This window comes from Protomyctophum bolini (assembly GCF_963924005.1).
Source record: "Protomyctophum bolini genome assembly, chromosome: 7".
NCBI classification, from domain to species: Eukaryota; Metazoa; Chordata; class Actinopteri; order Myctophiformes; family Myctophidae; genus Protomyctophum; species Protomyctophum bolini.
Window position 1 is genome coordinate 43,482,616 of NC_137868.1, and position 72,089 is coordinate 43,554,704.

At 40.3% G+C, this 72,089-nt stretch overlaps 3 protein-coding genes across 3 annotated transcripts in view; 2 read left to right on the plus strand and 1 right to left on the minus strand.

Annotated features, from left to right (window-relative positions):
- The window catches only part of lmtk3 (lemur tyrosine kinase 3), a gene marked incomplete at both ends in the record, with an annotated part of 12,242 nt that extends 2,382 nt beyond the window's left edge, over window positions 1–9,860 (plus strand). The window contains 6 exons of the mRNA XM_080768349.1: window positions 1–813; window positions 1,907–2,070; window positions 2,923–3,056; window positions 4,747–5,090; window positions 7,194–7,278; window positions 9,628–9,860. The exon at window positions 1–813 is cut by the window's left edge and continues 954 nt beyond it. Of these exons, the coding sequence (XP_080624475.1) occupies window positions 1–813; window positions 1,907–2,070; window positions 2,923–3,056; window positions 4,747–5,090; window positions 7,194–7,278; window positions 9,628–9,860 (1,773 nt within the window). The remainder of the gene's footprint in view (window positions 814–1,906; window positions 2,071–2,922; window positions 3,057–4,746; window positions 5,091–7,193; window positions 7,279–9,627) is intronic.
- Window positions 9,861–13,761: 3,901 nt separating this feature from the next.
- LOC308318520 (uncharacterized protein) lies at window positions 13,762–22,286 on the minus strand. The gene is made up of 6 exons (XM_080768104.1): window positions 22,111–22,286; window positions 19,447–19,631; window positions 19,106–19,216; window positions 18,298–18,438; window positions 17,296–17,443; window positions 13,762–14,889 (listed from the first exon to the last, which is right to left on the minus strand). Exons 1-6 carry the CDS (start codon window positions 22,223–22,225, stop codon window positions 13,964–13,966), a joined length of 1,626 nt encoding a protein of 541 aa, XP_080624230.1. The 5' UTR covers window positions 22,226–22,286; the 3' UTR covers window positions 13,762–13,963.
- Window positions 22,287–24,519: 2,233 nt separating this feature from the next.
- On the plus strand, window positions 24,520–35,463 carry prpf31 (PRP31 pre-mRNA processing factor 31 homolog (yeast)). The gene is made up of 14 exons (XM_080767360.1): window positions 24,520–24,679; window positions 26,197–26,415; window positions 27,456–27,516; window positions 28,286–28,369; window positions 28,486–28,583; window positions 29,462–29,568; window positions 29,797–29,966; window positions 30,449–30,606; window positions 31,020–31,109; window positions 31,589–31,716; window positions 32,718–32,790; window positions 32,900–33,028; window positions 33,951–34,049; window positions 35,187–35,463. The coding sequence occupies exons 2-14, from the start codon at window positions 26,197–26,199 to the stop codon at window positions 35,298–35,300; spliced, it is 1,530 nt and encodes a 509-aa protein (XP_080623486.1). The 5' UTR covers window positions 24,520–24,679; the 3' UTR covers window positions 35,301–35,463.
- Window positions 35,464–72,089: the final 36,626 nt, after the last annotated feature.

The window sequence follows — 72,089 nt, forward strand, 5'->3', positions numbered from 1 at the left end:
CCCAGTCCTCCGCCCAGCATAGACCTCGATGTCCAAGATGACAAGCTGGAGAGTTTAGACGACTCTTTCCCTAGTCCTCCGCCGTCTGTCGTAGAGGAAGAGTTTATTAGCCACATGGACTTGGAAGACTTTATAGCCAGCGCGGAGACACAGCCACATATTCCCCACACTTCAGACACAGACCCCTCGGAGCTTCCTCCGCCTGCCATGACCCAAAGCAGAGGGATCTCGGCCAACCTGAGCGTCTCTCCTCCCGCGCACATAACGCTAGAAAGCGAGGTCCACCACGTGCACCACCTCGCGAGACACGACGACCAAAATGACCTGTCGCACAAGACGCCCCTGACCACGCCGCCTCTGACCCGACGCTCCGACCACGACTCCCTCCCGGAGCTGCTGATCTCCGAGTGGAAGGATCTGGACGAGGAGCCCCTGGAGGACTTCGAGAAGCTGGAGAAGCTGTGCGGCATATCCGGGGACGGGGAGGACGACCTCTTCCTGGAGAACCTGGAGCTCCTGGAGTCTCTGAAGAGGGCGCCGCCGCCGCCCGAGCCGAAGCCGCGCGGCGCGGGAGACGGCGACAGGGTCGAGGAGGCCACCTGCGGCTCCCCCTGTCCCGAAGGCCGGAGGGTGGACCTGAAGGAGGACGTCGACGGCAGCTCCGAGAAGGTGGCGGCGTCCACTCCGTACACGATCGCGGATTACCAAGACGACACGCCGTCGGCTCAGGAGGAGAGGTGTGACCCACAGAGCCCAGGATGCGACCAGGGGTCTCTGTCGAAGATGACTGCTAAAAATGGACTAATGATGCAGGTGAGCATGTGACCTCTGTGTAAAACGATCAGTGACTGTCTTCGCTTCAGATGAAATAAGCCTAGAGTCATAGTTATTATATTATATCGTTGCTGTAGGGAGGAAACCACCTAACTCCATTTTTGAGGTGTTTTTTTGGGGCATAAAGCATCACGTCTTAGGTTAAGCATTGAACCAATGGAAAGTATTAAAAAGCGCTTCGGTGTACCTCTTAACTCCATTGGGCCCTCAAACGGTCCACTAACTAAAAACACCTAACTCCGCTACCTCTCCCCCTCTCGTGCAAGTAATTGCCAATATATAAAATCACAACACCAACTTTCATGAGGCAGTATTGCTTTGTTTTCAAAATATAAGCTTTTCTTCATGTCCTGAAAAATGTACGTTTCATTTTGTGAAAAATGAACATTCTGCAGCTGGGTGGTTTCTTCCTGACAGCAGAGATATACAGTTATATTTTTTGCTGTTTATTTACTATTATTTAGTCACAATATTATTGGTTAAATATTTATGAACGCCCCTATTGTGGACATGGTGATTATTATCCAAATGTTTCCAAATTTTCACTTTGGCAACTAAAAAACACGGTGAAGCAGCCTTCTGCTTCTACGGGCCGACAGCGTAGAAGAACAAACTCGCACTATACCTTCGACAGACAGCCTCTGTAGACATTTCTAAAGCACAGCTCAAGACCTATACTTCTACACTCTTGCTTTTAGCTGATCTTTTACATTCCTTGTTATTCATGTCCTCACTGTATTGCATTACTGCTATTATTTTAATGTTTTATGCCTTGCTTTTCTTTTCTTTTCATTCTCCATTGCTCTGTGAAGCACTTTGAGCTGCATTTCATGTCAGGTGCTATACAAATAAAGTTTTAATATTATTATTATTATGAGTTGCGTTGTGAGCTCGTAGACAGCCTATCCTCACTACATTTGCATGACACTGTCTTACGACAAAGTTGCATGACAAAATAGGCCCTTTATTTAATTAGGTTGATTCATTACAAACACTCTCTGAATGTGAGAAAGACGCGTGCTCCTCATGTGACCGATGTGATTTGTAACACTCCGTCTTCTCCTTTCTCCAGGTGTGTGAGGAGAGGTTGCAGTTCTCCCTCAGCGAGAACGTCCAGACCAACAGGTTGTGGGGTACGACGGTCAAAGACACTGTGACTCTGAGGCCCTGGGGCGACCCCAGCACAGACGCCAGTGAAGAGCCAGTCAGTGTGAAAGACAAACGCGACGACGAGAGGTATGACATGACATCTGACGTTTTACATTAGCCTGGAAACCAGACGAATCAGGGAGAGAGAAAAAAATAACCCCTGGGGAGATTGGTCTGGCACTCCTCAGTTTGAATTGCATATTCACTCACCCCCAGAGTTGTGGGTGCACCAATCAGAGCCCACTATTCAAAGTCTATATTTTTGCTGTGATGTTGGAATCTGTTTGCAAATCCCCCTTTGGAAATTAATCTTCAACACCGAAGTTTCAGTCTGGCCATGCCAGGCTAGGTTTACCGTTACTATTTTAGTTGCATTGAGTGATCAAATGGTACTTAAAGTACCAAAAGTAAAAGTACTCATCATTTTGTAGAATGTCCCATTTCAAGTTTTTGTATACAAATATTTTGAAAATGGCAGATCTACAAGCTCACAATGTGATGTACTGTATATAGGGCTGAAGTGTATAATGTATGTTTTGTAATCAAAATCGAATAACTAAAGTTTTCAAATAAATGTAGTGGAGTAAAAGTAAATTGGAAATACAAAATCACACCTGTGTGAAGTGAGGGGCGCTAATATATTAAAGTCTAACTCATGTTGATTAGGTGACATAATATGGTGATGTAAAACAAACGGTGCAAGCACAAACATTAAACGCCATCAACAACAAAGAGACAATATGACGTGAATGACACATTATGACGTACATTTTCAATGCGTTTTACAAAACAAACGTTGAACTAAAGACAAACAGTAAACATGTGTATAGGAGGGGCTAGTGCTCCTCAAAAAAAAGTCCAGAGCAGAAAAAAATGAACATTCCCGTTTACATTTGTGTGTAGTTAAGTCAAGCATTCTTCCTTTTCCCCCCGCTATAGCCATGAAGAGCATGAAGCTGCCTCCGGCCCCTGGCCTGGCGGTGACCGAGGGGACACTTCTCCTGAACCGCACACTGTGACTGAGCAGCCAGAGGCGCCGATCCCTCCGCCTGCTGGAAACCTGGCCATGAAAGGTACCTATACATGTTTTGTTAGTTGGTACACATGACATTATTCCTTACCCCACTATAAGGGGTGGGCAACTGGCGGCCCGGGGGCCACATGCGGCCCCCACCTTCACTTAATGCGGCCCGCATGTTAATATCAGAATACTGATATGTACTGATTTGAGCTGTTACAATTCCAAACGCGCTTTAATTTCTGCATGACTAGTATTAAATTACTAGTACTTAATGACTATAGTATATTAAAATGTTATTGTCTTTTTGTGTCCAATGTAGTTATGTTCACAGTTCATAAAGTTACAGTAACTACCGGTATAACTATAACTAAATGCGTTTGAAATTCAATAAAAAGGTTACTTTTCAGGTTTCCAATTCAAAAATAGCAATAAATTATTCAGGTTTTCAATTCAAATATAGAGAAAAATAGCTGATCTACAAGCTCAAAACGTGTCGCAGCGCGATGCGTTTTTTTTGCTACGACAGTAATATGCAATGTGGCCCCTCTGGAGTGACTGTGGAAATATATTGGCCCTCGCCATCGTCAAAGTTGCCCACCCTTAAGTCCTGACTCACTCATCCCCTGCGTCACAGACGTTTTTCTCAATGGAAAGTAACATCTCATATAAGATGTGGTCCAAAAAGAAAGGGTAACAAAGTCTTATTCACACCTGATAGGCTCAGAGACGGGTGCGTAGGCAGTATTCAAAAAATGCACATAAAGTGCACAGAGACCCGCACACCGTCTGCACTTGCAATATGAACACAATTATTAATAACCCATTTAGATTAGAAAGATTCTACAAATGCCTTCTAAATCCCGACAGTTTTTCTGAAAAACCTGTTTCTGTGTCAGTGGTTTTCAAACTATTTCATGTCAAGGACCCCAAACATTATATGTAATTGGCCGCCGACCCCCATCTGAAAATATGTTGTTCCAGGGACCTTCCAGAAGCAAAGATATGTTAAAAACGTTCACTCTGAAAGAATATATTCAAAGATTTGCACCACATTTTTCAAAAAGCTAACTCGGATCGTGACAAATCATCACAATAATTACAATGTGTTGGCCCGATCAAATAATTAGTAAGAAGAAAAACAAAACAAATAGTGTTGTATCCTGCCTTTATGTTCTTCTTTCAAATTATTTGATCGGCACAAAATATTGTGTTTGTTGTCATGATTTGTGACGATCCAAGTTGGCTTTGTCCGCGGTGTAACCGTCTTTAAATAAATACTTTTTGAAAAGCCTTTGGAGAAAATGAATGGAGAATCATTTCCTGGGCCACTCGTCGTTCTGAAAGGGGGCGGGACTGCGACGCTCGATTGTCAGGGAGGTTGCTCTGTATCATTTACGATAGTCAGTCACTTATATTTTATAGTCTGTTTCTGGCAAAACATGTAGTAATTCAGCAGTGGTGTCAATGGAAGCCAGTACCTCCCTGCTTAATTTGGCACTCGGCATCAAGGGTTGGATTGGGTCCCTGCAACATAAAATAGCCGATCTACAAGTGTAGTAGACGTGTGTAGGTCTTAAGTGGTTAATAATAATGATTTTTGATGTATTATCCTCGACAGTTGGGAGAAATTTAAATAGATTATAAATAAATTAAAACGGATGCAAACAGACTTGGAGCCTGCGGTCGCTGAGCTTGTGTAAATGTTACCATCCACCAACGTGTGTCTCTCCCAAAACTCGCAGCCAAACTGGCCCGTCTGTCTCTGGCGCTGCCGCCCCTCACCCTGACGCTGCCCGTGGCCACCGGCGGCGGTAAGGGGGGCTTCGGGGACGGCGGCATCGGGGGGCGGCTCAAGCGGAGGAGAGGCCTGACGTCGCCGGGCAGCGACGTCGACGAGGACGAGGAGGAGGAGCCGGAGGACGAGAGCCAGAGGAGGGTGATCGTGGTGACGGAGACGGACGTGGACAAGCGCGTGGGCCTGCGGAGTCTGCTGAAGTCCCCCAAGGAGCCGCTGGGGGACCGGGAGAGGGACAGGGGGAGGAACGTGTCCTTTTTTGACGACGTCACGGTCTATCTGTTCAACCAGGTATTTATTGCTCCTAAAACGTTGTCCTATAGAAAAAAATCCACGCTCAAATCGGTGTTGATTTTGACAGCTAATTTTTAGTTTTAGTTGTTAGTCTCTTAGGTAGTTTTTTAGAGATGTCCCGGACTCCCGATACTGTATCGGTATCGGCCCCTTATTTGTCATATCGGGTCATATCGGTATCGGCGAATATGCCAGTCTAACCACCGACCCGACACAGGGGTAAAGGGGTTGACACTATGGCAGGTAAATAAAATGTTGGGGCATGTGGAGTTTGCTTTCGAGTTGCCAAAAACTGTAATTGCACATTTGAGTGAGGTGTCTGTTATAAACACAACATGAGATATATAGCTAGCTAGATAGCTATAAACACAACACGAGATCACAACACTGGTGTCGGTATTCGGTATAGGCTAACACAGAAATTGTGGGATCGGGATCGGGAAGGAAGGAAAAATCCCTAGTAGTTTTAGTCACATTTTAGTCACCCGGAATGTTTTAGTGTTAGTCTAGTTTTAGTCAACTAAATATCATACGATTTTAGTCGACTAAATCTACAGTTGATTTTGTCGACTAAAATGTATTTGGCGGGCCTCGATTACAATTTAGGCATTTAGCAGACGCTCTTAATCCAGAGCGACTTACATTAAGCAAGAACAAAAAAGCATGGGAATACATCACATAAAAACATTTATCATGAAACATGCGTAAGCTAAGAAAGTAACAGTGGAATATCTATAATGAAACTATACATATATGCTATACATCTACATAACATGCTATAAGTCGATGCCATCATAATGACAGATTTTACACTTGAAAATAGCCGATCTGCAATCTCACAACGCGCCGTGACCTTGTAGATCTGGTATTTTTTTTGCCTGCAACCAAGTGTAAAATGACTTATACTGGATCTCTTGTCCACTAGACCCTTCTATTCCAACATTTCAGTCTAGTTTTTATTTGTTGACAAAATTGTCAATAGGTTTAGTCTTAGTTTTCATTTAGTTATCAGTGAAAAGAGGTAGTCAATGACATTTTTTTGTCATAGTATTAGTTGACGAAATACCTATTCTTTAGTGTCTGATTATTCTTACTTTATCTATAGTAAATCAGAGCCTACATATCGTACTGTTCCTCCTGCTGTTATTAAATCTGCAATCCGGAAAAGTTTTATGTCCGACCCTGGCTGGATTCGAACCCCGGACCCCTGCCAGAGTGCCCTAATTTCTGCTGCTGTAATGGAAAAGATGTTTGGGCAGAAGATGAATTGCGTTTTTAGTACCTTTATTCACTATACTGTACATGTTATGGGTTCATGTCAGTATTATGCCAGTACCATGTCAGTAACTCGGTATCATGGTCAGTATCATGTCAGTAACATGGTTAGTATCATGTCAGTATCATGACAGTATCATGGTCAGTATCATGGTTAGTATCATATCAGTATAATGACAGTATCATGGTCAGTATCATGGTCAGTGTCATGTCAACATTCATGGTCAGTATCATGTCAACATTCATGGTCAGTATCATGTCAACATTCATGGTCAGTATCATGGTCAGTATCATGGTCAGTATCATGGTCAGTGTCATGTCAACATTCATGGTCAGTGTCATGTCAACATTCATGGTCAGTGTCATGTCAACATTCATGGTCAGTGTCATGTCAACATTCATGGTCAGTATCATGTCAACATTCATGGTCAGTATCATGTCAACATTCATGGTCAGTATCATGGTCAGTATCATGGTCAGTATCATGGTCAGTGTCATGTCAACATTCATGGTCAGTGTCATGTCAACATTCATGGTCAGTGTCATGTCAACATTCATGGTCAGTATCATGTCAACATTCATGGTCAGTATCATGTCAACATTCATGGTCAGTATCATGTCAACATTCATGGTCAGTATCATGTCAACATTCATGGTCAGTATCATGTCAACATTCATGGTTAGTATCATGTCAACATTCATGGTCAGTATCATGTCAACATTCATGGTCAGTATCATGTCAACATTCATGGTCAGTATCATGTCAACATTCATGGTCAGTGTCATGGTCAATATCATTCTGTTTTTTCTCTTTTCATGAAACAGGAGACTCCCACCAATGAGCTGAGCGGTTCAACGCCCACCAGCCCAGCTCCAGCCTCTGCCAAAATCAGCAAGTTGGACTCACATGGTACGTATATGTTCATACACACACCCGTGTGAAGTAAGTGGTGCAACTCTGTGTGGGGGTCCCCGTGGGGGAACTACCCGCAGGAAAGCGCCCAGGGTGCCGGCCCGGTTCCGGCGAGCCGGCCCGCGTCTGAAACGGTCGAGAAATGACAGAGTTACCGCGTGGGGGTCCCCAGGCGGTCCCTGGAACTTCCAGACCCGCAGGAACGCGCGCAGGGGGCCGGGCCGGTTCCGGCGGGCCGCCCTGCATCCGAAACGGTTGAGAAATTACAGAGTTACCATGTGGGGGTCCCCAGGGGGTCCCTCTACTGTACTGTACTGTACTGATACACCTGAAATCATCATATAAACAGTTAATATGTATGTGTGTGTGTGGCTGCACAACAGTGACACTTTGTTTTGAAAACCAACCAAATGCTATTTTCGTGCTCAGACACATGGTAGTCAGCCAGCCAGGCAGCCAGGCAGGCACACACAAAGCTACTTAATGAAGTGGTTGCACCACTTAAAAACTCGTTATTATTTAGTCATATGCACTTTTTAATACTTTTCATTGGTTCAATATTTATAAAACCCACAGACAAAAAATTCATTTTCAAAAATAGCAGATATAGAAGCTCACAACGCATCGCATCATGCGCTTATAGCTTTGGAATGGGGGGGTCAGATCAACATATGGAATGAATTCTGTACTGGCCTATATGGAGCGTGTCTTGAGTGTACAGGGTTGGAAGAGGCCAGATGAACATATGGAATGTCAGAACAGGTCAGCTCCATATATGTGACCAAATTTGACTGAGAGACTGCCATTGGACTTTTTTGAATTTTCGTTTTTTCATGTCATATGAAAGCAGGGAATCATAGCTTCAAATTGACATATTGGTTGTTCAGTTTGACCGACCAGTTTTGGAGATATGGCTTTTAGAGTAATGTCTTGCAGAAAACAGCGAGTTGAGAAAACAGGCTTGAAAGGTTCACTTCTGTGGTCTCTAACATTACACCTAGCTACATGTTTAAGCATTTATTTCATATTTACATGTCGATTTCAGCTCTGACACTTATTTCAGACAGTATGTGAAGAGTCTGAAAAATGTTTTTCTCCTCTGGTCACAAATGGAGATCTAAGGGTGGCAGCAGGGGCAGAGTCTTGAGTGTACAGGGTTTGATGAGGGCCCAGGTAGGGCTAATTTTGTCTCCAGAAATCTTCCAGTAGTCTCTCTCTCTCTCTCTCTCTCTCTCTCTCTCTCTCTCACATGCACTGGTCGCTTCATTTCACAGAATAATGAGAGTTTTAGTCTCAAGATTTGCCCCTGGGCTTGTGTGTTATTATTTTTTACATACAGATATGCACAAACACAAACATTGGGCACATTCATCATCTGCTATAGCCTTCAGACCTCATCATTCCAAAGGCTGCACGGAGATGAGATGTTCCTTTTTGTTATTTCTTTGTAGTTTTCCTCCAGCAGCTGTTTTCATACTGTGACATAGATGGAACAGCAGATGGAATTGAACAGTGGCTGGCTCAGTTCGATTTAGTTTTGTTTTTCCTTCCAGTCAGTCCCATGCAGCAAACGCCGCAATTTGTACTTCATCACAGGACGGTGTGTCTTGTGCCTAAAATATCAGATCTAGAAGCTCACAGCACGTTGTATTGTGTATCCCCTCGTGCACGGTGATGGCTGTGTGTGGGATTTGATTGTATTTGCCCGTGAAACCTAAAACCAGCTCCTGTGGGGGCACCTTGTTGACTCAGCCTGTAAAAGCTCTAAATCTGAAAGAATTGTAGTTTTGGCTTAAAAAGGCATAAATGAGGCACAACACAAGCTGTGATGTTCCGACGTCCAGATTCGGAACACTCTAGATATACCCCCCTCTCTCCGTTTTCTTGTAAATACCTTTAAATATAACATCAATGCTGTCAGGAAATTAAAAATATAACATTTTCAGGAAATAAAGAAAACCTTTTATTTTGAAAACAAAACAATACTGCCTCATCAAAGTTGGTGGTGTGACTTCATAATATATTGTCAATTACTTGCATGAGAGGGGGATAGGTGGTGGAGTTAGCTGCTTTGGCACAGTTTGTGGGAGTTAAGAGGTTTTTGTCCAAAGCGTTTTTTTACTACTTTCCATTGGTTTGTCCCAATCCAACCCATGATACTGTGTGCCAAGCAGGCATGCAGGCACATGAGGGTCCCATTTTTCATAGTCTTTTTTTGGTATGACCCGTCCGGGGATCGAACCCCGACCTCCCAGTCCCAGGGCAGACACTCTAACCACGAGGCCACTGAGCTGGTTTAATGTATACATTCAGAATAAAAAACAACTCCTCCTGTCTCTACATCAGGGGTGAACACCAAGGGCAAAGATTCCAGGAGAAAAGACGACCTGCCGTTCAAAGCCAGATCACCCGTGGGAGCCAGATCGCCTGTGGGAGCCAGATCACCTGTGGGAGCCAGATTGCCTGTGGGAGGAGCCCGGTCACCGGTGGGAGGAGCCAGATCACCCGTGGGGGCCAACCACCCCATGACATCGTCGCGCTTCACCGTCAGCCCTGCCGATGACCCCCACCTGGTGTGACGCCGCGTCGTCATGGGAAACCTTTCAGAGCTGCACCCTCTGAGACCGGTCAGTGAACAGCACCAGCCACTCTCTCAGAGGCTATTTTTTTATTGAATAGGCAAGACGATTGGGAAAGGAAAGACTCCCGTTCTAGAAGCTGGGCACATTCCAGGTTTTACCAGCTACAGGAACGTTTTGTAATATGTCAAAAGGGTTTGCCGCGCTCCTCCGTGCCACAGTTTATTCAGAGCCTCGTGGCTCGGCAAAAGTCTTCTGTTGAGGAAGTATGCAGTATGATGCTATAGGAGGAGGAGGAGGAGCCTGGAGCTTAGTAAAATCTGAAACAGATTTGACGGCTATGCAATGGGAGTCTTAACTGTGTACCAGCTTACCCTCTATTTTTCCCCCCCCGGCTTCGTTCCGTTGTATTTTCCCCCCATAATGTGCGGGGAGTGCACTTTCTTTGGTCATCTATCTTGTCTTATGTAATGCCTAATTTATGCTCCGCCATACTTTGCACGGCGGTGTCGCGTTCCCAGAAATAGCAGACCTACAAGTTCAAAGCTTGTAGGCATAGAGTATTAAAAGGATAGAGACTAAACTAGCGCGAAGCTCCGCCCCCTCCGCTATTCATGTCAGTGGAAGTTGCTCAGTGGCATTTTGAAGCACCCGGAAGGCTGCCGGAAGTACCGTCTTTTCGCTGATTCAGCATTTCACTTCCGCATTTGGACACCAAATTTTGGTGTCCAAATGCGGAAGTGCACCCAGAGTGCACCTGGGCTTTACATTGGGCGCTCGGTTGCACAGGGTTTCCTCGTCAAGAATCCACGGGTCCGCCTGCAGTCCTTCCTCTTACCACTAGGGCCCAGCGCTTCAACATTGGAGTGCATAGCTGGCCCCTTGCTTGTAGGTCTGCTATTTTCAGGTTTGCGCCGGTGTCATGTGACAGAGTATGAATGGGGCTTAAGCGCTTTGTTAAAGAAAAGGAAAAACTGTTTTTCATTGCAGTCCGTCAGTTATTCTCTCGTAGGCAGCCGTTGGGGACAGAAGATGCTTGACTCCTGTGTTTGAATCCTCATTCAGCATTTGTACAAATACCGTAATACAGGTGTATACAATATCATTTTAGAGCTGTTTAAGTTTAGATGTATTCTTAGACTGCACGAAAAAAAGAGAGAGAAAAAAAAAAGAAGCAAGCCATGTTACTTTATACTTTTGAATTTCAAAAGGCTATTTCTATTATTTATCTATTATTTATTTAAATGCAATTTCCATGCTATGTAAATATTATTTATTTAGGTTTGCTTAATTTTTTAGCTCTCAGAATTGTTTGGGACAAAACGCATCTAGGTTTAACTTCTCATGGTCTTCAAGACAAATGAATCAAAAATATTTCCCCAAACTTCTTAATTGCTAAAAAAGTATTTTGTATAATTTCACTTGTTGATATAATCCCATCCAGTATGGAGCTATGTCCTCTAATGTAATGTTTTATTTTTAATGTCAATGGATTTTTAGCTGTCTTTGTCATTCCTTTTACCTTGTTTGATGACAATTAATGTAGCTTAGCATGAAAAAAATGGAAGCTTATCATCGGTAAATAACTTCATTTGTTGATGTCTGTGTTAATTTATCTCATTTTCTACTAATAGCAGCCAATCATACAGTCGAGGTCCAAATAGTCCCTTTGTTTAGTCTGTTTCAACGTTGGTTTAAAACCTTGTATTGTTTAAAGAATGGTTTTCAAGGGATACTGTATGAACAAGGGGAAATAAAGTCAACATAAAAACTGTGAAACTCTTATTGAACTGTTTAATGACAATAAATTGTATTGACGTATACGCACACAAGGTGTTCCATTTAATACGAAAAATCATTCTGAAAACTCTTGACATTCAACGGTCTTGTTTGCCTCTGTATTCCACTCATGTTTTTTTTGTTTTTTTTTAAGATTTAGATTTGGCTTTTCTGTCTTTATTGATAGTTTCAAGTGAAGATACAGACAGGAAAGAGGGAGAGAGAGAAGGGGAGAGACATGCTGCAAAGGTCGTCATGAACGGGACTCGAACACGCGACACGCTGTCAGGCCCAGAGCCTATATGTGGCATGCGACTGGACCACTAGGCTAGCGGGCGCCCCTCATGTGTTTTCTTTGCCCACACAAATTCATCGTGTCAATTTTCCCCCACACACTGTCAGGCTCTGACTGTAGTGCTGTGCAAGTCCAGTCAGGAAGCTCAGTGCACAGTTGCAACTTGCTGCTGGCCAACCATTGCTCAGACTCAAAAAAAAGTTGCTGCCATCTTCTTGCTCTGCTCAGTCTGCTGTGCTGCCATGCTTACGATGAAGGCCAGGTTGTATGGCCAAATTGTTCTTGGTAGATATTTTAAAGACAAGCCTACTTGTAAAGTGCCCACTGCCTTGTTTTGCTTACCATCCCCCCCTCATAGAGTCATTTGGATTCTAAGAGACCCTTTTCACAGCAGGTGTGTTTCTGTGTGAGGTTACACCCTTTCCAACATGTCTGCTATGAAGTCAGCTTATTTAGTTCAATTACAATTGACTAAAACCAACACTCGGATTTATACAACCAATGTTAATGTCCAGCAAGCAGGAGAGAACATGGAAATATTGTGGCAGACAGTCTAGCGAAGTCCAACAATGAATGATCATCACAAGTAGAAAGAACTAGCAGAAGAGGATCCAGAGAACTGCTCCCGGTGAGTGCTACCTTGCACAGTTGCCTATGCTGTGTGTGTACAAAACTGTGTAAATGGTGAACTGTAATGCACTTTTAACTTAAGACACTATAGAAATGTAAACAACCCTGGTCAACAATAGGGCTCAGTATGGTTAGAGAATCATAATGCAGCTATACCCATGACATGGTTTGTTTTATTTCTTAGTTCACCATGGATGTAGGGCCTAAAGAAGCAAGGCCTGTACTCAGTATAGAAGAGACCAATAATTTAGAATCCTTAAGTTCCATGTCTTGTTATGCCCTTAAATTAACTTAAAAGGGATGCTTCACTTTCAAATAAACATTAAGAAAATATTGAAAAAATTAATTAAAAGGTTTAAAGAATAAACACGGCTCCCTCACGTATTAGGACAATATCAGTCCTAATAGAGCAAACATGTTTTAATTGACCAAATTCAATCTAATAATCTATGAGGACATGGAGCATCTCACCTGACCTTTAGTCAGAGACCGCTTCTTCTGACCGGTCACCTGTGATGACCCGAGGCATGTAGAAACCTCTGCATTTGAGTTGACAAACTCCTTAACCTTCCATTTTGAAGGAAACTTGTTAGTTTTAGTCAGAGTATTAAAAGGATAGAGACTAAACTAGCGCGAAGCTCTGCCCCCTCCGCTATTCATGTCAGTGGAAGTTGCTCAGTGGCGTTTTGAAGCACCCGGAAGGCTGCCGGAAGTACCGTCTATTTCGCTGATTCAGCATTTCACTTCCGCATTTGGAAGTGCACCCAGAGTGCACCTGGGCTTTACATTGGGCGCTCGGTTGCACGGGGTTTCCTTGTCAAGAATCCACGGGTCCGCCTGCAGTCCTTCCTCTTACCACTAGGGCCCAGCGCTTCAACATTGGAGTGCATAGCTGGCCCCTTGGTTTTAGTCCAGTGGATCGTGTCTTACAAGATTGACTTAACCACTTGTCTTAGACCCTACTTCATGGACTGGGGTCCCCCCAAGGGTCTACTCTATACTTCCCCCTCGTTTTTCGCCTCTTCAAATCAAATCTGATCCGCAAGCGCACAACAACGCACAGCCTTCAGACGTTTTGCGGGCTGGTGGAGCTGCCATGTTTGCATATTGACATTGACAGAATATGAAAGTTGCAAGCAGAAAAGGAAAGAAAATCATTACACCACAACGTTATTTTTCTTTAACTTTATTTGAACCGACTTCTGCAGTTGAAGTGCAAATGAAGAAAAAGTGACTCGTTCTGCTCTGTACAATTTTAGGGTACTTAACTTTCTAAACATGAACCCCTTTTTTTTTTTTTTATGCAAAAAAACCCAACTCGTACTTGAAAGCTTGAAACTATACAAAAAGAAAAATCAAATGTCAAGTAAATCAAAATCCATCCAACGATGCAACAAACTCAGGGGCTAAGGGGAGGGAGCAAACTCGAGGGCAACCTAGTGGGCAGATTGAACGGCGTGGATTCGGGAATAGCGGGCTGAAGGGAACAGTCGGTGGCCGGCTTGGCGGCGAGCTTCAGGGGAGACAAAGTCAGAGGGTGGTTAGCGGGATTAACGGGCGTCGGCTGGAGAATGAATATGGTTGGCTTCATGGCAGACTGGGGGCTGCCCGAGTGGGCAGAGTTCGGTATCGCCGGCCGCAGTTCCCTCCACTTCCGCTGCGGAGGGGTCGCCGGCGCGGGCTGGAGGGTCCGTAACAAGGCCGACTGGAGGGCGGCCGTCGAGACGGACTGGATCGGACTCGTGGTCGTCGGCGCCGTTTGAAAGGTGAACGTGGTGGTCTGGAGAGGGGCCGTCGTCAGGGCGGGCTGGACGGTGAACGAGGTCGAGTTGAGGGGCAACCCCGACTGAAGGGTGATGGAGTTTGGCTGGAAAGAGGCCGCCGCGGCGGGTTCCAGCGTGCTCGAGACCGTCTGGAAGGTGACCGTGGCGGGCGCCTGAGCTCGCGTGACCTTCAGAGGGCCTTTGTACGTGGAGCCCCTCACGCCAAACTTGCGCTTTGTCCTGCCCATTTTGTTTCTCAGCAGAGACTTGGGCTGGGCGACGCCCCCGGGGCCCTTGCGCTTTCGGTTCCCCGCGGACTCGAGTTCCATCGCCGCCTCCGTGATCATCGGCTGCATGTCGTTCAGAACGGTGGTCAGCTTCACGCTCAGGTCCTCGAGGGTGTTCTGGTCTTCTATGACGTAGAGATTGTCAAGAATTTGCTTGTTCAGACTGACACACTTCCTCCACGCCGCCATCTTCTTGGCACGTTTCCGCGGAACAGTGTGTCCACCGTCGATGACCTCTATCTCACAGGTCGTCTGGCCCCCTGGTGACGTGGACACTGAAAAGGGAATTTTGATAAAGAGATGGCAGTCAGTTCTTCAAGTCAATCCCTTTTGGTGTTTTAAAGCATTATGGTATACTTTTAGCTATTGAAAAATAGCAGATCCACAGGCTCATAGCGGGGCACCGAGTGCCGTGCTACGAGCTTGTAGATCTGCTATTTGAAAAAAATGTGAAACTGTGCCTCAAATATATATATATATATTCTTTCAGAGCGAACGTTTTTAATTCATATCTTTGCTTCTGGGGGGTCCCTGGAACAACATATTTTCAGATGGGCGGCCGGCGGCCAATTACATATATTTTTGGAGGTCCTTGACATGAAAATGTTTGAGAACCACTGCCATAGAAACATTGGGTTTTCAGAAGACCGCTTTAGAAGACATTTGTAGAATCGTCCTCAGGTCTAAATGGGTCAAAAAGGAGCACATCACCCCTGCCTCTTCATGTAACGGGTCCTTTACTAAAAAAAAAGCTCATTATCAAATGGCACTATTTCGGTTCGCTGCCTCACTCTATGGACGGTGGAGAAAAGGAATGGGGATTCCAAGCGAACAGAAACTACAGCCCCCTTCGTCTTCCTGAAAGTGTTCTTGAAACAATACAAGTAAAACGTTTCAGAACTGTCCAGAGCCCTCTTGAGAGACTGAGTAGACAGAAATGGTGCACCATATAATGAGCATTAGTGAGGACCAATTATATGATGGGATGAAAACTTTGGTGAAGTGGTCCCTTAATTTATACACTTCAATTGTCATTTCACGACACCATCTTGATTGACACATGTAGATGTTGGTTTATTATGACATATGCGTTTACATTTCTCAGTTAAAAGTTTCACCTGAAGCAAGCAATGCATAGACATTGTCCACGAGATCTTGTAGTAGTAGCAGCGGTTAATCTCAACCTTTTCTGGATCAAGGCCCACATGGAAATGTTGAAAGCATTCGCGGCCCACCCATCAGACCACTTAACCCATTTAGACCTGAGAACTGATTCTACAAATGTCTTCTGAATCATGACAGTTTTCTGTATCAGTGGTGCTCAACCTTTTTCCATGTCAAGGACCACCAGCATTATCTGTATTTGGCCGCTGACCCCCCCCCCCCCCCCCCATCTGTAAATATGTTGTTCCAGGGATCCTCCCAGAAGCAAATATTTGAGTTAAAACCAGTCACTGTGAAAGAATATATATTCAAATATATTTTTCAAAGTGAGCAGATCTACAAGCTCGTAGCGCGGCACTATTTTTCAACAGGTATAGTTTAAAATAATTGTTAGTGGTTAAAAGCTATAAGGCGACACTGATGCTATCAGATGGGTGGGCCACGTGCATTTCCAGAGCATGCTCATTTGTATATACATACGTCGACACTACAGTAGGTGGCGCCATATCCCAAGTCCATATATATATATATACGTATCCCATTTCCAATGTATTATCCTTCTATATAATGGTTGATGCCTACGGAACTACGGAAGCCTTTAACGTTGGTCCGGTTCCTATAGCAACGTTCCAACTATGGTATTGCAAATAGATTCACAGTGCAAAGCAGGTGAGAGGAGGATTTTCAAACCGCCATAAGTCGGATTCTTGGATCGCGGTGGGTTTTCTGCCATCCGACATTTCAGATTTAATTTGTGCCTTTGGTACCGCGACGCTGCCGCCATGTAAACGCTTCCGACGAGAGGTAAAGAGTGTGTGCGTGTTCCAATGATACTAGAGTGTGTGTGTAGCGAGTGTGTGGGGGGGCGGGGGGCGAGCAAACTCTGACTTTTTAAAGTGAACGCGTATGCTGGCCCCTGGAACTGGGGTTCATGCCAACAGCTAGAGATAGAGTTAATAATCAATCGATTATGCTCCACCTACCTCCAAACGTAGTATGCTGTAGGACGGTTCTTATTTATTGGTATAATGGTTTTTGCTATATTATTGTTAAAAGTCGTATGTGTTTTGCCAATTATTTGGGCCATTGTGGAGGCGGCTACTTCGCCTGCTTGCCTATTTACTGGCGGCCCACCGGTCGAGAACCATTGGTGTATACAGTGGTTTTCAACCAGTTTTCTTTTTTTTTTTTACCCATTATTTATTGGGCATTTGAGCCACAGACCATTTTGATTAGATTTAGCCTCTCAGACCCAAAACTTTGAATATTCTGTTGTTGGATAAGATCTTGTCCACAATTCCATGCTGCATTGATGTTGGTACAACAGGAGAGATAACAGGCAAACAAAATAATTCTCCAATTGTGTAGACTGTGTAAATAATGCAGATGTTTAACAATAATTTAACTCTTGAGAGCGTAAAACAGAACAGAACCCCTTCAAGGACTATAGGTGGTCCCCGGACCACTGGTCGAGACGAGAACCGCTGTGGAAAAGGGAAACACAAAACAACATTCACCTTCACAAGTGATAGGCTCTCCCACGTCGTCCATTGCCATGTCTTCTCCTTCAACAATGACTTGTTCAATGAGGCTGCCCGCGTCCAGCGTGTAGCGAGGAGCCAGGTCAACTGGCGTCAGCTGTTGCCACGTCCAGCCCGGTATGAACTGGAAAACGGCAAATGAGACACTGAGCTGCAGCACTTGATCCACACGGCGCGATGACTAGGATTTTATTTGTTATAAAGTGGCTATTAAAGAAATGCCCTATACATTATTTTATTATTTATACCGCCTGAATTCAATTATTTGAGCCAATAGAGCGTCGCAGTCCCGCCCCCTTTCATGACGACGCCAGGCCCAGGAAATGGTTCCCAATGCATTTTTCCCATAGACATTTCAAAACGTATTTTTTAAAAGACCTTATAAGCGTCGTACAAAGCCAACTCTTGTCGTGACAAATCATGACAACAAACAATATTTTGGACCAAAATAATAATTACAAAGAAGAAAAACAAAAAAAGTGTTGTAACCTGCCGTTTTCTTCTTCTTTCTAATAATTTGTTCAGCCCAAAGAATTGTGTTTGTCGTCATGATTTGTCATGACAAGAGTTGGCTTTGTCCGCGGCGTTTAAACGTCTTGAAATAATTACTTTCTGAAAAGTCTATGAGGAAAATTAACTTGGATTTATTTTCCGGCGACGCTCTATTGCAGTGATTTTGTTTAGATTGACGGTTAGGGTTTCAATGCTGAAAATGCTTTCAAATAGAGTAGACGATTGACAATTTGATATGCTCACAGGATTAGCAGATGTGCAAGCTTGCAGATCGGCTAGCTGCTATTGTCACTGTTTTGTAACATTTATTTTAAATAACATCAAGTATATGGCCCTGACAGAGAAATGCAAGTTCTGTTTCCATATTCAATGCCAAAAAACACAATAAAATCTTGAATCCGCAATCATTTGAATGACAATTGCCAACTCAATTTCCAGATTGTGATAGCCTCATCTAGTATTTACCTCTCCTTCCAATGTGTGTCCAACATGTGCACTGGGGTTTGTGATTATGTAGATGTTCTCCCACACAACTGGATCCCTCCTCAGGGCTGTTCTGAGCGCCTTAGCTGTCATCTTTCTGGCTCTGTCAGTGTTGTTCTCCAGCTAACATGAAAAGGTGACAAATGCATCACATGGTTAAAAAAGAAAAAGAAAACAGACCTCGGGGCGCCCGCTGGCCTAGTGGTCCAGGCGCATGCCACATATAGGCTCTGGCCTGACAGCGTGTCGCGTGTTCGAGTCCTGTTCATGACAAGACTTTGCTGCATGTCTCTCCCCTTCCCACTTTCCTATCTGTCTTCACTAATTACTATCAATAAAGGCAAAAAAAACAGACCTCATCAGCTTAAAACATTAAGTACTAACTAACCATAATATACATCATATCAGTGTAAGCACAGACATAGAACGTACACTTAAAAGGTATCTTTGCACAACATTAACTGAAAACTGTCTTATGTTGAAGCACCCAGGTGCAGTGTCAATTTTGTCGACAGTTCTGTCGCATGGCTCTCAGAAAGCGGCATACCCATGTCCTCCTGGTTCCAGTTAGTTTTCCCATAGTTTAGTTGATTGGCTCAGCAGCAGATTTGAAGAGCCTGTCACACAACAAGGCTATGGGAAAATGCACTGGAACAGAAACCACCTTCTGGGACAACAGTTATGCACAGATCCTATTCATGGGAGAAAAGGGGTCTGCTTCAATAACAGCGTTTGAATCTCAGGGGTAGCACATAAGATTGCAGCTTTTAAAAAAAGAGAATGTACCTACCGCATATCTGGGGAACCTCGCTATCCTGGTGACGTGTATGGAGGATGGACACCCCACCTTCTTCGTGTCCTGCCCTAAAGTCCTCCGCTTTTTAAAGCGATGGCCTTCGAGCTGCAAGATTAGATGATTAAAGTCAGGTTGTGAAACCTTTCGGTCTTCAAAAGCAATAAAGATGCACATTTACATAGAAAGGATGTTAGTTACCAGTGTGCCAATCAAAGTCAATTTGTGAAACATTTTGCGAATGAGGGCCAACTGAATATAAGAAATTATGATTATATTGTGGCGGAGACCAAATGTGGCTCTACTGTAGAAGATGCAGTCACCTGCATTAAACTCACCAGTTTCTTTGCTTTTTGCTCTCTATATCTTTGTTTCTTCATTAGAGAGAGGTCTTTCCCATGGTGGCAAATCATCTTCTTTGACCCAATGAACACAAATGGCACCCCTGTGTATTCGATAGCCGGCGTGCCAGCTCCGCGAGCCCACTGCCAGTAAATTCGACTTTTTGTCGAGGGCTGCCATGCTGTCGAAAACAAAAAAACACAGTAATCATGTTTAGTTAGATATTATTAGTGAATCTACAGATTATAATAATTGATATTTCACTGTCTCAGTAACAGATCAAACTCCTGACAGGAGTGGCAGTCGCAATGATAACACCCAGGATTCATTTCAAATACGGGTCTCCTGCATGGGAAGACAACCAACTGCTCAGCCAGAGTTGGCGAGGGGAGACATTGGCATTCTGAGCTCAGATTAAAATAGGGTGCATTTTGCATCCAAAAGTGCAGTTTATAGTTAAGGGACGCAATAAAACAACGACCTCTGCATCCACGGGATGCACTGCTGTACTGTCTTTAATTGTGGTTTATTTTGCCATCTTTAGTTATAATTCTTCTGTTTTCTACATTATAACCATATAAAATGAAATGGGAGTTAAATGCTACAATTTGTAAAAATTGCAACCCTATTTACATCACTGCAAGCTTCAGGCAGTAGGTGTCGTAACCAGACATAACGGTCAAACTCGTCAGTGCCTCATCCCTTAACCCAGTTAGATCTAAGAACGATTCTACCAATGTCTTCTAAATCAGTTTTCTGAGAAATCGTTCTACATCAGTGGTTCTCAAAGAATTTCATGTCAAGGACCCCCAGAATGATATGAATTTGGCCACATTTTTGAATAGTTCAAATAGCCAATATACAAGCTCACGTGTGGATGCACATCGGCTAGTTGAACAATTTAAAAATGTTTTTCAAGGCCTGGGCCGTGGCTCAGCGGTCCAGGCACCTTGGCTGGTAATCCAGTCTGGCAGCGTGCCGTGGGTTCGACTCCCGATCCAGACACCCTTTACTGCATGTCACTCCCCATCTCTCACCCCATTTCATGTCAGCCTACTGTCTGTCCCTCCATAAAAAAGGCAAAAGCCACAAAAAAACATCTTGCATTTGTGCTGGTATTAAGTTATTAACATACTTATGACTATACAAACTTGATATGTAAATCTCACTGTTCAACTTCAATCCAGAAGAGCCAGTAGTAGGTAAGGTAGGTACAGTTTAAAATAGAACGAAGGAAGCGCTGCCTGGGTTCAGTCACTGTGTCTTTTGCCAACAGGTGCTCTTTTAGTAAAACAGGTAGGTATACTGGATGGAAGCATACAAAAAACAACTACTGCTTCGTCAGACCTGTTGAAAATGGAGCATCCTCTGTTGCCTCGCTCAATACATTGTTTTTGAGGGGCGCTCGCCCATCCTATGCCCAGCTTTGAGGGTTTGTGTGAACACAAACATTGGCTGTGATGATTGGCTGATCACCCCATATAGCGATGATTTGATTGGCTGAGCAAAGTACATATTGAGGATAAAGTGAGGGCAGAAGCACGCTGGGCACGATATGTGCAGTAGAGTGCATTGCTGGGAAAATCCTGTACAAGTGTTGTGATTGGTCGGAATCATATCGTATCCGGGGGAAATACATTTGCCGGATGTTCCGGACCGACACATCCGCCGATAGCGTCTCTGCCTTAGCTTGTGGCCAGCCTTTTCTTTTCACAGATGATGAGTAAGCCTGGGACTTTATGTATGATAAGAGCGCCCCTCACGTCACACGAGCGTGATTTATTTTTCTTTTACAAATGGTTCATTTTGTACAGTTACACAGATTGGATCCATCAAATGGGCAAGGGTCTAAACTATAGGGGGTCGTTGAAATTCAAAAGGTTGAGAAAGAATCTAAAGAGGTCAGTGGCTTCCAAATCATGTATACTCATAGTCGACTTTGGGGTTTGAATTAGCTCTGGTCCATAACTCTAATGCCAGAGCTATAGGTTTGAATCAGACTCCCGTCTGGTCTCCCTTCTACCCCCGTTCTGAACCCTGTATGCCTATGTTGTACTATTTGGGACTGTCATCCTAAAAAGAAAAATATTTTTTATACAGGGTTCCGGAAAGGGGCTATCCTCTCTGGGCTGTCACTCACTCACGCCAATATATATGTATATTATTTATAATAAATGTGGCGCGATCGCGTCAACACCCCTCCCCCGCCATTTGATTTTAGTTTTAAAAAGACATAAACGCCATATTTTTGATCGAGCGTCGTCGTGCAATAAGCAACGAAGCCTGCTACATAAAATAACACATTACATTTACCCCGACGTCACACCAGAACATCACATCATCACTAACTATTGTAACAAAATCAAGAAAGAAAGACATAGTTCAACATAGTTACTACGTGTTATTAACATGGCATTATTCATTTAAAGAACAGATGGACTTATTAGCAGAAGCTAGTAGCAAGCAGCTGGCTAGTACTAGTACTGGCAGCGATTCGCCTGTACGACGGACGGTGTCGCGCGGCCGCGAAAATAGCAGATCTACAAGCTCGCAGCGGGTCGCGGAAGCGACTCGCTGTGAGCTTGTAGATCTGCTATTTCCGCACCAGCTAGCCCCCGGAGGCTAAAAAAATGATGCTAATGGAAGAAAACAAGCCAAACCTCTGTCCTTGTAGCTCCTCTCCACAGAGTAGATGACAAAGCTGGACAGCGTCGCCTGCTCGAACAGCTTGATGTACTCGTCCACGTCGTCCATGTCGTCAAATTGTCGCGTCATGTTTGCTTTTAATGAGAGTTTTCCCTCACTGCTATCTCAATCTATCTGCAACTGTGCAACTCCTCCCGCCCTCCTCCTAGTAGTAGAGCAGTAGTACCTCCGGCTGGATGGACCCAGTGTTGCCAGATTGCGTGAGCCATGTCTATGAAAACAAGCCCAAAAGAAGCGACTAGGCTACATGAGCTTAAATCACATTGATTGATTGATTGATTGATTGATTTATTGATTGATTGATTGATTGTTTGATTGATTGATTGATTGATTGATTGAAATGTTTAGAGTGTGATTAGAGTATATTTGTGGGGGGGGGGGGTGTAGAGCCCAGGATCACATTAGATCATTGACACAGAAAAACATGTATTTTTATTAACAGTTTGTAGAATGTGTAAAAAATGTGGAAATGGTGTCGTCCACAGTTATTGGACTGTTATTAAATAAATACTTCAATCAATCAATCAATGGTAGCTCCGTGGACCGTTTGGAACCTCATATCTACGCTTTAGCTCAGAGAAGAGGTTCCCCATAGACATATATCTTCGAATCCCGGCTCCTCCTGTCTACATGTCGAAGTGTCCTTGAGCAAGACACTGAACCCTTAAATTGCTCCCGATGTGCTGGTTGGTACCTTGCATGGCTTCCGCCGCAATCGGTGTATGAATGTGTGTGTGAATGGGTGAATGTAATGCACAATCTATGTAAAGCGCCTTGGATAAAGGCGCTATATAAATGCACCATTTACCATTTACCATAGTTTGGGAACCAAGTGCTGCCTTAATGCAACAAAGTCATTTAACAGAGCTATTGACGGTATGGATCAGAGCTAACATTACGTATATCTACTTGAAACTTGAACAAAAACAGTGGGCGAAAACCCTTTTCGCAGTATATAGTTTCCAAAAAGTAAAGGTATGTAGCTGGGTAAGGTCCTTGGACAAATAGCCTACACTCATCTGGGCTGGGGGTCCTTGGCATGAAAATGTGTGAGAATCACTGGTTTTTAACAACATTAGGAAACAAGCCCAAATAAGGGCAAGCCTGCAACTGGCAACTATAGGAAAAAATAAAAAGCCCAACTACAGGAAAAACGAAAAAGCCCAAAGTTGCTTATAATAATCAAACTTGGCAACAGCCGCAACACTGGATGTATTCTAAAACAGCGAGTGCAAACGCGTTGTCACCGCCACCCAGTGGAATGGAGGGTAAGGTTGTAGATTGGTTGTAGATTGACTCATACTACTCGTCTCATACTGCCACATAAATAGAGCCTGCCACCTCTAAACTAATTTTAAATCTGAGTCTATTATTTTTGAGGGGCAGGTTTAATGTTTGTTTTAAAAACGCCATTGACAATGAAGAGAATTTAATGTTTGTGTTGGCAACGTTTGTTTTACATCACCATTACATCACCTAATCAACATAAGTTAGACTTTAATGTATTAGCGCCCCTCACTTCAGACGGGTGTGATTTTTCGTATACTATTTCAATGGTTTTGAGTTGGGGGGGGGGGGGGGGGAGAAAATGTTCTGATTAATTGAAAATGGAGGACCCTGATTTGCTTTCCCTGGTTATGTCCTCAGTAGCAGTTTTTGTATTGACCTGTGCTATTCTACATACTGTGAATACAATGAATGAATGAATGAATGAATGAATGAATGAATGAATGAATCAGGTTCAGGTTCAGGTTTATTTGTCATGTGTATAGAGATAGTAGATACAGTATAAAGTATAAATACAATGAAATTTATTTTGCTCAGAGCACTCTCAGTCTTACATACACAGGACATAAACAAACATCTATAGTGCAAGGAGAAGACAAAAAACCAGAAACTTAAACTGATCAATCAGTGTAAGTGATCAATCAATCAATCAATCAATCAATCAACCAATCAGTGCAAGTGATCAATCAATCAATCAATCAGAATGCCGGAGATGGAGCTGGGGCCAAAGAGAAGAAGAGGAAGGCCAAAGAGGAGGTTTAGGGATGCGATGAGGTGAGAGAGGACATTCAGGTGGCTGGAGTGACAGTGGAAGACGCAGAGGACAGACAGACAGACAGACAGACAGACAGACAGACAGACAGACAGACAGACAGACAGACAGACAGACAGACAGACAGACAGACTGAGACAGTGTAACACAATTATAGTCCTGTATTTTATTCAGATTTTTTGTTTATCCAGATTCCACTCCACTCCAGGAGGTGGCGATGGTGATTACTCAGTTAATTTGGCGGCCGCCATAAAACAGCAACAGGAAGAACGGCTGACGTATATTTTGTGCGACGATACGGTAAACGGTGAGAAGACGACGCGATGCCGTGGAGCACGAAGGACTGAAACATCGGGCTAAAGTTAAACTCCCTGCATAATAATAACAACAAATAACAATACAACTGAAACCTTTGTCACACAACACGTTGTTTTCTTGAACGACGGGAATATTACATTCCCGAGGTGAGTTACTTTGATATGCCATTAATGTATTGTGTGACTGAGTGTTGTGGTTCATAATGTAAACATTGGCTAACTAGCTTCTTTAGGCTCAGAGTCTAAATCTTGGGCTACATTAGGCTATGGACCAGAGCTACTCTAAGCCCAGTATAGTACTCTACTCGGTGTACTGGGTCATTTGGAGAATGTAATGTTTATATAGTAATAGTAGCCTATCATTATAGTATCATATTAGACGCAGTCCATCTAATATGATAGCTCTGGTCCATAGCCTAATGCACTCCTATCCTAAATGCAACGGCGGCAAAGAAGCATTAGGGCTATGGACCAGAGCTACTAATATGATACTACTTCATTATATTATATTTTAATTTAATGATACAATTTTTATTACTTTTACTATACTATACTTTTAATGTTGTAATGGATGCCACTGTATCGTCAACCCTGTGGAGTTTATTGTGTAAATTCAGTCAAGGCACAAGCTTGGAGAAAGTATGATAACAATCAAATATTGAGGTTTAACACTAAATGCATGTTGTGGACAGCAGTGACATAACTCATATAATTGTCCAACTCTTCAGCATTGGTTACAAAATGACTGCATACCCTAAATCAGGGGCCTTGTTGTTGTAGTCACTGGTTTAACTTTGTACTAGTCATCGGCAGGAACCCCCAAACCGGAATCTGCATTACCCCAAATTCCCTGTGACCAAGGGCATCATCGTTTTAGGGCCTACCCAATAAAAGACTTAATGCGGCGTATGAATCCGACAAGTTTCTTCGAGTACTTACTTTGTGGGAATAGTTTGTTTGGTATATCCATTTTTTTTTATTTCAATTCATAGCGATTGGCGAGACTAAAAACAAACGGGGGACCAAAACAAAGCGATGGCAAAAACATGCGGAACCCTCAAACCGGAATAAGAGGGTTTTTAAATGTTTTATCAACCGGTCTAAACCTCACCTAGACCTGATCACACAGGCGATAAGTAACAAAAACAGACCAGGCTTTCCTCTTGAGGTGGAAAGTCTGGTGACACGAGGTTTAACATTCCAGACGGTAGTAGAAACATAGCAGTCTTCAGCTTTATTCAATCACAGTAACTGCAATTAACAGCATCGGTTTGTTAAAGCAAAGTGATAGTGATTACAAAATCACGTAAGACAGAGTTTCTTTAAGTGGGGTCCTGCACAGGTCCCTTGATTGGTTCCAGGGGTTCCTCCATCAAAATGAACAATTTAAATACTTCAAGCCCTGCGATGCAACACTTTGTGAGCTTGCAGATCAGCTATTTTCAAAGAATCTTGACAAATGGTGACAACATTCCTCTTAAGGGGGGTCCCCTGGCACATTTTTTTGAAAAATCTAAGAGCGACTGACATAAAAGACATTTTTTAGAATCTGATCTCAGTTTAGAATGGAAAACTGTCAGGATGTAGAAGATATTTTTACTTTTTTAGAATCTGATCTCGGGTCAGAATGGGTTACGACGGTATTTCTTTTCGTGTCCACTAAGATGTCTCTAGCGGACGAGCTGCTGGCGGATCTGGAGGAGGCCGGAGACGAGGGCGAGGATGGGCTCTATCCCGGAGGAGAGGAGGAGGACAGCGACGGGGAGGCGGTGGAAGGGGGAAAGGCAGAAGGGGGCCTGGAGGACATCCCAGAGGAGATGGAGGTGGACTACAGTGGAGCTGAGAGCGTGGCGTCCATCGCCAAGCTGCGCAACAGCAAACAGGTTAGTTTGAAAGCGTTTGTGTGTTCTCTTTTAAAAAAAAAAAGCCACTTTCAACGTTGCATTCCTATTTGTGAATGTCCGATTTTTCACAATGAAAGCAGAAATATCGGACCATACAATATCAAGCTTGTAGATTGGCTACCTTTTTTTTTTATTTGTCGTACGAAAAATTTTTTATATAGGGCTTAAGTGGTTAAGATTTATACGGCATTGCACCATTTCTCTTGTATAATTGTGTCAAACATATATTCATATCGCCCGGGGGGGGGGGGGGGGGGTCAACCTTTCATATGGGGGGTCGGGGGTCCCATGATGGCATAAATGGAAGTCTAGCCCCCCTCAGTGAGTGAGGCAAATAGTTATGCCTTCAAGGTTACCTCGCGATGCCTAAGATGCTTGTGAGTGGATTTTTGTTGCAAGGTATGATGCTAGCCTGCTAGGTTCCTGATAAAGCTGGACTAATTAAAGAAACCTGTTTTGTGCCGTCACTGATCCTGTGGCTTTGTGTATTTCTGTAATTACTGAGGGTCCTGAAACGTTGAGGCTGGAAGTGATATTTAAATGTTCTCCTGATAGAAATCATTGCTATGAGTGTTTGTTCAGTAACGGGGGGGTTCTCTCTAGTCTCATCACTCCAGCTCTTTAACCCATTCTGACCGGGAACCCATTTTGGTGTTAGCATCATGTCATGCTTTAGCTATTGAAAAATAGCAGATCTACAAGCTCATAGCGCGCCACCGAGTGGCGCGCTACGAGCTTGTAGGTCTGCTATTTTTGAAAAATCGAAGAGCGACTGACATTTTTAGAATCTGATCTCAGGTCAGAATGGGTTGATCAGACCAGTGTGTGTCCAGTGGAAACCTCGTATGAATCTGATCTCAGGTCAGAATGGGTTAATGAGGATGAAATAAATTTTCAGTTCAGGATGCCGATGCCAATGTATTTGATGGAATCAGGATCAAATGCAGTACAAACATCTCTATATTTGCCCCACAATAGGAACTCTAGGGTTCGTGTGGTTAATAATCTTATGTCTATAGTTTTCAGAAATCATGGAAAAAATTGATCGCTACGTTGGGAAGCAGCGCAAGAACTCGGAAGGTGAGAATGATTGACCCATTTTCTGCCCAACTGTCTGTAATGTTTCTTTCCCTCTGCGTTTATTGTTCTACTGGCCGGGGGTGGAAGAGATGATTAATTCGATATTTAAATCCGACGTCATTTTGTAGTGCTACGTTACGTCCGGGTCCAAGTGGCACCAGCTCCCGTCCGCTTCTCATTGTAAATAGAATGTCTAAACGCGTGAATCTTTTTACAATGACGTTAATTTTCAGAAAGGAAGCCATTGAGTGTTAAAATGGGTCTTAATGCTTCCAACTCTAGTAGAATTATTAATATTTTGTACAAGTGTCCATGACAAAGAAAATACATGATGTGGAGACAATAAAGACTATTATTATCATTATTATTGAAGGTGGTAACAGTCCATTTTTCAGTACAATATTTCGGGGACATATTTAGAATGTGTGCAGTCTTGAGTATGTTGAATCTCGTTTGCAATTAATGAGGATTTAGTTGACACAATGAAATAAAATGGCGATAGTATCCAGTGTGGGGCAGACGGCCTGTCACAGCCAGATTTGGGAGAGCAGCAGCTTTGTTGTTGCAAGGAAAGCGGTAAAATTAGACTTTCGTGGTTGTTTTCGTCTCGGATTTAGTCAGACGGAGTGTCACAATATAACTATGGGGACACAAAAGTAGGACCCGGAAGTATCTCCGGAGGGGGGCGCTCACGTCATGGCTAAAATACTGAATAGCGACATGTTCTGATGACATCTGAATGATGTGTTCCATTGTTTTCCCCCTGCAGTGTCCGGCCCGGTCGAGTCTGACCCAGAATACAGACTGATTGTAGCTGCCAATAACCTCACAGTGGAGATCGACAATGAACTCAGTGAGTTTTATCGGTGATATTTCTTACTTCACAGAGCCTAGAAAATAACAGATTTCATTTGATTATTTTCCATGCAAACAAATATTGACCTCCTTCATTTTATTCTTCTTCATCAGATATCATTCACAAGTTTGTCCGTGACAAGTACTCCAAGAGGTTCCCAGAGTTGGAATCCCTGGTGCCAAATTCTCTAGATTACGTCCTGACAGTTAAGGTGAGTTTTCGGTCGAGATCGGTTTTCAAGTGACCGACTGACTGTACAGCGATTTCAGTGTCGCCCCGTTCCGATAGGCGGTTGTCCTGAAACACTGACTCATATGATATGCCATATATGGGCATAAAAGGGACACTGGTAGACGGACGGATACGGACTAGACGGATCTCCATATATGGGTACAAAAGGGACAAAGACAGTTTGATGTGGTGTTTTTGATTCATCCAAAAATGAGATGAACAGCAATTTGCGCATTTGTCACCGGAGTGCCTCTAATATGGACACGGTCTGTCTGATCAGTGCTGCAACGTAGTTACTAGAGCCTCTCGCCTACGTTCCACCACTGATCCGACTGATGTGCCCATACATGGCCCTATCGGAGCTAGTCTAGTGTATTAAAATTGCCTTGGGGGTGGACTAAACTTTGGTGGGCGTCACAAACGTAACATGCCGATATATGGACTGGCAAACGTAGAATCCAACAGCCGGTTATGGCATCACCACATGGTTTGGTAACCTGTCCGTCAAACTCAAATCCCAACTTCAAAACCTATAGTCAAGAGGGCTGGTAAAATCATAGGTATGGAGCCCCCATGTTCTCTTCAAGAAATCTTTGGGAGAACAGTGAGGAAGCAGGGCCTCAAAATCACCCAAGACCCAAAACACTCCTCATGCATAGAAGGAGGCATGAGGTCAGTCCGCTGCTGCTGTTATTATTATTTTGCAGTTTTTTGCAATGTTTTCTGCTGCTTATTTTCCTGTTTTGAATGTAAAGCACTTTGTAATTGCAATTTTGAGAGGTGCTATATAAATAATAGTTGTATTATATTTCAGCCTCTCTAAAGAAGGACGTGTGCGTGCGTGTGTTTGCTTTTCAGGAACTGGGCAACAACCTGGACAAGTGCAAGAACAACGAGAACCTGCAGCAGATCCTGACCAATGCCACCATCATGGTGGTCAGCGTTACAGCCTCAACCACACAGGGGTCTGTACAGTGAATTTAAACACACAAAGCTTTGTACCCCTTTTTTGAAACTTTTCTCACCGACTGTCGGCTTCTTTTGATCTCGGCTATATATCCCATATTACTATTCGAGAAAGGCACATAAAGCCTAACTTGTCCCGGGGTGTGATATTAATGGCAGCCACTGCTCCTAACAGTTAGTTACTACTAACTCACGCAAAAAAAACAACTGTTTTGATTGTCTTATAGGACGATGCTAGGTGATGATGAGTTGAAGCGATTGGAGGAGGCCTGTCAGATGTCTCTGGAGCTGAACCAATCGAAACACAAGATCTATGAATACGTGGAGTCCAGAATGTCCTTCATTGCTCCAAATCTCTCCGTCATCGTTGGGGCGTCGACAGCCGCTAAGATCATGGGTAAGACGGTCAACAATTATATGATACAATGGGTTATTATTATTATTATCGCGTTACATCTGGTGTGATGATTAACTGCTGTCAGTTACACTCATTGTGGTTGCAATTAAAATGAAGAGATCTGCAGAAAAGGGCATGTCGTGCATCCCAGTCAACAAATGAGTAGGGATGAGCATTGGATGGTTTCGTCAGTTTTTTTTGTTGATTCGATATGTTTATTGACAATGTTTACATGTACAGAAAAATGCACATGGTTATACATCACCATCAAAAGGATAAATGCAAGACAGCCAACGGCTTATTTCCATTGCAGACCCTTAGTTGGGAATGAAACACGACAATGAATGTGAATGAGTATGTTTTAGGAATGTGTTATAGCATAATTATTATTATTTTTTGTGTGTTTTTCGTGTGTGCGTAATATGTATGTCTACACAAGTTCCATCTCAGCATTGTTTCTCGTGATCTGTGTGTGTGTGTAGGTATTGCTGGTGGTCTAACCAACCTGTCCAAGATGCCGGCCTGTAATCTCATGCTCCTGGGAGCCCAGAGGAGAACCCTGGCTGGATTCAGCAGCACCTCACTGCTGCCTCACACGGGATACATCTACCACTGTGACGTGGTGCAGACGCTGCCCCCGGTCAGTGCACACATGTTTTTAACACCGTCGCTCTGACAGCTCGTCTTTTTTTTTGTAGACTTTAATGATTTAACCCATTTAGGCCTGACGTCGGAGAAAAAGAAGGCTTTCTTTTTAATGTATTCTTTTCTGAAAAACCTCATGTTTCTATATCAGTGGTTCTCAATATTTCATGTCAAGGATCCCAAAAATGAAATATAATATGCCCCCGACCCCCATCTGAAAATATGTTGTTCCAGGGACCACCCAGAAGCAAAGATTTTAGTTTAAAACTGAAACTCTGAAAGAATATATATTCAAAGATTTGAGGCACATTTTCACGATTTGCACATTGACATGAAGGAGTTTGGGAACCACTGTACATTGTATGAAGTGTATATTATATTTTGCCCTCGTGTGGTGTTTTTCTTTAGGACTTGAGGAGGAAGGCAGCTCGTCTGGTGTCTGCAAAGTGCACCCTTGCTTCCAGAGTGGACAGCTTCCACGAGAGCGCAGACGGCAAGGTGAGGCGCAACGCGAAGCAATCGCACATCCCCTTTTCGTTCATGTTCAGCCTTCCTGTTGAAAGGAAGTAATCTCGCATTCAACTGATATTTCACAATGTTTGATTCGGGTTCTTGGTGGGTGACACCTTTTTTTTTTTGGAACCTCCGTCCAACCACTACAACATAGTGCATAGTATAGTGTATATATTTATAGTTTCATTATATATATATTCCACTGTTACGTTCTTAGCTTATGCATGTTTCATGATAAATGCTTTTTTATGTGATGTATTCCCATGCCTTTTTTCTCTTGCTTAATGTATGTCGCTCTGGATTAAGAGCGTCTGCTAAATGCCTAAATTGTTATGTATGCCTGAACAGAATTTGAGGTTAAATGTGAACACAGGGATTCAGGGGATGGTATAGCCATCCCCTGAATCCCCAAATGTGAGCCACCATTCCTATCCCGACCGCCACCCTTGTGTGTTTCTCTGCAGGTGGGATACGACCTGAAGGAGGAGATTGAGAGGAAGTTTGATAAATGGCAGGAACCTCCTCCAGTGAAGACGGTGAAACCACTACCAGCCCCGCTGGATGGACAGAGGAAGAAGAGGGGAGGAAGGAGGTACACACACACACACACACACACACACACACACACACACTTTTAGAAACCTTCACACTGCATAGGTCATAATTAGAACCACTTGAATTCTAGCCGTCACGATTATACATTTTATGCAACGAGTAATTGTCGCACAAATAATTGCGATTAATGATAATTACAAATTACATTTAGGTTTGGCCTTTGAAGTGGCACAGTGCCAATATGACTGGCATATTTTTTTATAATTTAATATAATATGGTCGTTCTACAAGTTCACAGCGCATCACGATCCAGCGCATTGTGATGCGTTGTTGGCGTGTACATCTGCTATTTCCACTACTTTTTGAATATGTTGTAACGATTATGCAAAATAATTGCTATTGTCTCAAATAATTTGCAATTTGACGATTTTATGTAATAATTGTGACGGGCCTACCTAGCATCCCTGTTCCCGGAGCCAACAAAGTAAATGGGGTTTAAGTGGTTAGGACTAGGGATGGAGCTCGATAACCGGGAAATAAATCAAATCTTTGGGCTTATCAAGCCTGTTATCGAGCATAGCGCCCCATGACGTCATGTTTAAACAATCAAGACAAGAGGGGCGGTCAAGAAATAAATGTAGTAATCCATGCTGGCACAAACATGTCTGTCTTAAAGTTCTGTCCGCATAAACGAAATCACTCTTTTTAGAGTGACGGTACACATATTAACCAGTTAACAGTTTCTTTAATATTATTGGTAAAAAAAAGGTCCACTGCTTTTTGTCTGGAAGTTAAATATACTGGTTCTGTTCAGAATTTATTGTCTCCCGTATTTCCACAAAACGATAATTAAATTCTGCTCGATAGTGGGCTCAATAAGAACCCGGCTCAAAAAGCCTGATCGATAAGCTGCTCGTTATCAATAAAGATTAACGAGCTCCATCCCTAGTTAAGAGCCTTGCTCCCCCCCCACCCCACATCTAGTTTTCATAATTAACCTTGGAATTGACCACAGCTGTGTTTTGTTTCCTCCTCAAGGTATCGTAAGATGAAGGAGCGTCTCGGACTGACGGAGATCAGGAAACATGCCAACAGGATGACGTTCGCCGAGGTCAGGAATGGGATTCGGTGTTTCTCAAAATGCCGCCACGTTAAACACTCTGTTTTATTATGGCTGGGGAGGGTTTAATAATTTAATCTGTCTTTGTGTTTTTTTTCAGATTGAGGACGATGCGTACCAAGAGGACCTGGGCTTCAGTCTGGGTCAACTGGGGAAGAGTGGCAGTGGGCGCGTCAGAGGGCCCCTGGTCAACGACGCCACCAAGGCCAGGATCTCCAAGTCCCTCCAGGTATACAGCCGGACCACCTGGATGAACCCATTTAAACCCTAAAAGAAATGGCTTCTAAAATGGGTTTTTCTGAAAAACCTAATGTTTCTAATGTCGGTTGGCTATTTTCGGTCACTAGCCTACTTATTTTAACTCGCCCAGCGAGCCAGCTTTGAGATACCCACCAGAGTGCGCTGTTGGCGAGTATTTGAAGTGATAAAACTAGCAATAGAATACAAGTTTTAGAAGCACCTTCCAGAAACATGAATGGTCTCAATGTCACAAAAGCAACCTTAGTGGCCTCAAATATGTGATTTCTTCAGCTGGTCGGCCTAAAACATTTCATTTTCAGTCTTGAGGTTTTATTTTTCTTTATTCCATGAGACCACACCTGAGAAACATGATGTGTAATGTAGGAACTAGGGGTGGGAAAACTACATCGATTCTTAGATTAATCACGATTAATTAATTATTTTACAAAAAAGAAAAGGACGCTACATCTCTGAACATACTGCATCTCCTTGGCAACGTGACGTCTCTCAGGTCTTCTGAGTCGGTCGGTCGCAAAAGCTAGACTCAAAACTAAGGCCATGTTTACACGGCAACGATCGGAATGGAAAAAGACAAAGTGCCGTTGCGTTCTCGTTCAACCCCCGGAAATACTGAGACCGTTGGTGTCTAAATGGAAGACACATCTGATACTTTATTTGGCCCTTTTTCTTGTTTTTCGTTTTAAAAACGGAGACTTTGCAGTAGTCTCTCCCATACCGTCTCCCCTTGTGTCAGTTGACTGCTTTAAGAAGTTGTTAAAACTCACTCGTTTCCTATGCCCTCTTAGCACTAGTCTATTTTCTCACTGTATAGCAAGTAAGTGTTTTGAAAACGATGTTTACTTGCTGTAATGTCTTGAACATGCCGTATTGTGTTTGATTTTCCCTCCCAGAGGACACTGCAGAAGCAGAGCATGACGTATGGAGGGAAGTCCACCGTCAGAGACCGGTCGAATGGAACCAGCTCCAGTGTAGCGTTCACTCCTCTCCAGGTACCAAAGGCCGTAGATGAGGGGTTTTTCAAACTTTCTAATTTCAAGGACCCCATAACTCTGACGGAGTTATGGGCCTGCGAGGGTCCATTTGGACCCCCTCAAGGAACCCTGGGTTCTCCCTGGACCTCACATTGGCCCCTTTTTTCCGCTCATGCAGGCGCAGAAAAACACCATGAGCTTATTGTCAGAGCTGTAGTCTTTTTTTTTTTTTTTTTTTCCAGTCTGGTCTCCCAATGTATTCTGTAAGACTCGGTGTGTGTCAGGGTGTGTGTAACGGGGCAGCATTGCCCCGTTACATTACAGTTATGGGGGAGGCCGGTAGTCCAGTTTGATGTGTCGGGGGGGCAGGGCCTTGCCCCGTTACATTACAGTTATGGGGTAGGTTCGCTAGGCCCAACTCGACAATAGAAGATTAGTGTGACCGTGGACCAGGCCCCCTCACGGAGCACGACCATGGACTGCTACCATATCCTATTACGCCACTACACCGTATCTTATTTTAATATTCTTATACATTATTATTTATATCGTTGCTGTCGGGGAGGAAACCACCTAACTAGTTTTTGGGCATAAATCAGTGCTGTTGAACACCATTTTCGTCTGTGTGTTTCAAAAATATCGAACCAATGGAAAGTAGTAAAAAGCGCTTCTGACAAAACCGTAACTCCATTGGACCCTCGAACTGTCTGCTAAAGCAGCTAGCTCCACCACCACCTCTCCCACTCGCATGCAGGTAATTAACTATATATAAAGTCACAGCACCAACTTTGATGAGGCGGTATTGCTTTGTTTATATTTATTTTTTATTATTTCCTGAAAAACATTTTGGAGTGTTTTCTTCCCCGACGGCAGAGATGTATTATCTGACAACATTGTTATTTATACCACTATTTCTGCCGCCCACCCTAGAGTCGGGTTCTGCTTGACGTTTCTTCCTAAGGGGGGAGTTTTTCGTTACCACTGTCGCAATAATATTGCTTGCTCTGGGTGGGATCTCTGTCTGTTTGCAAACCCCGACAGAGCTTTGGTCTTGAGACAACTTGTCGTGCTTTGAGACACTTTAATAAAAATCGAATTGAGCTGTGCTGTGCATGTCAAGCCCTAACGGCTGTTTCCCTCTGTTGTTGTGGTCAGGGTCTGGAGATCGTGAACCCTGGGGCAGCAGAGAAGAAGGTGGCCGAGGCCAACCAGAAATACTTCTCCAACATGGCAGAGTTCCTCAAAGTCAAGAAAGAAGAGAAGATGTAAATTTAAAACCATACAGTACCACCCCCCCCCCCTTTACTCAACCACAGTGAAGAGATGGCTTTTTTATGTGTATAAGTTTGCTTCTGTATTTTATGTTATACCTTTTGACTTATTTTTATTTTTATTTTTGGTCCAATTTGAATAAATGCAATGCAGACTTTTGTCATGTTTTGTCATGTAATTTGTATAATGGCATAGCAAAGTGTATGGTCCTACCTAGACTGATGGATCACTGTCATGATTCTGTAATATAAATATACCGGTACATCACAATTCTATAGCAACTGTTACTGAGTTCACAGTAGCTGACAGTTTTTGTCCAGAACAACTTGACAACATAGTCCTCTATAACTTTATAACAAAAGCTGAAGAAATAATCTAAAACTCAAAGGAAATGTGCATACTATATTGTAACCTTGACAAATTTGAAAAACATTTTATACTGTTCTTAGTTAAAAGCAATGAACACCAAATGTCAACAAGGCAGACATTGATACAAACAAGACTTGTCAGTCCAGATTTTCTACAGTGCTGCTCGTATTTTTCCAATGCATGCAGATGCTTTGAAGGTTTCAAGTTTGAAATGACGGAACTATGTCAGGAAATCCACATATCCCTCACATCTTGTACATGATGAGACACATTTGACATTGGTTATTCTTTCATCTTTCAAAGTTCACTGAAGGGATATTCCTGATGGTGCCACAAGATGACCACATGGAGGCAGTAAGACCTGAAGATTTAATCTGCATTTGTATTTGGTGGAAAAAAAGTTATCCTCGTTTCTCAGCATTTTGGACCATGGGCTATAGCCCAGTGATACTCAACCTCAGGCCCGCGGGACCATTATGACTGGCCCACCAATGAAAATCTAAAAAGAAGAAAGAAAAAAAACTGGAAAATGAAATAAAAATAAATAAATCTGAATGAAGTTATCTTTAATTACATTATTATAAGTAATACTATTAGAGTTGTACTATTACTCGAACGAAAATAAAAGCTTGGGGGGGGAGATGCAATGCAAATGAAAGACATACTGTGTATCCCTATTCCCTGACATAATTTTATAGCTAAACGGACAGAATTCTATTTTATTTGAATGATGAAACCCAGCTGCCATTAATAGATGGAAATTGCGGAAATGGTGGAAATGGAAATTGCGGAAATGGTGGAAATGGAAATTGCGGAAATGGAAATTGAGGAAATTGCGGAAATTGTAATTGCGGAAATTGAGGAAATGGTGGAAATGGAAATTGCGGAAATGGAAATGTGGAATGCAAAGTGTCAGAAAAGACTCAAATCTTTACTGACACTTTGCATTCCACACTAACATCAACTAGCACAGAAAATCTGTGTTGTAGTAACCAGCAGTTAGCTCAGTGTGATGAGTGGCTGTACTTGTCATCCACAGGTCCACGGTTCAAATCCCACATTATTCATGTGTCTCTGTGATGCTTTGCTTTGCACAGACTTTCAGAAGGACAACTTTAAAGCAGCACAGAAATTCCCCATGATTGTGTGCCTCAGTGGGCCAACGGATAAGTCAAATGATATCCGTAGTATACCTAGTAGAAGTGTGCCGGTTCGAACCCCGACATACTCAAATCTTTACTGACACTTTGCATTCCACACTAACATCAACTAGCACAGAAAATCTGTGTTGTAGTAACCAGCAGTTAGCTCAGTGTGATGAGTGGCTGTACTTGTCATCCACAGGTCCACGGTTCAAATCCCACATTATTCATGTGTCTCTGTGATGCTTTGCTTTGCACACTGACTTTCAGAAGGACAACTTTAAAGCAGCACAGAAATTCCCCATGATTGTGTGCCTCAGTGGGCCAACGGATAAGTCAAATGATATCCGTAGTATACCTAGTAGAAGTGTGCCGGTTCGAACCCCGACATACTCAAATCTTTACTGACACTTTGCATTCCACACTAACATCAACTAGCACAGAAAATCTGTGTTGTAGTAACCAGCAGTTAGCTCAGTGTGATGAGTGGCTGTACTTGTCATCCACAGGTCCACGGTTCAAATCCCACATTATTCATGTGTCTCTGTGATGCTTTGCTTTGCACACTGACTTTCTTGAATAAAAAATAAAAACTCAAAAGCACCAGGAGACATCTGCTGAATGCCCCAAGGTGCCTTGGCTCAATGGTGTGGAGCGCTTGACCCGTTGCCTCTGCTACAGACAGTTGGCCGGTTCAAGTCCCATGTCATGACATCAAGGTGCTGGGAAGGACCATCGGGAGACGGTGCTCTCTCCCCCTGTTTCCTGAGATGTAACGGTTGGGGCTTATGTCTGAAAGAACCCTGTCCAGCTAACCTTTTGAACTATAGTATGTCGTTTTTTCATCATTTTCACATTTGTTTTTGAAATCGTTGCGAAAACCATGCAGTTAACATTTCCGCAATTTCCGCAATTCCGCAATTTCCGCAATTACCATTTCCGCAATTTCGCAATTTCCGCAATTTCCATTTCCGCAATTCCGCAATTTCCGCAATTACCATTTCCGCAATTCCGCAATTTCCGCAATTACCATTTCCGCAATTCCGCAATTTCCGCAATTACCATTTCCGCAATTTCCGCAATTACCATTTCCGCAATTTCCGCAATTTCCGCAATGTCGTTTTTTCATCATTTTGCATTCCACACTAACATCAACCAGCACAGAAAATCTGTGTTGTAGTAACCAGCAGTTAGCTCAGTGTGATGAGTGGCTGTACTTGTCATCCACAGGTCCACGGTTCAAATCCCACATTATTCATGTGTCTCTGTGATGCTTTGCTTTGCACACTGACTTTCAGAAGGACAACTTTAAAGCAGCACAGAAATTCCCCATGATCTAATAAGTAATCTAATTTGTGCAGTTATGGAAACAGCTCTTTGTGTTTATGCAAGAAAATGTAACACATTTATTTATTTACATATTGTGTGCATGCACATTGTACTTTGATACATTTTGCGAAAATAAAGCAATTGAAAGATAGAAGTATCATTAATGTCGTAATTTTATCTACTGGCCCCTGGCCCCTTGCCATTTTTGTAATGTGGCCCACAGGTAAATCTATTTGAGTATCCCTGCTATAGCCCATATCGTAAGGCATACTATAGCACGACGTTTTCCATCATTTTTGAGGATTTGAAAAAAATGAAAAAAATAATAAAAAACGATGGGTTATAGCCCATGTTTTTTGAAATTTTGAAAAAAAAAGTTATCCTCGTTTCTCATCATTTTGGACCATGGGCTATAGCCCATATCGTACGGCATACTATAGCACGCCGTTTTTCATCATTTTTGAGGATTTGAAAAAAAATGAAAAAATGAAAAAAACCATGGGTTATAGCCCATGTTTTTTGAAATTTTGAAAAAAAAAGTTATCCTCGTTTCTCATCATTTTGGACCATGGGCTATAGCGCATATCGTAAGGCATACTATAGCACGCCGTTTTTCATCATTTTTGAGGATTTGAAAAAAATGAAAAAAATAAATAAACGATGGGTTATAGCCCATGTTTTTTGAAATTTAGGAAAAAAAAGTTATCCTCGTTTCTCATCATTTTGGACCATGGGCTATAGCCCATATCGTACGGCATACTATAGCACGCCGTTTTTCATCATTTTTGAGGATTTGGAAAAAATGAAAAAAACGATGGGTTATAGCCCATGTTTTTTGAAATTTAGGAAAAAAAAGTTAGCCTCGTTTCTCATCATTTTGGACCGTGGGCTATAGCCCATATCGTACGGCATACTATAGCGCGCCGTTTTTCATCATTTTTGAGGATTTGAAAAAAATGACGAAATGACAAAAACGATGGGTTATAGCCCATGTTTTTTGAAATTTTGAAAAAAAAAGTTAGCCTCGTTTCTCATCATTTTGGACCATGGGCTATAGCGCATATCGTAAGGCATACTATAGCACGCCGTCTTTCATCATTTTTGAAGATTTGAAAAAAATGAAAAAAATAAATAAACGATGGGTTATAGCCCATGTTTTTTGAAATTTAGAAAAAAAAAGTTATCCTCGTTTCTCATCATTTTGGACCATGGGCTATAGCCCATATCGTACGGCATACTATAGCACGCCGTTTTTCATCATTTTTGAGGATTTGGAAAAAATGAAAAAAACGATGGGTTATAGCCCATGTTTTTTGAAATTTAGGAAAAAAAAGTTAGCCTCGTTTCTCATCATTTTGGACCGTGGGCTATAGCCCATATCGTACGGCATACTATAGCGCACCGTTTTTCATCATTTTTGAGGATTTGAAAAAAATGACGAAATGACAAAAACGATGGGTTATAGGCCATGTTTTTTGAAATTTTGAAAAAAAAAGTTAGCCTCGTTTCTCATCATTTTGGACCGTGGGCTATAGCCCATATCGTACGGCATACTATAGCGCGCAGTTTTTCATCATTTTTGAAGATGTGAAAAAAATGACGAAATGACAAAAACGATGGGTTATAGCCCATGTTTTTTGAAATTTTGGAAAAAAAAGTTAGCCTCGTTTCTCATCATTTTGGACCGTGGGCTATAGCCCATATCGTACGGCATACTATAGCGCGCCGTTTTTCATCATTTTTGAGGATTTTAAAAAAATGACGAAATGACAAAAACGATGGGTTATAGCCCATGTTTTTTGAAATTTTGAAAAAAAAAGTTAGCCTCGTTTCTCATCATTTTGGACCGTGGGCTATAGCCCATATCGTACGGCATACTATAGCGCGCAGTTTTTCATCATTTTTGAAGATTTGAAAAAAATGACGAAATGACAAAAACGATGGGTTATATCGCATGTTTTTTGAAATTTTGAAAAAAAACAGTTAGCCTCGTTTCTCATCATTTTGGACCGTGGGCTATAGCCCATATCGTACGGCATACTATAGCGCGCCGTTTTTCATCATTTTTGAGGATTTGAAAAAAATGACGAAATGACAAAAACGATGGGTTATAGCCCATGTTTTTTGAAATTTTGAAAAAAAAAGTTAGCCTCGTTTCTCATCATTTTGGACCGTGGGCTATAGCCCATATCGTACGGCATACTATAGCGCGCCGTTTTTCATCATTTTTGAGGATTTGAAAAAAATGACGAAATGACAAAAACGATGGGTTATAGCCCATGTTTTTTGAAATTTTGAAAAAAAAAGTTTGCCTCGTTTCTCAATCATTTTGGACCGTGGGCTATAGCCCATATCGTACGGCATACTATAGCGCGCCGTTTTTCATCATTTTTGAGGATTTGAAAAAAATGACGAAATGACAAAAACGATGGGTTATAGCCCATGTTTTTTGAAATTTTGAAAAAAAAAGTTAGCCTCGTTTCTCATCATTTTGGACCGTGGGCTATAGCCCATATCGTACGGCATACTATAGCGCGCCGTTTTTCATCATTTTTGAGGATTTTAAAAAAATGACGAAATGACAAAAACGATGGGTTATAGCCCATGTTTTTTGAAATTTTGAAAAAAAAAGTTAGCCTCGTTTCTCATCATTTTGGACCGTGGGCTATAGCCCATATCGTACGGCATACTATAGCGCGCAGTTTTTCATCATTTTTGAAGATGTGAAAAAAATGACGAAATGACAAAAACGATGGGTTATAGCCCATGTTTTTTGAAATTTTGGAAAAAAAAGTTAGCCTCGTTTCTCATCATTTTGGACCGTGGGCTATAGCCCATATCGTACGGCATACTATAGCGCGCCGTTTTTCATCATTTTTGAGGATTTTAAAAAAATGACGAAATGACAAAAACGATGGGTTATAGCCCATGTTTTTTGAAATTTTGAAAAAAAAAGTTAGCCTCGTTTCTCATCATTTTGGACCGTGGGCTATAGCCCATATCGTACGGCATACTATAGCGCGCAGTTTTTCATCATTTTTGAAGATTTGAAAAAAATGACGAAATGACAAAAACGATGGGTTATATCCCATGTTTTTTGAAATTTTGAAAAAAAACAGTTAGCCTCGTTTCTCATCATTTTGGACCGTGGGCTATAGCCCATATCGTACGGCATACTATAGCGCGCCGTTTTTCATCATTTTTGAGGATTTGAAAAAAATGACGAAATGACAAAAACGATGGGTTATAGCCCATGTTTTTTGAAATTTTGAAAAAAAAAGTTAGCCTCGTTTCTCATCATTTTGGACCGTGGGCTATAGCCCATATCGTACGGCATACTATAGCGCGCCGTTTTTCATCATTTTTGAGGATTTGAAAAAAATGACGAAATGACAAAAACGATGGGTTATAGCCCATGTTTTTTGAAATTTTGAAAAAAAAAGTTTGCCTCGTTTCTCAATCATTTTGGACCGTGGGCTATAGCCCATATCGTACGGCATACTATAGCGCGCCGTTTTTCATCATTTTTGAGGATTTGAAAAAAATGACGAAATGACAAAAACGATGGGTTATAGCCCATGTTTTTTGAAATTTTGAAAAAAAAAGTTAGCCTCGTTTCTCATCATTTTGGACCGTGGGCTATAGCCCATATCGTACGGCATACTATAGCGCGCCGTTTTTCATCATTTTTGAGGATTTGAAAAAAATTACGAAATGACAAAAACGATGGGTTATAGCCCATGTTTTTTGAAATTTTGAAAAAAAAAAGTTAGCCTCGTTTCTCATCATTTTGGACCATGGGCTATAGCCCATATCGTACGGCATACTATAGCACGCCGTTTTTCATCATTTTTGAGGATTTGGAAAAAATAAAAAAAACGATGGGTTATAGCCCATGTTTTTTGAAATTTAGGAAAAAAAAGTTAGCCTCGTTTCTCATCATTTTGGACCGTGGGCTATAGCCCATATCGTACGGCATACTATAGCGCACCGTTTTTCATCATTTTTGAGGATTTGAAAAAAATTACGAAATGACAAAAACGATGGGTTATAGCCCATGTTTTTTGAAATTTTGAAAAAAAAAGTTAGCCTCGTTTCTCATCATTTTGGACCGTGGGCTATAGCCCATATCGTACGGCATACTATAGCGCGCAGTTTTTCATCATTTTTGAAGATGTGAAAAAATGACGAAATGACAAAAACGATGGGTTATAGCCCATGTTTTTTGAAATTTTGGAAAAAAAAGTTAGCCTCGTTTCTCATCATTTTGGACCGTGGGCTATAGCCCATATCGTACGGCATACTATAGCGCGCCGTTTTTCATCATTTTTGAGGATTTTAAAAAAATGACGAAATGACAAAAACGATGGGTTATAGCCCATGTTTTTTGAAATTTTGAAAAAAAAAGTTAGCCTCGTTTCTCATCATTTTGGACCGTGGGCTATAGCCCATATCGTACGGCATACTATAGCGCGCAGTTTTTCATCATTTTTGAAGATTTGAAAAAAATGACGAAATGACAAAAACGATGGGTTATAGCCCATGTTTTTTGAAATTTTGAAAAAAAACAGTTAGCCTCGTTTCTCATCATTTTGGACCGTGGGCTATAGCCCATATCGTACGGCATACTATAGCGCGCCGTTTTTCATCATTTTTGAGGATTTGAAAAAAATGACGAAATGACAAAAACGATGGGTTATAGCCCATGTTTTTTGAAATTTTGAAAAAAAAAGTTAGCCTCGTTTCTCATCATTTTGGACCGTGGGCTATAGCCCATATCGTACGGCATACTATAGCGCGCCGTTTTTCATCATTTTTGAGGATTTGAAAAAAATGACGAAATGACAAAAACGATGGGTTATAGCCCATGTTTTTTGAAATTTTGAAAAAAAAAGTTTGCCTCGTTTCTCAATCATTTTGGACCGTGGGCTATAGCCCATATCGTACGGCATACTATAGCGCGCCGTTTTTCATCATTTTTGAGGATTTGAAAAAAATGACGAAATGACAAAAACGATGGGTTATAGCCCATGTTTTTTGAAATTTTGAAAAAAAAAGTTAGCCTCGTTTCTCATCATTTTGGACCGTGGGCTATAGCCCATATCGTACGGCATACTATAGCGCGCCGTTTTTCATCATTTTTGAGGATTTGAAAAAAATTACGAAATGACAAAAACGATGGGTTATAGCCCATGTTTTTTTAAATTTTGAAAAAAAAAGTTAGCCTCGTTTCTCATCATTTTGGACCGTGGGCTATAGCCCATATCGTACGGCATACTATAGCGCGCCGTTTTTCCTAATTTTTGAGGATTTGAAAAAAATGACGAAATGACAAAAACGATGGGTTATAGCCCATGTTTTTTGAAATTTTGAAAAAAAAAGTTAGCCTCGTTTCTCATCATTTTGGACCGTGGGCTATAGCCCATATCGTACGGCATACTATAGCGCGCCGTTTTTCATAATTTTTGAGGATTTGAAAAAAATGACGAAATGACAAAAACGATGGGTTATAGCCCATGTTTTTTGAAATTTTGAAAAAAAAAGTTAGCCTCGTTTCTCATCATTTTGGACCGTGGGCTATAGCCCATATCGTACGGCATACTATAGCGCGCAGTTTTTCATCATTTTTGAAGATTTGAAAAAAATGACGAAATGACAAAAACGATGGGTTATATCGCATGTTTTTTGAAATTTTGAAAAAAAACAGTTAGCCTCGTTTCTCATCATTTTGGACCGTGGGCTATAGCCCATATCGTACGGCATACTATAGCGCGCCGTTTTTCATCATTTTTGAGGATTTGAAAAAAATGACGAAATGACAAAAACGATGGGTTATAGCCCATGTTTTTTGAAATTTTGAAAAAAAAAGTTAGCCTCGTTTCTCATCATTTTGGACCGTGGGCTATAGCCCATATCGTACGGCATACTATAGCGCGCCGTTTTTCATCATTTTTGAGGATTTGAAAAAAATGACGAAATGACAAAAACGATGGGTTATAGCCCATGTTTTTTGAAATTTTGAAAAAAAAAGTTTGCCTCGTTTCTCAATCATTTTGGACCGTGGGCTATAGCCCATATCGTACGGCATACTATAGCGCGCCGTTTTTCATCATTTTTGAGGATTTGAAAAAAATGACGAAATGACAAAAACGATGGGTTATAGCCCATGTTTTTTGAAATTTTGAAAAAAAAAGTTAGCCTCGTTTCTCATCATTTTGGACCGTGGGCTATAGCCCATATCGTACGGCATACTATAGCGCGCCGTTTTTCATCATTTTTGAGGATTTTAAAAAAATGACGAAATGACAAAAACGATGGGTTATAGCCCATGTTTTTTGAAATTTTGAAAAAAAAAGTTAGCCTCGTTTCTCATCATTTTGGACCGTGGGCTATAGCCCATATCGTACGGCATACTATAGCGCGCAGTTTTTCATCATTTTTGAAGATGTGAAAAAAATGACGAAATGACAAAAACGATGGGTTATAGCCCATGTTTTTTGAAATTTTGGAAAAAAAAGTTAGCCTCGTTTCTCATCATTTTGGACCGTGGGCTATAGCCCATATCGTACGGCATACTATAGCGCGCCGTTTTTCATCATTTTTGAGGATTTTAAAAAAATGACGAAATGACAAAAACGATGGGTTATAGCCCATGTTTTTTGAAATTTTGAAAAAAAAAGTTAGCCTCGTTTCTCATCATTTTGGACCGTGGGCTATAGCCCATATCGTACGGCATACTATAGCGCGCAGTTTTTCATCATTTTTGAAGATTTGAAAAAAATGACGAAATGACAAAAACGATGGGTTATATCCCATGTTTTTTGAAATTTTGAAAAAAAACAGTTAGCCTCGTTTCTCATCATTTTGGACCGTGGGCTATAGCCCATATCGTACGGCATACTATAGCGCGCCGTTTTTCATCATTTTTGAGGATTTGAAAAAAATGACGAAATGACAAAAACGATGGGTTATAGCCCATGTTTTTTGAAATTTTGAAAAAAAAAGTTAGCCTCGTTTCTCATCATTTTGGACCGTGGGCTATAGCCCATATCGTACGGCATACTATAGCGCGCCGTTTTTCATCATTTTTGAGGATTTGAAAAAAATGACGAAATGACAAAAACGATGGGTTATAGCCCATGTTTTTTGAAATTTTGAAAAAAAAAGTTTGCCTCGTTTCTCAATCATTTTGGACCGTGGGCTATAGCCCATATCGTACGGCATACTATAGCGCGCCGTTTTTCATCATTTTTGAGGATTTGAAAAAAATGACGAAATGACAAAAACGATGGGTTATAGCCCATGTTTTTTGAAATTTTGAAAAAAAAAGTTAGCCTCGTTTCTCATCATTTTGGACCGTGGGCTATAGCCCATATCGTACGGCATACTATAGCGCGCCGTTTTTCATCATTTTTGAGGATTTGAAAAAAATTACGAAATGACAAAAACGATGGGTTATAGCCCATGTTTTTTGAAATTTTGAAAAAAAAAAGTTAGCCTCGTTTCTCATCATTTTGGACCATGGGCTATAGCCCATATCGTACGGCATACTATAGCACGCCGTTTTTCATCATTTTTGAGGATTTGGAAAAAATAAAAAAAACGATGGGTTATAGCCCATGTTTTTTGAAATTTAGGAAAAAAAAGTTAGCCTCGTTTCTCATCATTTTGGACCGTGGGCTATAGCCCATATCGTACGGCATACTATAGCGCACCGTTTTTCATCATTTTTGAGGATTTGAAAAAAATTACGAAATGACAAAAACGATGGGTTATAGCCCATGTTTTTTGAAATTTTGAAAAAAAAAGTTAGCCTCGTTTCTCATCATTTTGGACCGTGGGCTATAGCCCATATCGTACGGCATACTATAGCGCGCAGTTTTTCATCATTTTTGAAGATGTGAAAAAATGACGAAATGACAAAAACGATGGGTTATAGCCCATGTTTTTTGAAATTTTGGAAAAAAAAGTTAGCCTCGTTTCTCATCATTTTGGACCGTGGGCTATAGCCCATATCGTACGGCATACTATAGCGCGCCGTTTTTCATCATTTTTGAGGATTTTAAAAAAATGACGAAATGACAAAAACGATGGGTTATAGCCCATGTTTTTTGAAATTTTGAAAAAAAAAGTTAGCCTCGTTTCTCATCATTTTGGACCGTGGGCTATAGCCCATATCGTACGGCATACTATAGCGCGCAGTTTTTCATCATTTTTGAAGATTTGAAAAAAATGACGAAATGACAAAAACGATGGGTTATAGCCCATGTTTTTTGAAATTTTGAAAAAAAACAGTTAGCCTCGTTTCTCATCATTTTGGACCGTGGGCTATAGCCCATATCGTACGGCATACTATAGCGCGCCGTTTTTCATCATTTTTGAGGATTTGAAAAAAATGACGAAATGACAAAAACGATGGGTTATAGCCCATGTTTTTTGAAATTTTGAAAAAAAAAGTTAGCCTCGTTTCTCATCATTTTGGACCGTGGGCTATAGCCCATATCGTACGGCATACTATAGCGCGCCGTTTTTCATCATTTTTGAGGATTTGAAAAAAATGACGAAATGACAAAAACGATGGGTTATAGCCCATGTTTTTTGAAATTTTGAAAAAAAAAGTTTGCCTCGTTTCTCAATCATTTTGGACCGTGGGCTATAGCCCATATCGTACGGCATACTATAGCGCGCCGTTTTTCATCATTTTTGAGGATTTAAAAAAAATGACGAAATGACAAAAACGATGGGTTATAGCCCATGTTTTTTGAAATTTTGAAAAAAAAAGTTAGCCTCGTTTCTCATCATTTTGGACCGTGGGCTATAGCCCATATCGTACGGCATACTATAGCGCGCCGTTTTTCATCATTTTTGAGGATTTGAAAAATATTACGAAATGACAAAAACGATGGGTTATAGCCCATGTTTTTTTAAATTTTGAAAAAAAAAGTTAGCCTCGTTTCTCATCATTTTGGACCGTGGGCTATAGCCCATATCGTACGGCATACTATAGCGCGCCGTTTTTCCTAATTTTTGAGGATTTGAAAAAAATGACGAAATGACAAAAACGATGGGTTATAGCCCATGTTTTTTGAAATTTTGAAAAAAAAAGTTAGCCTCGTTTCTCATCATTTTGGACCGTGGGCTATAGCCCATATCGTACGGCATACTATAGCGCGCCGTTTTTCATAATTTTTGAGGATTTGAAAAAAATGACGAAATGACAAAAACGATGGGTTATAGCCCATGTTTTTTGAAATTTTGAAAAAAAAAGTTAGCCTCGTTTCTCATCATTTTGGACCGTGGGCTATAGCCCATATCGTACGGCATACTATAGCGCGCCGTTTTTCATCATTTTTGAGGATTTGAAAAAAATGACGAAATGACAAAAACGATGGGTTATAGCCCATGTTTTTTGAAATTTTGAAAAAAAAAGTTAGCCTCGTTTCTCATCATTTTGGACCGTGGGCTATAGCCCATATCGTACGGCATACTATAGCGCGCCGTTTTTCATCATTTTTGAGGATTTGAAAAAAATGACGAAATGACAAAAACGATGGGTTATAGCCCATGTTTTTTGAAATTTTGAAAAAAAAAGTTAGCCTCGTTTCTCATCATTTTGGACCGTGGGCTATAACCCATATCGTACGGCATACTATAGCGCGCCGTTTTCATCATTTTTGAGGATTTGAAAAAAATGACGAAATGACAAAAACGATGGGTTATAGCCCATGTTTTTTGAAATTTTGAAAAAAAAAGTTAGCCTCGTTTCTCATCATTTTGGACCGTGGGCTATAGCCCATATCGTACGGCATACTATAGCGCGCCGTTTTTCCTAATTTTTGAGGATTTGAAAAAAATGACGAAATGACAAAAACGATGGGTTATAGCCCATGTTTTTTGAAATTTTGAAAAAAAAAGTTAGCCTCGTTTCTCATCATTTTGGACCGTGGGCTATAGCCCATATCGTACGGCATACTATAGCGTGCCGTTTTTCATCATTTTTGAGGATTTGAAAAAAATGACGAAATGACAAAAACGATGGGTTATAGCCCATGTTTTTTGAAATTTTGAAAAAAAAAGTTAGCCTCGTTTCTCATCATTTTGGACCGTGGGCTATAGCCCATATCGTACGGCATACTATAGCGCGCCGTTTTTCATCATTTTTGAGGATTTGAAAAAAATGACGAAATGACAAAAACGATGGGTTATAGCCCATGTTTTTTGAAATTTTGAAAAAAAAAGTTAGCCTCGTTTCTCATCATTTTGGACCGTGGGCTATAGCCCATATCGTGCGGCATACTATAGCGCGCCGTTTTTCCTAATTTTTGAGGATTTGAAAAAAATGACGAAATGACAAAAACGATGGGTTATAGCCCATGTTTTTTGAAATTTTGAAAAAAAAAGTTAGCCTCGTTTCTCATCATTTTGGACCGTGGGCTATAGCCCATATCGTACGGCATACTATAGCGTGCCGTTTTTCATCATTTTTGAGGATTTGAAAAAAATGACGAAATGACAAAAACGATGGGTTATAGCCCATGTTTTTTGAAATTTTGAAAAAAAAAGTTAGCCTCGTTTCTCATCATTTTGGACCGTGGGCTATAGCCCATATCGTACGGCATACTATAGCGCGCCGTTTTTCATCATTTTTGAGGATTTGAAAAAAATGACGAAATGACAAAAACGATGGGTTATAGCCCATGTTTTTTGAAATTTTGAAAAAAAAAGTTAGCCTCGTTTCTCATCATTTTGGACCGTGGGCTATAGCCCATATCGTACGGCATACTATAGCGCGCCGTTTTTCATAATTTTTGAGGATTTGAAAAAAATGACGAAATGACAAAAACGATGGGTTATAGCCCATGTTTTTTGAAATTTTGAAAAAAAAAGTTAGCCTCGTTTCTCATCATTTTGGACCGTGGGCTATAGCCCATATCGTACGGCATACTATAGCGCGCCGTTTTTCATCATTTTTGAGGATTTGAAAAAAATGACAAAATGACAAAAACGATGGGTTATAGCCCATGTTTTTTGAAATTTTGAAAAAAAAAGTTAGCCTCGTTTCTCATCATTTTGGACCGTGGGCTATAGCCCATATCGTACGGCATACTATAGCGCGCCGTTTTTCATCATTTTTGAGGATTTGAAAAAAATGACGAAATGACAAAAACGATGGGTTATAGCCCATGTTTTTTGAAATTTTGAAAAAAAAAGTTAGCCTCGTTTCTCATAATTTTGGACCGTGGGCTATAGCCCATATCGTACGGCATACTATAGCGCGCCGTTTTTCATAATTTTTGAGGATTTGAAAAAAATGACGAAATGACAAAAACGATGGGTTATAGCCCATGTTTTTTGAAATTTTGAAAACAAAAGTTAGCCTCGTTTCTCATCATTTTGGACCGTGGGCTATAACCCATATCGTACGGCATACTATAGCGCGCCGTTTTTCATCATTTTTGAGGATTTGAAAAAAATGACGAAATGACAAAAACGATGGGTTATAGCCCATGTTTTTTGAAATTTTGAAAAAAAAAGTTAGCCTCGTTTCTCATCATTTTGGACCGTGGGCTATAGCCCATATCGTACGGCATACTATAGCGCGCCGTTTTTCATCATTTTTGAGGATTTGAAAAAAATGACGAAATGACAAAAACGATGGGTTATAGCCCATGTTTTTTGAAATTTTGAAAAAAAAAGTTAGCCTCGTTTCTCATCATTTTGGACCGTGGGCTATAGCCCATATCGTACGGCATACTATAGCGCCCCGTTTTTCCTAATTTTTGAGGATTTGAAAAAAATGACGAAATGACAAAAACGATGGGTTACAGCCCATGTTTTTTGAAATTTTGAAAAAAAAAGTTAGCCTCGTTTCTCATCATTTTGGACCGTGGGCTATAGCCCATATCGTACGGCATACTATAGCGTGCCGTTTTTCATCATTTTTGAGGATTTGAAAAAAATGACGAAATGACAAAAACGATGGGTTATAGCCCATGTTTTTTGAAATTTTGAAAAAAAAAGTTAGCCTCGTTTCTCATCATTTTGGACCGTGGGCTATAGCCCATATCGTACGGCATACTATAGCGCGCCGTTTTTCATCATTTTTGAGGATTTGAAAAAAATGACGAAATGACAAAAACGATGGGTTATAGCCCATGTTTTTTGAAATTTTGAAAAAAAAAGTTAGCCTCGTTTCTCATCATTTTGGACCGTGGGCTATAGCCCATATCGTACGGCATACTATAGCGTGCCGTTTTTCATCATTTTTGAGGATTTGAAAAAAATGACGAAATGACAAAAACGATGGGTTATAGCCCATGTTTTTTGAAATTTTGAAAAAAAAAGTTAGCCTCGTTTCTCATCATTTTGGACCGTGGGCTATAGCCCATATCGTACGGCATACTATAGCGCGCCGTTTTTCATCATTTTTGAGGATTTGAAAAAAATGACGAAATGACAAAAACGATGGGTTATAGCCCATGTTTTTTGAAATTTTGAAAAAAAAAGTTAGCCTCGTTTCTCATCATTTTGGACCGTGGGCTATAGCCCATATCGTACGGCATACTATAGCGCGCCGTTTTTCATAATTTTTGAGGATTTGAAAAAAATGACGAAATGACAAAAACGATGGGTTATAGCCCATGTTTTTTGAAATTTTGAAAAAAAAAGTTAGCCTCGTTTCTCATCATTTTGGACCGTGGGCTATAGCCCATATCGTACGGCATACTATAGCGCGCCGTTTTTCATCATTTTTGAGGATTTGAAAAAAATGACAAAATGACAAAAACGATGGGTTATAGCCCATGTTTTTTGAAATTTTGAAAAAAAAAGTTAGCCTCGTTTCTCATCATTTTGGACCGTGGGCTATAGCCCATATCGTACGGCATACTATAGCGCGCCGTTTTTCATCATTTTTGAGGATTTGAAAAAAATGACGAAATGACAAAAACGATGGGTTATAGCCCATGTTTTTTGAAATTTTGAAAAAAAAAGTTAGCCTCGTTTCTCATAATTTTGGACCGTGGGCTATAGCCCATATCGTACGGCATACTATAGCGCGCCGTTTTTCATCATTTTTGAGGATTTGAAAAAAATGACGAAATGACAAAAACGATGGGTTATAGCCCATGTTTTTTGAAATTTTGAAAACAAAAGTTAGCCTCGTTTCTCATCATTTTGGACCGTGGGCTATAACCCATATCGTACGGCATACTATAGCGCGCCGTTTTTCATCATTTTTGAGGATTTGAAAAAAATGACGAAATGACAAAAACGATGGGTTATAGCCCATGTTTTTTGAAATTTTGAAAAAAAAAGTTAGCCTCGTTTCTCATCATTTTGGACCGTGGGCTATAGCCCATATCGTACGGCATACTATAGCGTGCCGTTTTTCATCATTTTTGAGGATTTGAAAAAAATGACGAAATGACAAAAACGATGGGTTATAGCCCATGTTTTTTGAAATTTTGAAAAAAAAAGTTAGCCTCGTTTCTCATCATTTTGGACCGTGGGCTATAGCCCATATCGTACGGCATACTATAGCGCGCCGTTTTTCATCATTTTTGAGGATTTGAAAAAAATGACGAAATGACAAAAACGATGGGTTATAGCCCATGTTTTTTGAAATTTTGAAAAAAAAAGTTAGCCTCGTTTCTCATCATTTTGGACCGTGGGCTATAGCCCATATCGTACGGCATACTATAGCGCGCCGTTTTTCATCATTTTTGAGGATTTGAAAAAAATGACAAAATGACAAAAACGATGGGTTATAGCCCATGTTTTTTGAAATTTTGAAAAAAAAAGTTAGCCTCGTTTCTCATCATTTTGGACCGTGGGCTATAGCCCATATCGTACGGCATACTATAGCGCGCCGTTTTTCATCATTTTTGAGGATTTGAAAAAAATGACGAAATGACAAAAACGATGGGTTATAGCCCATGTTTTTTGAAATTTTGAAAAAAAAAGTTAGCCTCGTTTCTCATAATTTTGGACCGTGGGCTATAGCCCATATCGTACGGCATACTATAGCGCGCCGTTTTTCATCATTTTTGAGGATTTGAAAAAAATGACGAAATGACAAAAACGATGGGTTATAGCCCATGTTTTTTGAAATTTTGAAAACAAAAGTTAGCCTCGTTTCTCATCATTTTGGACCGTGGGCTATAACCCATATCGTACGGCATACTATAGCGCGCCGTTTTTCATCATTTTTGAGGATTTGAAAAAAATGACGAAATGACAAAAACGATGGGTTATAGCCCATGTTTTTTGAAATTTTGAAAAAAAAAGTTAGCCTCGTTTCTCATCATTTTGGACCGTGGGCTATAGCCCATATCGTACGGCATACTATAGCGTGCCGTTTTTCATCATTTTTGAGGATTTGAAAAAAATGACGAAATGACAAAAACGATGGGTTATAGCCCATGTTTTTTGAAATTTTGAAAAAAAAAGTTAGCCTCGTTTCTCATCATTTTGGACCGTGGGCTATAGCCCATATCGTACGGCATACTATAGCGCCCCGTTTTTCCTAATTTTTGAGGATTTGAAAAAAATGACGAAATGACAAAAACGATGGGTTATAGCCCATGTTTTTTGAAATTTTGAAAAAAAAAGTTAGCCTCGTTTCTCATCATTTTGGACCGTGGGCTATAGCCCATATCGTACGGCATACTATAGCGTGCCGTTTTTCATCATTTTTGAGGATTTGAAAAAAATGACGAAATGACAAAAACGATGGGTTATAGCCCATGTTTTTTGAAATTTTGAAAAAAAAAGTTAGCCTCGTTTCTCATCATTTTGGACCTTGGCTATAGCCCATATCGTACGGCATACTATAGCGCGCCGTTTTTCATCATTTTTGAGGATTTGAAAAAAATGATGAAATGACAAAAACGATGGGTTATAGCCCATGTTTTTTGAAATTTTGAAAAAAAAAGTTAGCCTCGTTTCTCATCATTTTGGACCGTGGGCTATAGCCCATATCGTACGGCATACTATAGCGCGCCGTTTTTCATCATTTTTGAGGATTTGAAAAAAATGACAAAATGACAAAAACGATGGGTTATAGCCCATGTTTTTTGAAATTTTGAAAAAAAAAGTTAGCCTCGTTTCTCATCATTTTGGACCGTGGGCTATAGCCCATATCGTACGGCATACTATAGCGCGCCGTTTTTCATCATTTTTGAGGATTTTAAAAAAATGACGAAATGACAAAAACGATGGGTTATAGCCCATGTTTTTTGAAATTTTGAAAAAAAAAGTTAGCCTCGTTTCTCATCATTTTGGACCGTGGGCTATAGCCCATATCGTACGGCATACTATAGCGTGCCGTTTTTCATCATTTTTGAGGATTTGAAAAAAATGACGAAATGACAAAAACGATGGGTTATAGCCCATGTTTTTTGAAATTTTGAAAAAAAAAGTTAGCCTCGTTTCTCATCATTTTGGACCGTGGGCTATAGCCCATATCGTACGGCATACTATAGCGCGCCGTTTTTCCTAATTTTTGAGGATTTGAAAAAAATGACGAAATGACAAAAACGATGGGTTATAGCCCATGTTTTTTGAAATTTTGAAAAAAAAAGTTAGCCTCGTTTCTCATCATTTTGGACCGTGGGCTATAGCCCATATCGTACGGCATACTATAGCGTGCCGTTTTTCATCATTTTTGAGGATTTGAAAAAAATGACGAAATGACAAAAACGATGGGTTATAGCCCATGTTTTTTGAAATTTTGAAAAAAAAAGTTAGCCTCGTTTCTCATCATTTTGGACCGTGGGCTATAGCCCATATCGTACGGCATACTATAGCGCGCCGTTTTTCATCATTTTTGAGGATTTGAAAAAAATGATGAAATGACAAAAACGATGGGTTATAGCCCATGTTTTTTGAAATTTTGAAAAAAAAAGTTAGCCTCGTTTCTCATCATTTTGGACCGTGGGCTATAGCCCATATCGTACGGCATACTATAGCGCGCCGTTTTTCATTATTTTTGAGGATTTGAAAAAAATGACAAAATGACAAAAACGATGGGTTATAGCCCATGTTTTTTGAAATTTTGAAAAAAAAAGTTAGCCTCGTTTCTCATCATTTTGGACCGTGGGCTATAGCCCATATCGTACGGCATACTATAGCGCGCCGTTTTTCATCATTTTTGAGGATTTGAAAAAAATGACGAAATGACAAAAACGATGGGTTATAGCCCATGTTTTTTGAAATTTTGAAAAAAAAAGTTAGCCTCGTTTCTCATCATTTTGGACCGTGGGCTATAGCCCATATCGTACGGCATACTATAGCGCGCCGTTTTTCATCATTTTTGAGGATTTGAAAAAAATGACGAAATGACAAAAACGATGGGTTATAGCCCATGTTTTTTGAAATTTTGAAAAAAAAAGTTAGCCTCGTTTCTCATCATTTTGGACCGTGGGCTATAACCCATATCGTACGGCATACTATAGCGCGCCGTTTTTCATCATTTTTGAGGATTTGAAAAAAATGACGAAATGACAAAAACGATGGGTTATAGCCCATGTTTTTTGAAATTTTGAAAAAAAAAGTTAGCCTCGTTTCTCATCATTTTGGACCGTGGGCTATAGCCCATATCGTACGGCATACTATAGCGCGCCGTTTTTCATCATTTTTGAGGATTTGAAAAAAATGACGAAATGACAAAAACGATGGGTTATAGCCCATGTTTTTTGAAATTTTGAAAAAAAAAGTTAGCCTCGTTTCTCATCATTTTGGACCGTGGGCTATAGCCCATATCGTACGGCATACTATAGCGCGCCGTTTTTCATCATTTTTGAGGATTTGAAAAAAATGACGAAATGACAAAAACGATGGGTTATAGCCCATGTTTTTTGAAATTTTGAAAAAAAAAGTTAGCCTCGTTTCTCATCATTTTGGACCGTGGGCTATAGCCCATATCGTACGGCATACTATAGCGCGCCGTTTTTCATCATTTTTGAGGATTTGAAAAAAATGACGAAATGACAAAAACGATGGGTTATAGCCCATGTTTTTTGAAATTTTGAAAAAAAAAGTTAGCCTCGTTTCTCATCATTTTGGACCGTGGGCTATAGCCCATATCGTACGGCATACTATAGCGCGCCGTTTTTCATCATTTTTGAGGATTTGAAAAAATGACGAAATGACAAAAACGATGGGTTATAGCCCATGTTTTTTGAAATTTTGAAAAAAAAAGTTAGCCTCGTTTCTCATCATTTTGGACCGTGGGCTATAGCCCATATCGTACGGCATACTATAGCGCGCCGTTTTTCATCATTTTTGAGGATTTGAAAAAAATGACGAAATGACAAAAACGATGGGTTATAGCCCATGTTTTTTGAAATTTTGAAAAAAAAAGTTAGACTCGTTTCTCATCATTTTGGACCGTGGGCTATAGCCCATATCGTACGGCATACTATAGCGCGCCGTTTTTCATCATTTTTGAGGATTTGAAAAAAATGACGAAATGACAAAAACGATGGGTTATAGCCCATGTTTTTTTAAATTTTGAAAAAAAAAGTTAGCCTCGTTTCTCATCATTTTGGACCGTGGGCTATAGCCCATATCGTACGGCATACTATAGCGCGCCGTTTTTCATCATTTTTGAGGATTTGAAAAAAGTGACGAAATGACAAAAACGATAGGTTATAGCCCATGTTTTTTGAAATTTTGAAAAAAAAAGTTAGCCTCGTTTCTCATCATTTTGGACCGTGGGCTATAGCCCATATCGTACGGCATACTATAGCGCGCCGTTTTTCATCATTTTTGAGGATTTGAAAAAAATGACGAAATGACAAAAACGATGGGTTATAGCCCATGTTTTTTTAAATTTTGAAAAAAAAAGTTAGCCTCGTTTCTCATCATTTTGGACCGTGGGCTATAGCCCATATCGTACGGCATACTATAGCGCGCCGTTTTTCATCATTTTTGAGGATTTGAAAAAAGTGACGAAATGACAAAAACGATAGGTTATAGCCCATGTTTTTTGAAATTTTGAAAAAAAAAGTTAGCCTCGTTTCTCATCATTTTGGACCGTGGGCTATAGCCCATATCGTACGGCATACTATAGCGCGCCGTTTTTCATCATTTTTGAGGATTTGAAAAAAATGACGAAATGACAAAAACGATGGGTTATAGCCCATGTTTTTTGAAATTTTGAAAAAAAAAGTTAGCCTCGTTTCTCATCATTTTGGACCGTGGGCTATAGCCCATATCGTACGGCATACTATAGCGCGCCGTTTTTCATCATTTTTGAGGATTTGAAAAAAATGACGAAATGACAAAAACGATGGGTTATAGCCCATGTTTTTTGAAATTTTGAAAAAAAAAGTTAGCCTCGTTTCTCATCATTTTGGACCGTGGGCTATAGCCCATATCGTACGGCATACTATAGCGCGCCGTTTTTCATCATTTTTGAGGATTTGAAAAAAATGACGAAATGACAAAAACGATGGGTTATAGCCCATGTTTTTTGAAATTTTGAAAAAAAAAGTTAGCCTCGTTTCTCATCATTTTGGACCGTGGGCTATAGCCCATATCGTACGGCATACTATAGCGCGCCGTTTTTCATCATTTTTGAGGATTTGAAAAAAGTGACGAAATGACAAAAACGATAGGTTATAGCCCATGTTTTTTGAAATTTTGAAAAAAAAAGTTAGCCTCGTTTCTCATCATTTTGGACCGTGGGCTATAGCCCATATCGTACGGCATACTATAGCGCGCCGTTTTTCATCATTTTTGAGGATTTGAAAAAAATGACGAAATGACAAAAACGATGGGTTATAGCCCATGTTTTTTGAAATTTTGAAAAAAAAAGTTAGCCTCGTTTCTCATCATTTTGGACCGTGGGCTATAGCCCATATCGTACGGCATACTATAGCGCGCCGTTTTTCATCATTTTTGAGGATTTGAAAAAAATGACGAAATGACAAAAACGATGGGTTATAGCCCATGTTTTTTGAAATTTTGAAAAAAAAAGTTAGCCTCGTTTCTCATCATTTTGGACCGTGGGCTATAACCCATATCGTACGGCATACTATAGCGCGCCGTTTTTCATCATTTTTGAGGATTTGAAAAAAATGACGAAATGACAAAAACGATGGGTTATAGCCCATGTTTTTTGAAATTTTGAAAAAAAAAGTTAGCCTCGTTTCTCATCATTTTGGACCGTGGGCTATAGCCCATATCGTACGGCATACTATAGCGCGCCGTTTTTCATAATTTTTGAGGATTTGAAAAAAATGACGAAATGACAAAAACGATGGGTTATAGCCCATGTTTTTTGAAATTTTGAAAAAAAAAGTTAGCCTCGTTTCTCATCATTTTGGACCGTGGGCTATAGCCCATATCGTACGGCATACTATAGCGTGCCGTTTTTCATCATTTTTGAGGATTTGAAAAAAATGACGAAATGACAAAAACGATGGGTTATAGCCCATGTTTTTTGAAATTTTGAAAAAAAAAGTTAGCCTCGTTTCTCATCATTTTGGACCGTGGGCTATAGCCCATATCGTACGGCATACTATAGCGCGCCGTTATTCATCATTTTTGAGGATTTGAAAAAAATGACGAAATGACAAAAACGATGGGTTATAGCCCATGTTTTTTGAAATTTTGAAAAAAAAAGTTAGCCTCGTTTCTCATCATTTTGGACCGTGGGCTATAGCCCATATCGTACGGCATACTATAGCGCGCCGTTTTTCATAATTTTTGAGGATTTGAAAAAAATGACGAAATGACAAAAACGATGGGTTATAGCCCATGTTTTTTGAAATTTTGAAAAAAAAAGTTAGCCTCGTTTCTCATCATTTTGGACCGTGGGCTATAGCCCATATCGTACGGCATACTATAGCGCGCCGTTTTTCATCATTTTTGAGGATTTGAAAAAAATGACGAAATGACAAAAACGATGGGTTATAGCCCATGTTTTTTGAAATTTTGAAAAAAAAAGTTAGCCTCGTTTCTCATCATTTTGGACCGTGGGCTATAGCCCATATCGTACGGCATACTATAGCGCGCCGTTTTTCATCATTTTTGAGGATTTGAAAAAAATGACGAAATGACAAAAACGATGGGTTATAGCCCATGTTTTTTGAAATTTTGAAAAAAAAAGTTAGCCTCGTTTCTCATCATTTTGGACCGTGGGCTATAGCCCATATCGTACGGCATACTATAGCGCGCCGTTTTTCATCATTTTTGAGGATTTGAAAAAAATGACGAAATGACAAAAACGATGGGTTATAGCCCATGTTTTTTGAAATTTTGAAAAAAAAAGTTAGCCTCGTTTCTCATCATTTTGGACCGTGGGCTATAGCCCATATCGTACGGCATACTATAGCGCGCCGTTTTTCATCATTTTTGAGGATTTGAAAAAAATGACGAAATGACAAAAACGATGGGTTATAGCCCATGTTTTTTGAAATTTTGAAAAAAAAAGTTAGCCTCGTTTCTCATCATTTTGGACCGTGGGCTATAGCCCATATCGTACGGCATACTATAGCGCGCCGTTTTTCATCATTTTTGAGGATTTGAAAAAAGTGACGAAATGACAAAAACGATAGGTTATAGCCCATGTTTTTTGAAATTTTGAAAAAAAAAGTTAGCCTCGTTTCTCATCATTTTGGACCGTGGGCTATAGCCCATATCGTACGGCATACTATAGCGCGCCGTTTTTCATCATTTTTGAGGATTTGAAAAAAATGACGAAATGACAAAAACGATGGGTTATAGCCCATGTTTTTTGAAATTTTGAAAAAAAAAGTTAGCCTCGTTTCTCATCATTTTGGACCGTGGGCTATAGCCCATATCGTACGGCATACTATAGCGCGCCGTTTTTCATCATTTTTGAGGATTTGAAAAAAATGACGAAATGACAAAAACGATGGGTTATAGCCCATGTTTTTTGAAATTTTGAAAAAAAAAGTTAGCCTCGTTTCTCATCATTTTGGACCGTGGGCTATAGCCCATATCGTACGGCATACTATAGCGCGCCGTTTTTCATCATTTTTGAGGATTTGAAAAAAATGACGAAATGACAAAAACGATGGGTTATAGCCCATGTTTTTTGAAATTTTGAAAAAAAAAGTTAGCCTCGTTTCTCATCATTTTGGACCGTGGGCTATAGCCCATATCGTACGGCATACTATAGCGCGCCGTTTTTCATCATTTTTGAGGATTTGAAAAAAGTGACGAAATGACAAAAACGATAGGTTATAGCCCATGTTTTTTGAAATTTTGAAAAAAAAAGTTAGCCTCGTTTCTCATCATTTTGGACCGTGGGCTATAGCCCATATCGTACGGCATACTATAGCGCGCTGTTTTTCATCATTTTTGAGGATTTGAAAAAAATGACGAAATGACAAAAACGATGGGTTATAGCCCATGTTTTTTGAAATTTTGAAAAAAAAAGTTAGCCTCGTTTCTCATCATTTTGGACCGTGGGCTATAGCCCATATCGTACGGCATACTATAGCGCGCCGTTTTTCATCATTTTTGAGGATTTGAAAAAAATGACGAAATGACAAAAACGATGGGTTATAGCCCATGTTTTTTGAAATTTTGAAAAAAAAAGGTTAGCCTCGTTTCTCATCATTTTGGACCGTGGGCTATAACCCATATCGTACGGCATACTATAGCGCGCCGTTTTTCATCATTTTTGAGGATTTGAAAAAAATGACGAAATGACAAAAACGATGGGTTATAGCCCATGTTTTTTGAAATTTTGAAAAAAAAAGTTAGCCTCGTTTCTCATCATTTTGGACCGTGGGCTATAGCCCATATCGTACGGCATACTATAGCGCGCCGTTTTTCATAATTTTTGAGGATTTGAAAAAAATGACGAAATGACAAAAACGATGGGTTATAGCCCATGTTTTTTGAAATTTTGAAAAAAAAAGTTAGCCTCGTTTCTCATCATTTTGGACCGTGGGCTATAGCCCATATCGTACGGCATACTATAGCGTGCCGTTTTTCATCATTTTTGAGGATTTGAAAAAAATGACGAAATGACAAAAACGATGGGTTATAGCCCATGTTTTTTGAAATTTTGAAAAAAAAAGTTAGCCTCGTTTCTCATCATTTTGGACCGTGGGCTATAGCCCATATCGTACGGCATACTATAGCGCGCCGTTATTCATCATTTTTGAGGATTTGAAAAAAATGACGAAATGACAAAAACGATGGGTTATAGCCCATGTTTTTTGAAATTTTGAAAAAAAAAGTTAGCCTCGTTTCTCATCATTTTGGACCGTGGGCTATAGCCCATATCGTACGGCATACTATAGCGCGCCGTTTTTCATAATTTTTGAGGATTTGAAAAAAATGACGAAATGACAAAAACGATGGGTTATAGCCCATGTTTTTTGAAATTTTGAAAAAAAAAGTTAGCCTCGTTTCTCATCATTTTGGACCGTGGGCTATAGCCCATATCGTACGGCATACTATAGCGCGCCGTTTTTCATCATTTTTGAGGATTTGAAAAAAATGACAAAATGACAAAAACGATGGGTTATAGCCCATGTTTTTTGAAATTTTGAAAAAAAAAGTTAGCCTCGTTTCTCATCATTTTGGACCGTGGGCTATAGCCCATATCGTACGGCATACTATAGCGCGCCGTTTTTCATCATTTTTGAGGATTTGAAAAAAATGACGAAATGACAAAAACGATGGGTTATAGCCCATGTTTTTTGAAATTTTGAAAAAAAAAGTTAGCCTCGTTTCTCATCATTTTGGACCGTGGGCTATAGCCCATATCGTACGGCATACTATAGCGCGCCGTTTTTCATCATTTTTGAGGATTTGAAAAAAATGACGAAATGACAAAAACGATGGGTTATAGCCCATGTTTTTTGAAATTTTGAAAAAAAAAGTTAGCCTCGTTTCTCATCATTTTGGACCGTGGGCTATAACCCATATCGTACGGCATACTATAGCGCGCCGTTTTTCATCATTTTTGAGGATTTGAAAAAAATGACGAAATGACAAAAACGATGGGTTATAGCCCATGTTTTTTGAAATTTTGAAAAAAAAAGTTAGCCTCGTTTCTCATCATTTTGGACCGTGGGCTATAGCCCATATCGTACGGCATACTATAGCGCGCCGTTTTTCATCATTTTTGAGGATTTGAAAAAAATGACGAAATGACAAAAACGATGGGTTATAGCCCATGTTTTTTGAAATTTTGAAAAAAAAAGTTAGCCTCGTTTCTCATCATTTTGGACCGTGGGCTATAGCCCATATCGTACGGCATACTATAGCGCGCCGTTTTTCCTAATTTTTGAGGATTTGAAAAAAATGACGAAATGACAAAAACGATGGGTTATAGCCCATGTTTTTTGAAATTTTGAAAAAAAAAGTTAGCCTCGTTTCTCATCATTTTGGACCGTGGGCTATAGCCCATATCGTACGGCATACTATAGCGCGCCGTTTTTCATAATTTTTGAGGATTTGAAAAAAATGACGAAATGACAAAAACGATGGGTTATAGCCCATGTTTTTTGAAATTTTGAAAAAAAAAGTTAGCCTCGTTTCTCATCATTTTGGACCGTGGGCTATAGCCCATATCGTACGGCATACTATAGCGCGCCGTTTTTCATCATTTTTGAGGATTTGAAAAAAATGACGAAATGACAAAAACGATGGGTTATAGCCCATGTTTTTTGAAATTTTGAAAAAAAAAGTTAGCCTCGTTTCTCATCATTTTGGACCGTGGGCTATAGCCCATATCGTACGGCATACTATAGCGCGCCGTTTTTCATCATTTTTGAGGATTTGAAAAAAATGACGAAATGACAAAAACGATGGGTTATAGCCCATGTTTTTTGAAATTTTGAAAAAAAAAGTTAGCCTCGTTTCTCATCATTTTGGACCGTGGGCTATAGCCCATATCGTACGGCATACTATAGCGCGCCGTTTTTCATCATTTTTGAGGATTTGAAAAAAATGACGAAATGACAAAAACGATGGGTTATAGCCCATGTTTTTTGAAATTTTGAAAAAAAAAGTTAGCCTCGTTTCTCATCATTTTGGACCGTGGGCTATAGCCCATATCGTACGGCATACTATAGCGCGCCTTTTTTCATCATTTTTGAGGATTTGAAAAAAATGACGAAATGACAAAAACGATGGGTTATAGCCCATGTTTTTTGAAATTTTGAAAAAAAAAGTTAGCCTCGTTTCTCATCATTTTGGACTGTGGGCTATAGCCCATATCGTACGGCATACTATAGCGCGCCGTTTTTCATCATTTTTGAGGATTTGAAAAAAATGACGAAATGACAAAAACGATGGGTTATAGCCCATGTTTTTTAAAATTTTGAAAAAAAAAGTTAGCCTCGTTTCTCATCATTTTGGACCGTGGGCTATAGCCCATATCGTACGGCATACTATAGCGCGCCGTTTTTCATCATTTTTGAGGATTTGAAAAAAATGACGAAATGACAAAAACGATGGGTTATAGCCCATGTTTTTTGAAATTTTGAAAAAAAAAGTTAGCCTCGTTTCTCATCATTTTGGACCGTGGGCTATAGCCCATATCGTACGGCATACTATAGCGCGCCGTTTTTCATCATTTTTGAGGATTTGAAAAAAATGACGAAATGACAAAAACGATGGGTTATAGCCCATGTTTTTTGAAATTTTGAAAAAAAAAGTTAGCCTCGTTTCTCATCATTTTGGACCGTGGGCTATAGCCCATATCGTACGGCATACTATAGCGCGCCGTTTTTTAATCATTTTTGAGGATTTGAAAAAAATGACAAAATGACAAAAACGATGGGTTATAGCCCATGTTTTTTGAAATTTTGAAAAAAAAAGTTAGCCTCGTTTCTCATCATTTTGGACCGTGGGCTATAGCCCATATCGTACGGCATACTATAGCGCGCCGTTTTTCATCATTTTTGAGGATTTGATAAAAATGACGAAATGACAAAAACGATGGGTTATATCCCATGTTTTTTGAAATTTTGAAAAAAAAAGTTAGCCTCGTTTCTCATCATTTTGGACCGTGGGCTATAGCCCATATCGTACGGCATACTATAGCGCGCCGTTTTTCATCATTTTTGAGGATTTGAAAAAAATGACGAAATGACAAAAACGATGGGTTATAGCTAGTGGTGTCAAAAAATATCGATATGAATCGATAATCGATTTTAACATTAACGATGCGACTACATCGATGCACGTGCGTCTGGATCGGTCAAAATAGCGTCTGCATCGGACGTTGGTTCGATCCTAAAGCTGCGAATCGATATAATTCAACTAACTGCTGGAAAAACACAGATGTACAAGCCCAAAGCGCTGTGCATTGCGACGGGTAGATAGCTTGTAGATCTGCTACTTCCAGCGCAGGACGGGCGCATGCTTATGATGACGCTCTATATGCATCAGCAGCCAGCAACAACAGACGAGCACTATAGCAGCATAAACCACTCGTTGTCAGACGGAATACACACGCAGATACGAGTCACGACACAGCATTATTGCACATCTGTGCTTTGCCTTTCATCCACGCTTCTATAGCCTTTTACATTTCATTTCCCATCCACGGGCACAAGCAACGTGATATCAACAGCTTCCACCCGATCTGGATGGTCGTGTTGTTTCTGACGAGGGTAGCATATAGTTAGCATGGGAGCTAACATTAGTTTAACTCTGGTCCATATCGTTAGAATAACCTTAATAACTCTATGGTCCATTCGTTCCCCAACCCTCACAGTCGATGCTGCGTTTACACGGGCAGACACAAAGACGAATGGGAATATCATTTGGAGCAGGCCGAGCAGCTACTGTACACGTCTGTTTGCATCGACAGTATGACTGTATCGTTGCGTCTGGTTTCACTGTCCACAGCAGGCAGACTTGTCAAAACAATGCACTTCCCAAAGCTCAGAGATATGCCACCACCTATAAATTCAAACCCAGAATGTCTTTCCCCAGCTATCTCATTCCACTTTCATTTATTTTATTCCATAGTCTTAGTTTTTCTCTTATAAAGTTGTTTTAATTAGTTTTCTAATGTTCCCCTTGAAAAGCGTCTAAGTACTCAGAGAAGCATTATATAAATAATAATATTATCACTATTATTATTACTACTTTTTTAATTGCCTATTCATTCAATGATTCACTCGTATCCAAATCCATTTGAAAAAAAAGCTCACTGATCAGGTCAAATAGGCCTATTGATATGTGATTAATTTAGATTAATTAATCACAAATCCTCCAATTAATTAGATGTTTTTTTTAAGTCCCAACCCTATTCTTTATAGATCTAGCTTCAAATAAAAAATCTAAAAAAGGTTAAATGTGTCAGATCGCACCGTATCGTATCGAATCGCATCGAATCGCCTCAAATTCCACAAAATCGAAATCGCATCGAATTCCACCGAATCGAATCGAATTCGAATCGTTCTGTGTATAAATGTATCGTCTCTGAATCGCATCGTAGCCCATGCATATCGATACGTATCAAATCGTCCTGTAAAGGACAGATGCACACCCCTAGTTATAGCCCATGTTTTTTGAAATTTTGAAAAAAAAAGTTAGCCTCGTTTCTCATCATTTTGGACCGTGGGCTATAGCCCATATCGTACGGCATACTATAGCGCGCCGTTTTTCCTAATTTTTGAGGATTTGAAAAAAATGACGAAATGACAAAAACGATGGGTTATAGCCCATGTTTTTTGAAATTTTGAAAAAAAAAGTTAGCCTCGTTTCTCATCATTTTGGACCGTGGGCAATAGCCCATATCGTACGGCATACTATAGCGCGCCGTTTTTCATAATTTTTGAGGATTTGAAAAAAATGACGAAATGACAAAAACGATGGGTTATAGCCCATGTTTTTTGAAATTTTGAAAAAAAAAGTTAGCCTCGTTTCTCATCATTTTGGACCGTGGGCTATAGCCCATATCGTACGGCATACTATAGCGCGCCGTTTTTCATCATTTTTGAGGATTTGAAAAAAATGACGAAATGACAAAAACGATGGGTTATAGCCCATGTTTTTTGAAATTTTGAAAAAAAAAGTTAGCCTCGTTTCTCATCATTTTGGACCGTGGGATATAGCCCATATCGTACGGCATACTATAGCGCGCCGTTTTTCATCATTTTTGAGGATTTGAAAAAAATGACGAAATGACAAAAACGATGGGTTATAGCCCATGTTTTTTGAAATTTTGAAAAAAAAAGTTAGCCTCGTTTCTCATCATTTTGGACCGTGGGCTATAGCCCATATCGTACGGCATACTATAGCGCGCCGTTTTTCATCATTTTTGAGGATTTGAAAAAAATGACGAAATGACAAAAACGATGGGTTATAGCCCATGTTTTTTGAAATTTTGAAAAAAAGAGTTAGCCTCGTTTCTCATCATTTTGGACCGTGGGCTATAGCCCATATCGTACGGCATACTATAGCGCGCCGTTTTTCATCATTTTTGAGGATTTGAAAAAAATGACGAAATGACAAAAACGATGGGTTATAGCCCATGTTTTTTGAGATTTTGAAAAAAAAAAAATTAGCCTCGTTTCTCATCATTTTGGACCGTGGGCTATAGCCCATATCGTACGGCATACTATAGCGCGCCGTTTTTCATCATTTTTGAGGATTTGAAAAAAATCACGAAATGACAAAAACGATGGGTTATAGCCCATGTTTTTTAAAATTTTGAAAAACAAAGTTAGCCTCGTTTCTCATCATTTTGGACCGTGGGCTATAGCCCATATCGTACGGCATACTATAGCGCGCCGTTTTTCATCATTTTTGAGGATTTGAAAAAAATGACGAAATGACAAAAACGATGGGTTATAGCCCATGTTTTTTGAAATTTTGAAAAAAAAAGTTAGCCTCGTTTCTCATCATTTTGGACCGTGGGCTATAGCCCATATCGTACGGCATACTATAGCGCGCCGTTTTTCATCATTTTTGAGGATTTGAAAAAAATGACGAAATGACAAAAACGATGGGTTATAGCCCATGTTTTTTGAAATTTTGAAAAAAAAAGTTAGCCTCGTTTCTCATCATTTTGGACCGTGAGCTATAGCCCATATCGTACGGCATACTATAGCGCGCCGTTTTTCCTAATTTTTGAGGATTTGAAAAAAATGACGAAATGACAAAAACGATGGGTTATAGCCCATGTTTTTTGAAATTTTGAAAAAAAAAGTTAGCCTCGTTTCTCATCATTTTGGACCGTGGGCTATAGCCCATATCGTACGGCATACTATAGCGCGCCGTTTTTCATAATTTTTGAGGATTTGAAAAAAATGACGAAATGACAAAAACGATGGGTTATAGCCCATGTTTTTTGAAATTTTGAAAAAAAAAGTTAGCCTCGTTTCTCATCATTTTGGACCGTGGGCTATAGCCCATATCGTACGGCATACTATAGCGCGCCGTTTTTCATAATTTTTGAGGATTTGAAAAAAATGACGAAATGACAAAAACGATGGGTTATAGCCCATGTTTTTTGAAATTTTGAAAAAAAAAGTTAGCCTCGTTTCTCATCATTTTGGACCGTGGGCTATAGCCCATATCGTACGGCATACTATAGCGCGCCGTTTTTCATCATTTTTGAGGATTTGAAAAAAATGACGAAATGACAAAAACGATGGGTTATAGCCCATGTTTTTTGAAATTTTGAAAAAAAAAGTTAGCCTCGTTTCTCATCATTTTGGACCGTGGGCTATAGCCCATATCGTACGGCATACTATAGCGCGCCGTTTTTTAATCATTTTTGAGGATTTGAAAAAAATGACGAAATGACAAAAACGATGGGTTATAGCCCATGTTTTTTGAAATTTTGAAAAAAAAAGTTAGCCTCGTTTCTCATCATTTTGGACCGTGGGCTATAGCCCATATCGTACGGCATACTATAGCGCGCCGTTTTTCATCATTTTTGAGGATTTGAAAAAAATGACGAAATGACAAAAACGATGGGTTATAGCCCATGTTTTTTGAAATTTTGAAAAAAAAAGTTAGCCTCGTTTCTCATCATTTTGGACCGTGGGCTATAGCCCATATCGTACGGCATACTATAGCGCGCTGTTTTTTAATCATTTTTGAGGATTTGAAAAAAATGACAAAATGACAAAAACGATGGGTTATAGCCCATGTTTTTTGAAATTTTGAAAAAAAAAGTTAGCCTCGTTTCTCATCATTTTGGACCGTGGGCTATAGCCCATATCGTACGGCATACTATAGCGCGCCGTTTTTCATCATTTTTGAGGATTTGATAAAAATGACGAAATGACAAAAACGATGGGTTATAGCCCATGTTTTTTGAAATTTTGAAAAAAAAAGTTAGCCTCGTTTCTCATCATTTTGGACCGTGGGTTATAGCCCATATCGTACGGCATACTATAGCGCGCCGTTTTTCATCATTTTTGAGGATTTGAAAAAAATGACGAAATGACAAAAACGATGGGTTATAGCTAGTGGTGTCAAAAAATATCGATATGAATCGATAATCGATTTTAACATTAACGATGCGACTACATCGATGCACGTGCGTCTGGATCGGTCAAAATAGCGTCTGCATCGGACGTTGGTTCGATCCTAAAGCTGCGAATCGATATAATTCAACTAACTGCTGGAAAAACACAGATGTACAAGCCCAAAGCGCTGTGCATTGCGACGGGTAGATAGCTTGTAGATCTGCTACTTCCAGCGCAGGACGGGCGCATGCTTATGATGACGCTCTATATGCATCAGCAGCCAGCAACAACAGACGAGCACTATAGCAGCATAAACCACTCGTTGTCAGACGGAATACACACGCAGATACGAGTCACGACACAGCATTATTGCACATCTGTGCTTTGCCTTTCATCCACGCTTCTATAGCCTTTTACATTTCATTTCCCATCCACGGGCACAAGCAACGTGATATCAACAGCTTCCACCCGATCTGGATGGTCGTGTTGTTTCTGACGAGGGTAGCATATAGTTAGCATGGGAGCTAACATTAGTTTAACTCTGGTCCATATCGTTAGAATAACCTTAATAACTCTATGGTCCATTCGTTCCCCAACCCTCACAGTCGATGCTGCGTTTACACGGGCAGACACAAAGACGAATGGGAATATCATTTGGAGCAGGCCGAGCAGCTACTGTACACGTCTGTTTGCATCGACAGTATGACTGTATCGTTGCGTCTGGTTTCACTGTCCACAGCAGGCAGACTTGTCAAAACAATGCACTTCCCAAAGCTCAGAGATATGCCACCACCTATAAATTCAAACCCAGAATGTCTTTCCCCAGCTATCTCATTCCACTTTCTATTTATTTTATTCCATAGTCTTAGTTTTTCTCTTATAAAGTTGTTTTTATTAGTTTTCTAATGTTCCCCTTGAAAAGCGTCTAAGTACTCAGAGAAGCATTATATAAATAATAATATTATCACTATTATTATTACTACTTTTTTAATTGCCTATTCATTCAATGATTCACTCGTATCCAAATCCATTTGAAAAAAAAGCTCACTGATCAGGTCAAATAGGCCTATTGATATGTGATTAATTTAGATTAATTAATCACAAATCCTCCAATTAATTAGATGGTTTTTTTAAGTCCCAACCCTATTCTTTATAGATCTAGCTTCAAATAAAAAATCTAAAAAAGGTTAAATGTGTCAGATCGCACCGTATCGTATCGAATCGCATCGAATCGCCTCAAATTCCACAAAATCGAAATCGCATCGAATTCCACCGAATCGAATCGAATTCGAATCGTTCTGTGTATAAATGTATCGTCTCTGAATCGCATCGTAGCCCATGCATATCGATACGTATCAAATCGTCCTGTAAAGGACAGATGCACACCCCTAGTTATAGCCCATGTTTTTTGAAATTTTGAAAAAAAAAGTTAGCCTCGTTTCTCATCATTTTGGACCGTGGGCTATAGCCCATATCGTACGGCATACTATAGCGCGCCGTTTTTCCTAATTTTTGAGGATTTGAAAAAAATGACGAAATGACAAAAACGATGGGTTATAGCCCATGTTTTTTGAAATTTTGAAAAAAAAAGTTAGCCTCGTTTCTCATCATTTTGGACCGTGGGCAATAGCCCATATCGTACGGCATACTATAGCGCGCCGTTTTTCATAATTTTTGAGGATTTGAAAAAAATGACGAAATGACAAAAACGATGGGTTATAGCCCATGTTTTTTGAAATTTTGAAAAAAAAAGTTAGCCTCGTTTCTCATCATTTTGGACCGTGGGCTATAGCCCATATCGTACGGCATACTATAGCGCGCCGTTTTTCATCATTTTTGAGGATTTGAAAAAAATGACGAAATGACAAAAACGATGGGTTATAGCCCATGTTTTTTGAAATTTTGAAAAAAAAAGTTAGCCTCGTTTCTCATCATTTTGGACCGTGGGCTATAGCCCATATCGTACGGCATACTATAGCGCGCCGTTTTTCATCATTTTTGAGGATTTGAAAAAAATGACGAAATGACAAAAACGATGGGTTATAGCCCATGTTTTTTGAAATTTTGAAAAACAAAGTTAGCCTCGTTTCTCATCATTTTGGACCGTGGGCTATAGCCCATATCGTACGGCATACTATAGCGCGCCGTTTTTCATCATTTTTGAGGATTTGAAAAAAATGACGAAATGACAAAAACGATGGGTTATAGCCCATGTTTTTTTAAATTTTGAAAAAAAAAGTTAGCCTCGTTTCTCATCATTTTGGACCGTGGGCTATAGCCCATATCGTACGGCATACTATAGCGCGCCGTTTTTCATCATTTTTGAGGATTTGAAAAAAATGACGAAATGACAAAAACGATGGGTTATAGCCCATGTTTTTTGAAATTTTGAAAAAAAAAGTTAGCCTCGTTTCTCATCATTTTGGACCGTGGGCTATAGCCCATATCGTACGGCATACTATAGCGCGCCGTTTTTCATCATTTTTGAGGATTTGAAAAAAATGACGAAATGACAAAAACGATGGGTTATAGCCCATGTTTTTTGAAATTTTGAAAAAAAAAGTTAGCCTCGTTTCTCATCATTTTGGACCGTGAGCTATAGCCCATATCGTACGGCATACTATAGCGCGCCGTTTTTCATCATTTTTGAGGATTTGAAAAAAATGACGAAATGACAAAAACGATGGGTTATAGCCCATGTTTTTTGAAATTTTGAAAAAAAAAGTTAGCCTCGTTTCTCATCATTTTGGACCGTGGGCTATAGCCCATATCGTACGGCATACTATAGCGCGCCTTTTTTCATCATTTTTGAGGATTTGAAAAAAATGACAAAATGACAAAAACGATGGGTTATAGCCCATGTTTTTTGAAATTTTGAAAAAAAAAGTTAGCCTCGTTTCTCATCATTTTGGACCGTGGGCTATAGCCCATATCGTACGGCATACTATAGCGCGCCGTTTTTCATCATTTTTGAGGATTTGAAAAAAATGACGAAATGACAAAAACGATGGGTTATAGCCCATGTTTTTTGAAATTTTGAAAAAAAAAGTTAGCCTCGTTTCTCATCATTTTGGACCGTGGGCTATAGCCCATATCGTACGGCATACTATAGCGCGCCGTTTTTCATCATTTTTGAGGATTTGAAAAAAATGACGAAATGACAAAAACGATGGGTTATAGCCCATGTTTTTTGAAATTTTGAAAAAAAAAGTTAGCCTCGTTTCTCATCATTTTGGACCGTGGGCTATAGCCCATATCGTACGGCATACTATAGCGCGCTGTTTTTTAATCATTTTTGAGGATTTGAAAAAAATGACAAAATGACAAAAACGATGGGTTATAGCCCATGTTTTTTGAAATTTTGAAAAAAAAAGTTAGCCTCGTTTCTCATCATTTTGGACCGTGGGCTATAGCCCATATCGTACGGCATACTATAGCGCGCCGTTTTTCATCATTTTTGAGGATTTGATAAAAATGACGAAATGACAAAAACGATGGGTTATAGCCCATGTTTTTTGAAATTTTGAAAAAAAAAGTTAGCCTCGTTTCTCATCATTTTGGACCGTGGGCTATAGCCCATATCGTACGGCATACTATAGCGCGCCGTTTTTCATCATTTTTGAGGATTTGAAAAAAATGACGAAATGACAAAAACGATGGGTTATAGCTAGTGGTGTCAAAAAATATCGATATGAATCGATAATCGATTTTAACATTAACGATGCGACTACATCGATGCACGTGCGTCTGGATCGGTCAAAATAGCGTCTGCATCGGACGTTGGTTCGATCCTAAAGCTGCGAATCGATATAATTCAACTAACTGCTGGAAAAACACAGATGTACAAGCCCAAAGCGCTGTGCATTGCGACGGGTAGATAGCTTGTAGATCTGCTACTTCCAGCGCAGGACGGGCGCATGCTTATGATGACGCTCTATATGCATCAGCAGCCAGCAACAACAGACGAGCACTATAGCAGCATAAACCACTCGTTGTCAGACGGAATACACACGCAGATACGAGTCACGACACAGCATTATTGCACATCTGTGCTTTGCCTTTCATCCACGCTTCTATAGCCTTTTACATTTCATTTCCCATCCACGGGCACAAGCAACGTGATATCAACAGCTTCCACCCGATCTGGATGGTCGTGTTGTTTCTGACGAGGGTAGCATATAGTTAGCATGGGAGCTAACATTAGTTTAACTCTGGTCCATATCGTTAGAATAACCTTAATAACTCTATGGTCCATTCGTTCCCCAACCCTCACAGTCGATGCTGCGTTTACACGGGCTGTAACTGTTGCCACTATGAGTATTATAATTTGTATATTTCTCTAAGACAAAGTTCATAAGAAGGCTAAAATAAGTTCATAATTAAGAAGTTCATATTCATGTTAAAACCTTATTTCATGTCCTTTTCTTATTGTTGTTGTAATGCTTTTATTTTGAAGAGTCAAAGTCCTGTTCTGTGTCTCGTTTGGTCTGCGCATGTCTTGGTCACACGGA

What these genes read in the sequence shown, in the direction of transcription:
- LOC308318520 (XM_080768104.1), bottom strand. Translation starts at nt 22,225, where the DNA reads ATGACGCGACAATTTGACGACATGGACGACGTGGACGAGTACATCAAG. An exon ending in GAGGAGCTACAAGGACAGAG is followed by an intron (nt 19,632 to 22,110) that starts GTTTGGCTTGTT and finishes TGTTTTCGACAG; the next exon opens with CATGGCAGCCCTCGACAAAA. An exon ending in AGCAAAAAGCAAAGAAACTG is followed by an intron (nt 19,217 to 19,446) that starts GTGAGTTTAATG and finishes CTAATCTTGCAG; the next exon opens with CTCGAAGGCCATCGCTTTAA.
- prpf31 (XM_080767360.1), top strand. Translation starts at nt 26,197, where the DNA reads ATGTCTCTAGCGGACGAGCTGCTGGCGGATCTGGAGGAGGCCGGAGAC. An exon ending in GGAGATCGACAATGAACTCA is followed by an intron (nt 28,370 to 28,485) that starts GTGAGTTTTATC and finishes CTTCTTCATCAG; the next exon opens with ATATCATTCACAAGTTTGTC. An exon ending in ACAGCCTCAACCACACAGGG is followed by an intron (nt 29,569 to 29,796) that starts GTCTGTACAGTG and finishes ATTGTCTTATAG; the next exon opens with GACGATGCTAGGTGATGATG.